The following is a 70,489-nucleotide window of genomic DNA, read 5'->3' on the forward strand; positions in this document are numbered from 1 at the left end:
CTTCTTTCCTTCTTTCTTTCTTTCTTTCTTTCTTTCTTTCTTTCTTTCTTTCTTTCTTTCTTTCTTTCTTTCTTTCTCTCTCTCTCTCTTTCTCTCTCTCTTTCTCTCTCTCTTTCTCTCTCTCTTTCTCTCTTTCTCTCTTTCTCTCTTTCTCTCTTTCTCTCTTTCTCTCTCTCTCTCTCTCTCTTTCTCTCTTTCTCTCTTTCTTTCTCTCTTTCTTTCTCTCTTTCTTTCTTTCTCTCTTTCTTTCTCTCTTTTTCTCTCTTTCTCTCTTTCTCTCTTTCTCTCTTTCTCTCTTTCTCTCTTTCTTTCGTCAGTGTTTTTGTTGCCAGCTGGGCTTTGTCTTTAGTGCAGGGAATTCCCATGGAACCATTTGGGACCACTAACCTGACATCTGGGGGAGCACATGTTCTTGGCAATTAACCCTACGCCTGTAATGAAGCAAACCCTTAAATACCACCTACTAATAGCTGTATGTTTGGGTCAGCCTCCCACGCTATGAAACTTAGTGAACACCAGTGTTACACTCTTACAGCACACACAGCAATTGCCTTCTTTGTTCAGCAAAGCCATCTCCAGAGTGGTAACCCTCAATCCAATGCCTCCCCAGGGATTCCCAGAGGCTCCTTGCTTCAGTAACTGGCTGAAATGCTCTGATCTCATTGCAGTGACTACTCCTCTGACACCCTGTCCATTTGATTCCTCCCAGATGAAGTCAGCAGAAAGACCAGAACTAGGAAACCATACTCTTCTGACAGAATTTGTCCTCTCTGGATTGTCTAACCACCCAGAACTGCAGAACCTGCTGTTCTTCACATTCTGCTTGATTTATACATTCACTATCACTGGAAATCTTCTCTTCTTCATTGCCACAGTGCATCCCAACCTCCACATGCCCATGTACTTCTTCCTCCGGGTCTTATCCTTCCTGGATGTTTCTACAGCATCCATTGTTGTTCCCAAGATGTTAGTAAACTTCCTGTCAGAGGAGAGGAGAATTTCCTACATGGGCTGTGCCACACAACTCTACTTTGTGATTTTCTTAGGAGCTACCGAATGCTACCTGTTGGCAGCCATGGCCTATGACCGCTATGTGGCCATATGCAACCCCCTTAGATATGCAATCATCATGAACAGCAGAGCTTGTTTTTTCCTAGTCCTGCTGTCATGTGCTAGTGGTAATGTTGTGTCTGTGGTGCAGACAGTTTGGGTGTTCACATTGCCATTTTGTGGGCCCAACAAGATTAACTACTTCTTCTGTGATATTCCACCAATCATTATGCTCTCCTGCACTGACACCTCCTTCTATGAGAAGCAGACAATTACAGCCACAGTGCTGGTCATCTTTACACCGTTTTGTCTCATCCTGGTATCCTATGCCTGCATCATCTCCAGCATTCTGAAGATTTCCTCTGCAGAGGGAAGATGCAAGACTTTCTCCACCTGTTTTTCACACCTTATTGTTGTAACACTATATTATGGTAGTGGGACCTTGATTTACTTACAGCCCAAGTCCAGTAATTCACAAGACACTAAGAAAATCATAGCTCTTTTTTACACAGTCATAATTCCTACATTAAACCCCTTGATTTACAGCCTGAGGAACAAAGAAGTGAAAGGAGCACTAGTCAAAATTATAGCTGAGCTGAGTAAGATATAAACTTATGCTGTTTGAAAGGAATCTTTCTTCTCCTCTGCATATTTGGACTGTATGTTTCTTTTATGTTCAACTGTTTTTAAATGTCCTGACAACTTGAAACACTAGGAAATTGGATGTATCTCAAAGTGCACTCAGGAAGTTTTTGCTTCTTTTGTCCAGTATGAGTGTATATGAAACTTACTAATTCAGTATTCATAATGCATCACCTTGTATCAGATGCTAGAGATGAAGATTTTTCTCTCTCTTTTTTTTTTTTTTTAAATTTTATTGCTTTATGTAAGAAATATTCTTTATTTCATAGACAAACAAAAATTCTCCACCCCCCACATGCTCCCAACATCTTGTAATAGATCATACAATCATTCAGGTTGGAAAAGACCTCTAAGATCACCTAGTCCAACCTTTAACTTAGTACTAAAGTCCACCACTAAACCATGCTACTGAGTTTTTTATCTACACGTTTCTTGAAGACCTCCAAGGATGGTGACTCAACCACTTTCCTGGGTAGCCTATTCCAATGATGCACAACCCTTGCAGTAGGTAAATTTCTCCTAATATCCAATGTAAACCTTCCCTGGCACAGCTTGAGTTCATTTCCCCTCATCTTACCACTTGGGGCTTGGGTAATGAGCATCTCATTATTTGACAGGGGGGGAAAGGGAAGAGAAGAAGAAGAAACAATACTTGTTTTGAGAAGAGAAGAGAAGAGAAGAGAAGAGAAGAGAAGAGAAGAGAAGAGAAGAGAAGAGAAGAGAAGAGAAGAGAAGAGAAGAGAAGAGAAGAGAAGAGAAGAGAAGAGAAGAGAAGAGAAGAGAAGAGAAGAGAAGAGAAGAGAAGAGAAGAGAAGAGAAGAGAAGAGAAGAGAAGAGAAGAGAAGAGAAGAGAAGAGAAGAGAAGAGAAGAGAAGAGAAGAGAAGAGAAGAGAAGAGAAGAGAAGAGAAGAGAAGAGAAGAGAAGAGAAGAGAAGAGAAGAAACACAGTAAAGTCACTGTAGCAGAGACTGCAATGCGTCTTAGACAATTATCTTGCTACCCAGGCCATACTGTCATTTGTATTTTGCATCTTGCTACCCAGGCCATACTGTCATTTGTATTTTGCATCTCTCTGCTGCTTGTTCTTTATGCCATGGATAATAGCTTTTGGCAAAGTGACTGAGAGGTTTGTAGAAGCAATTACAGATATGTGACTCCAGGACATTAGAGTATTCATTCAGGAGGAGGGAAGAAAACAGCCCTAGCTTTCTCAGAGGGGGAAGGAAACTGGAATAAGTCTCATCCACGGTCAATGACTGCTCTAAGTCCATAAGCGATGACTGTATGTGCCATTTTACCTGGTAAATCAGGGCATCTTGGCCAGATTTCCCATAATTCTTCTGCCTCATATTTTTGTACAGCACACAAAGTTTCTCTTTGAACAAACTCCAGAAACCAAGACACATCGTTTAGTCTTCCAAGAGTAAGTAATGTGTTATTTCCAAGAGCAAAATGTATTATTTGATTGATTTACCTAAGCACAAAAAGTACCGTAACGGGAAAGAAGAAACCTCTGTTGAGATTCATCTCCTCTGAGCTTTGTGTGTTGCCTTGTAGGGACAAATATTAGAGACAAGCATGATTGTAGGTCTATAAGCTGCCACGTTTAGCAGTACAGATATTGTTGATCACCTGGTCAAAGCTAAGGGTTTTAAACTGACCCTAACTCATGGGACTGCATGGGGAAGCTGATGTGTCAGAGCTGATGTGTGGAGACATTACAGACTGTCACTGCGGTGGCAGCTGCCAGAAACTCCAACAAGTGGAATAGAACCTTACATGCTCCTCCCAGGTGGGTCACAGATTTGAGTTGTTATATTACCTTATATACACCTTATCAGCTTATTCTACCAATATCTGGCCCACCAATAATCATAGGATCTTGTCATGGTCCTCTTCTTGGGTCACTTTTTTCAGGTATATTTAGCCAGTGTTGAGAGTCTGCTAGCAAAAAGATGTTGTTTAAAAGAATAAAACAATTGTTTATTGTTTAATGCATACAAAAGATTATTGGAATGTACCAAGCTCTAAGGCTAAGCATTTGTGTGTTTTTCACTTCTGGCAAAGCACCCAAAGAGCCTTGGATGGCCAAGCAGGAATCCGTCAGGAAGGAAAGTAGAAGTCCCATAAATCCTATGGCAGCTGCAAAGGTGTCTGAGTCATCAAGAGATGTGTGGGACTGCAATGCTTACTAGCATTTAAACAGAGAATTACTGAAGTTGGAAGGAAGCTCTTAAGATCTCTAGTCCAACTCACTCACTCAAAGCAAGTCAACTACAGCAGTATGCTGAGGGTCTTGCCTAGTTCAGTTCTGAACATCTTCAAGGATGGAGACACCACAGCACCTCCTGGCAACCTGTTCCATTGTTTGACTACCTCTGAAGTTAGAATGTTTTTCTTACATGTAATCAGAATTTCCTGTATTTTACCTTGTTCCCATTGCGTCTCATCCTGTCACTGGATGCCAATGAGTAGAGTATAGCTCCATCTGCTATGATCCATATTCTTTACTTATTTGTCATTCAGTTATATGCACTCAACATAGCCCAAATACTCGATCATGGATGAGGTTCATACACTGCAACTGCAAGCCCAGCAGCAGAACTTCTGTATGGTGCATCTAGTGGGGAATTAAAATCTCTTTCCCACAGCTCAGAAACAGAAAGCCAACAGAAAGTATGGTACAAACACCATCTTAAAATGATGGACCCTGTCCGTCATTTTCAGTGCCAACTTACTATTTCCTTGGCAGCAAGAATCCACTGCTGCAGGATGGGAGCAACTTAGCGCACTTTGGTGACTCCAGCCCTCAATTAAAATAGACTTTGCCTTGGGGAACAAGGAGGTCTAAGTGGTCCTCAAAACAGTACCCCACCTCTGGATATAGGCTCACCCATTACCGAACCATTTCCAGCTTTGGCAATCAATTCTCTGTGGGTGTGTGCCTTCAAGCAAGCTCAGCAATGTCTACAAGAAAGATCCAAGATGCCCATGTCTTCTTCCAAGGCTTCTTCACTGCTCCAAAATTGGCTCCCTACCTGTGTCCTGTTGGACCCAATGAGGCATGTTGGCAAAGCAAAAGGTGTAGTGGGTTTAGGTGGCAAGGTTTTGGTAGCAGGGGGGGGCATAGGGGTGGTTTCTGTGAGAAGGATCTAGAAGCTGCCCCATGTTTGGTAAGGGCCCCACTGTTGACCAGAGCTGAGCCAATAAGTGATGTTGTTTTGCACTTCTGTGAGAGCATATTTAAGACAGAGGAAAAAAAAACACAAAACAAAACACTGCGCCACACAGCAGCTGGGAGAGTGAGAGGGATGAGGAACAGCCTTGCAGGCACCAAGGTCAGTGAAGAAGGAGGGGGAGAGGTGCTCCAGGTGCCAGAGCAGAAGTCCCCTGCGGCCTGTGGTGAGGACCATGGTGAAGCAGGGTGTCCCCCTGCAGCCCATGGAGTACCACGGTGGAGCAGGGTTCCATGCTGCAGCCCGTGGAGGAGACCACGGTGGAGCAGGTGGCCCTGCACCAATGGAGGCTGCCACCTGTGGAAGACCCCTGCTGGAGCAGATTCCGGGCCAGACCTGTAGCCCATGGAGAGGAGACCACGCAGGAGCAGGTGATCTGGCAGGAGCTGCTGCCCGTGGGGGAGCCAGGTTGGAGCAGTTTTCTCCTGAGGGATGGACCCCATGGTATGGACCCATATCTGGAAGAGCTGCTGCCTGTGGGAAGCCCATGCCGGATCAGTTCATCAAGGACTGTATCCCGTGGGTGGGACCCTACAGCACAGGGGATGAGAGTGACCGAGAAGGAGTGGCAGAGAAGAAGTGCTGTAGACTGACCATAACCCCCATTCCCCAGTTCCCCTGCGCCGCTCGGGGGGAGGAGGTGGAAGAGGGTGGAAGGGGGGGGGGGGGGGGGGGGGGAAGGTGCTCTTGGTTTCTTTCCTTTGTTTCTCACTTCTCTAGCTTGTTAGTAATGAGCAATAAATCTTACTATCTCCCTATGCCGAGTCTATTTTGCCCATTAAAATAATTACTGTGTGATCTTCTTGTCCTTATCTCAACCTTTGAGCCCTTTTCATCATATTTTCTCCCCATTCCTCTTTGAGGAGGGGGAGTGAGAGAGTGGCTGTGGTGGAGCTCAGCTGCTCACTCGAGCGGAACCAAAACAAAAGGCAGAGAAGAGCGTCAGGAAGGCCAGCTGATGAACTTGTTTGAAGTACTTGTGTGGGTGCAGGGTAAACTGAGGTGGCCATTTGGAGACACTACCTGCTCAGCACCCACTTTTGCTTCTGGCTGTGGGGTGCTTCCTGAGGGGAACACATGAGCCTGCCCCCATCCCCTGAGCCCAGTCCCTCAGCAGAGTGGGCAGTACTGGGCAGACACCCCACCCTGTGCATCGCTGCTGTAGGTTGCTTCGTGATAGCCCTGGCTGTACACAACAAGCCTTTTGCAAGTGGCATCCCTGGCTCAGAGTCCCCGGAAGGTGGCCAACACATTACATGGTCTCTGTCAGTGCCTTTCCTGGCCTCTTTCCTCCATCCAGGCCCAAAAAGCACTTCCCATTCAGATACCCCATGGCCTTGTTTTCTTTATGGCTCCACTGACATCTCAGAACAGCCCAAAGACCCTGAGCATCCATACACCCAGTGCCTTCCACCCATCCCAACAGGCAGGGCTGGTAGTATCTCCAGTCCCCCTAGCCCATTCCATCAGGAAGGACCGGCAGCATCTTCAGTTCCCAGCCCTGAGTGCACATTTGTCTGCATTCCAGGCAGCCACACAGGCACTGTAACAGGGAACTCAGTTCCTATCTGTCCCTCCCACTTCCTGCAGATATCAGCCCTCCTCCTCCTCCTCCTCTTCCTCCTCCTCCTGCTGCAGCTAACAGTGTTCAGTCGCAGAACCATTCCTGTGTCTGTCTGCTCGTTGGTCCTGCTGCAGCATCCTGTTCCATGGTGAGTGTGTGCCTCTACATCCATCCTTACATCTGTTCCATGCACATGCGCACGTTTGTTTGTGCTTGCTGTACTGCTGCAAAGGTTAGGAGGCTTCTCCGTGTCTGTCTGTTTTTTATTGCTCATTCCTGCCAGGCTGAGGGGCATGGAACTTGTGTTGCTGTTCATTTCTGTTGCTCTGTGCAATGAGTCTCTCCATCTCTTGTTACTTACAGGGCTTTTGCATGAGACTAAGAACAACTTACGCCCTCAGGGAGAGTGCAGAAATAGAACTGGTTTGAGTAAGTTAGTTTAAATGTTGTCTATATATTTAGGCTCTTCATGGCTGAGGACAGAAAGTGTGCAAGCTAAGATTCAAATTGCCAATGAGCCATACACGCAGTGATCATGAGATCATACACACAGAGATCATGATATTCATAAATTCATATTAACACAGAATAAGTGAATAAGCATACATATTTTGTTACTAGATTTCTTAAAATTGGTTGCTGATAAAACAAAATTTCTACTATGATCACAGAATTATATCCTTAGTCAGATCTTTACTAATTTAGCAGCACTCAGTTTTATCAAATAGAAATGGTCTTCACAGGAATCCCTCTGACAATGGGGTCCTCCAGCAACTGGAGGTTTATCCATGTACAGCTTAAAGAAACTGGCAACAAGGATGGCCGACTGGAGACAGGGGTCTCTGGCAACACCAGGGACAAAGATGATGTGTATATGAGAGTATCGCTTTCTTATATGAGTAAGGTGCAGACACTTATACCTACCCTTACTTTTTGTGGTGAATGGTCCCTGATGGCAGGTTTGGACATAGTCATTTTCCTTCCTTTCTTCTTTTCTACTTTTCTCATTCTGTACTTTTGCTATGTGAAGACCCCAAACCCAGATGAAAAACTGATTTTTATGAGGTCCTTTCAAATTTACATGTGTTAAAATCCCCTTAACTTGGTAACTGTTTGGGGCAGTACTGGCAGAGAATACAAGACTGCCATTAATGCTGAGCTGAGTCAGGGTTGCTGGAGGCTCTCCATCTCCTGGGAACAAAAGGGTGGTTCCCAAAACCATTCCCTGAGAAATCTCACCATGACTGCAGATGATCATCAAGAGCTAACAGTTCTGAGCTCTGTCTAGGTGCTGCATCATTATGCCTGGAATGGAACTGCATGGTCATGCATCACATCTTCCTGGCTGAGAGCTTAGAATGACTTTGCAAGACAGTTCATCCCCTTCCCGCTCTCACCCTGCTTGTGTTAACATTCATGTTTACTCCTGGGGCAATGGGATGGATTTCCATTCATTAGGCTGACTTCTGCTCCTGTATGTAGGACAGTCATAGCCCATTGCTTATTACACCATCTGCCCAGTGTTACAAGCAGAGCACATGGGAGACACTCATCCCTCCCACCCCCACACGCCCCAGCCTCCCAGCCTTCACTGTGAGCCATGCTGCAGAGGGGTCCCCCCTTGCCTGGTCTCATTTGCAAGGAGGGGGGACACAATTCAGCAAGATGCCTCTTCCTCATCGACTGGGGAGAGGCGAGCAGGGCCGATGCCCCAGTGCTCCAAGCTTCCTTTCAGCCCCTCTCCTTTGCCTTTGTCATCTCCAATGGCCAGATAGAAATGCTGTTGCCATACTTGTCCACCTACCCCGCTCTCCACTCCTCATCCCAGGGTCACCAAGGTCTCCAATCCCCGTTCTCCCCAACAAGAAGCTCATACCTCAGAGGTGCCCAAGCCACCCCGCCCTTCCTCCCCACTGGTTGCAACCTGTCACCCAGGTGCTACTGCACAGGCAGCTCAGGCAGAGCCACTTTAGATCCAAATATCCCTGTGGCTTCTTCAAGCACTTAGGTACCGACCAAACACAGTGCAAATTTTCCTTCCTTACACCTTACTCCTTGAAATGAGTTAATACTTCAGCTGGGCTGGAACATTGAGGCACTTCCTTTTCCCTTTCCAAAAGCACCAGGGAAGTCCCCTGAGCAAATAAATGCCTTTCACCTGCCCCCGCACTTTCATGCAGGCTAGCCAGGCACTCATTCTGTCTTCCTCCTTTTTCCAGAAAGGCATTTCTCACTGGGATCTGATGCCTGCATCAAATGTTTTGCACCAGGATTTGCTGGTTTACTATGATCCCATTAAAAAGGACACTCAGATGCTGTAAAATATCATTTAAAATGACATTCTATGTTGTAGGACAGTAAAGAAATATGAGACATATAGAAAGAGGATAGCATAGATAATCACATCCCCATCAATGTTGGGAACCCCAGGCTGTGCAACATCAAATGGTGATCTACCTGATCAGCATGCAATATGTTACAATGAGCAGGCTTCAGTGTCAGCCCTGTTACAGTGATCTGGCTGAGGCTGTCTTGCAGCCAAGGCATTTGTGCAGCCCAGCACAATCCCGAAGGTGAAGCTGGATGTGCAGCACAGCACAGAACAGGCCTGTGCTTCCTCAGGTTAACTGTTGTGGGGGTCACCAACTCCTTCGTGTGTGATGATTCTCCAGCCATGATCACTACGGCACATTCTGGGTATTTACCGTAAGCATGCGCTAGGTGATGCTCCTTGCCCACTTAACCATCACTCAGCCACCTACTGGCAATCCTGAACAGACCTACAGGACAAAGCAGCCGATAAATGCAGTGCCAATTCTTCTACTGATACGAAAAAGGACATCTGCTATGATATGACATCACTTGGGGAGCGTATGAAGCATTTTCTGTTACTGGAAAATGTGAAGCATTAGCTAATGAAGAAAGAAACTTGGGACTCTATGAAGAACATGCTTAATGATCTTTAACAGCTTACATAAACCACGGCACATTGGTGTTATAATCACAGCAATAGCAAGTACATTTAGGTCAGTTAAGTCTGATGAAATCTGTCAGCATGTGACTACAATCTAACTGTGCTGTGATTAATTCTGATAATTGTCAGTGAATACCTACCAGAAATGTAGCTGCACACAATCATGGTTACTGATAGCAGTATAATGTTAAAGGTATGCAGACCTTTTCACGTTCCTTTAGGACAAGCATTTGCACATCCCTGAGATCTACTAACCTGCTGAGCTCCACAGGACCTGTATATTAGCCCTTGGAGTCAACATTCACAGCACAAGGGCTTCAAGATCCTCCCTCCTGACATGTTGAGTAGGCCCGGAGAAGATGTTTGCATCATGTTTTGCATTAAGAAGAAAAAAAAAAAAAAAAAAAAAGCACTCAGACTTTGTAAAGTATCATTTAATATGCTCTTTATTAAAGCTAACCCAAAAGAGAGGATGGTACAGAAAATGTTACCTTTCTTCGATGCTGGAAACTAGAAGCTGTAAAGCAGCTAGGGAAGGGGGAGAAAAAGAAACAGAAACAATAAGTCCGCGCGGAAGCACAGAGAGAAGGAAAAAAATTATTCTCTACTTCCCATCAACGAGCGGTGTTTGGCCATGTCCTGCAAAGCAGGGCCTCAAAACGCGTAGCGGTTGTTCAGGAGGAACAGCCCTCTCCCCCACGAGAGCCCCCCTTTTATTGCTGAGTGTGACATCAGGTGTTATGGAATATCCCTTCGATTGGTTTAGGTCAGCTTTCCTGGCGATGTCCCCTCCCCATCCTTCGCCCACCCCCAGCCTGCTGGCTCTTGGGGCCTTGGAAGGAGTACTGATGCTATGCCAGCACTATGCAGCAATACACACAACACCGGAGTGATACCAGTGTTGTTCCAGCTACGAGTGCAGAGCACAGCACTGTGTGGGCTGCTGCAGGGAAAGGTGACTCCATCCCAGACAGACCCAACACATCAGGTTAACTAATATGTGGATCAACAGCTCCTCTGTGTGCAATGTTCATTTGGTCAAGATTGCTGCGTACTTACAGCAATTTACTAGACCCACTAGTTTACAGTGTGTTCTTCACTGGTAATTTTCTTCCTAATGACACCACATAGACCCTGACCTGTCTTTTATCTCCTCTAAATTCAATGGCCTGTAGCTTTCTGTACTTCCTCAATTTCTTCAGGCAGATTGTTTATCATCCTTGCTAAGTCAGTTTTGTCTTTTTGAAGAGTCAGTTGAAACTGACCCAGAAGCAGCCACTTTGTCCTTATTCTGGAGCTTTCCTATTAGTGATGTTATTATATTATACATCACATGGACTAATAATTAATTATATACGCTCATGCAGCAATTCTGCAAGCAATGGTTAACTTCTGCCATTCCATAATCAAAGCTAAATATATTTGTGCTGGATCATGATTTAATTCTATGCTCTAATGGTCCCTCTTTCATTTCCTGTGAATCCAAGATTTACATCTCCTCATACACACTTTCCAAGCTGTCTTTCTCCTGCCTGATAGCAAAAGGAACTCTGTCCTTAACACTTGTGAAGAGCATGCTGGGAATAACTTCAGGCCTAGTAATTGGACTGTTGAAGTCTAAGCAAATACCCTTCATGGAACAACTTCATGGGGTAACCCAACTGTTTTGTTGGAGGGAGCTGTCTTAGGACAAGCTCTCACTGAGAACCTGTGCCTCTTCTTCCAGTAAGTATGGAGCCCCTGAATGGAATCTGAACACTGACTGATGTGTGTTCAGCCCTGCTTTCTCTCTGACAGTACATTCTTTCACAAATATTCTCTCTCCTAAGGGCTCTTTGTGAAGGGAGGGGAAGAGAAAACCAACAACATAGCATGGAGAAAGAATGGGAAAATGTTGGCATTTGGGAGCACACCTGATTCTAGGTGCTTTGATTCCTCCTCCCTCTCTTTTTGCAGACTGTGCTTAGGAAAACCTTCATTGCTGATGGTGACAGATCAGCATCTGCACAAACTGATGTGCTGGTGTATTTGTCCAGCTTGGAGACCTGCTACACTTCCACCACAATGCTCAGGCTGCTGGCCAGCTTCCTGACTGGGGACTGGACCACCTCTGCTCAGGGCTGTTTGGCTAAGCTCTATTTCTTTGGCTCTCTTGCAGCTTCTTAGTGCTGCTAGCTGGCAACCGTGTCCTACCATTGGTACTTGGTCAAACTGATATCAAATCAAAAGGACATATGTTTTCTCCCTTTCGATAGGGCAATGGAGCAAAATTTGAAATGCATTATGAGCAGATAGGTCTAACCTTTGCTATGATTAGTTATATAGGAGGAAGTTTAGAAACATTGTATTACTTAGCCAGCTTCATCTGTAAGCAAATACAGACTTGAACCTCAAAGTGAAGGCAAGATGATGCAGGCCTGGAGGATGTGTCAAAAGAAGATGAGATGAGGACTCATGCTATGCATATGTTCTTGGATGTGTAAATGACTAAGCTCAGTATGCAGGCCGAACATGAAATAATAAGAAAAGAAAGAACAAGATGTCTAGCTCATGCACAAGAGCCGGGTCCAAGCAGCGAACACAGTGAGGAAGACTATTGATGTCCACCAGAAAACCCCAAAAGACCACCGGTAGAAACAAATGTGCATGTTTCAGGGACATTTGAATATTTTAATGACTTCTGGGATGATGATAATTATCCAATAGAAATCTAATGATTTCTAATGAAATCTAATGATTTCGAATGATGATCTAAAGTTTTGGTAGTGGGGGGCTGCACAGGTGGCCTCTGTGAGAAGAGTCCAGAAGCTGCCCAGTGTTAGATAAGGGCCAGTTTCATTAGCCCCAGAGGGACCCAACCCTGGCCAGAGTGGAGCCAATAATCGATGTTGTTTGTGCCTTTGTAAGAACAGATTTAAGAAAGGGATAATCTGCTGTACACAGCAGCTGGGAGTGAGAGGACTGAGAAACATAGAATCCTAGAATATCCTGAGTTGGAAGGGACCCATAAGGATCATCAAGTCCAACTCCTGGTGCTACACAGGTGTGCCCAAAAGTTTAGACCATGTGACTAAGTGCACAGTCCAATCACTTTTTAAATTCAGACAGGCTTGGTGCAGTGACTGCACCCTGGGGAGCCTGTTCCAGTGTGCAACCACCCTCTCGGTGAAGAACCTCTTCCTGATGTCCAGCCTAAACCTCCCCTGCCTCAGCTTAACACCATTCCCACAGGTCCTATCACTGGTGATTACAGAGAATAGGTCACCTGCCTCTCCACTCCCCCTCGCGAGGAAGCTGTAGACCGCGATGAGGTCCCCCCTCAGCCTCCTCTTCTCCAGGCAGAACAGGCCCAGTGCCCTCAGCGGCTCCTCATACGTCTTCCCCTCCAGGCCCTTCACCATCTTCATCGCCCTCCTCTGGACACTCTCCAACAGTTTAATGTCCTTCTTGTACTGTGGTGCCCAGAACTGCACACAGTACTCGAGGTGAGGCCGGACCAGCACAGAGTAGAGCGGGACAATCACCTCCCTCGACTGACTAGCGATGCTGTGCTTGATGCACCCCAGGATACGGTTGGCCTTCCTGGTTGCCAGGGCACACTGCTGGCTCATATTCAACTTGCTGTCTACCACAACCCCCAGATCCCTCTCTGCGGGGCTGCTGTCCAGCGTCTCATCGCCCAGTCTGTACATATAGCCAGGGTTGCCCCATCCCAGATGCAGGACTCAGCACTTGCCTTTGTTAAACTTCATGTGGTTGGTGATCGCCCAGCTCTCCAATCTGTCTAGATCTCTCTGCAAGGCCTTTCCACCCTCATCAGAGTCCATAACTCTCCAAGTTGTTGTCGTTGGCAAATTTCCTCAGAACACCTTCTAGTCCTATATCCAAATCATTTATAAAAACATTGAAGAGGACTGGCCCTAAAATGGAGCCTTGAGGGACCCCACTAGTGACCATCTGCCAGCCAGATGTGGCCCCATTAACACAACCCTTTGAGACCTGCCTGTCAGCCAATTGCTCACCCATCGTGTGATGTTTTTGTTAAGTTGTATGCTGGACATTTTGTCCAGTAGGATCCTATGGGAAACCGTGTCAAAAGCCTTGCTGAAGTCCAAAAAGATCACATCAGCTGGTTTCCCTTGATCAACTAGATGGGTGATCTTATCATAAAAGGAAGTCAAATTTGTAAGGCAGGACCTATCCCTCATGAACCCATATCGGCTGGGACCAATGACCGCATTGTCCCCCAGGTGCGCTTCAATAACTTCAAGAATCATCTTCTCCATAATTTTACCAGGCACTGACATGAGACTGACAGCCCTGTAATTGCTAGGTCTTACCCTTCTTGAAAACTGGGACAACATTTGCCAGCTTCCAGTCCACTGGGACCTCTCCAGATTCCCAAGATCATTGAAAAATAATTGAGAGAGGACCTGTGATGACATCAGCTGGCTCTTTAAGCACCCTGGGATGGATCCCATCCAGACCCATGGACTTGTATGGATCCAGGTGGAGTAGCAAATTCCGCACACGTTCAGGGTCGGTTGGGTTTTTGTTATTCCCACCGTCATGGTCCTCCCACTCAGGGCAACCAGGGTCCCGAAGCCCACCATCAGCATTGAAGACAGAGGTGAAGAAGGCATTAAATGTCTCTGCTTTGCATATGTCATTGTCTGTGAGGAGACCTTCCCCGTCAAGTAGCGGATCTACTACATCCCTGAAGACACCAAGGTCAGTGAAGGAGAGCAGGAGGTGCTCCAGGAGCTGGAACAAAGTTCCCCTGCGGCCTGTGGAGAGGCCCCTGCTGGAGCAGGCTGTCCCCCTGCAGCCCATGGGTCCCACAGCAGAGCAGATCTACATGCTGCAGACCGTGGAGAACGGGGTCCCACCATGGGTTCCACAGTGGGGCAGGGTATTTGGGGTGTGCTGCCACCCATGGGGGACTCACGCTGGAGCAGTCTGCTTCAGACAGGTGGACCCTGTGGTACAGACCCATATTGGAACAGTTCTTGAAGAGCTGCTGCCTGTGGGAAGCCCACACAGGATCAGTTCAGGAAGATGGCATCCCATGTGAGGGACCCTATGTGGAGCAGGGACAGAGTGACTGTGAAAGAGTAGCAGAGATGAAGTGCTATATAGTGACCGCAGCCCCCATTTCCCCATTCCCCTGCGCCACTCAGGTGGAGGAATTGGAAGAGGGTGGATGAGGAGAAGGTTTTTTTTTTTTTTAGTTTCTCATTCCTCTGTTTTGTTAGTAATAGGTCATAAATTTCTCTAGCCTACCTATGCTGAGTCTGCTTTGCCTGTCACAATAATTACTGAATGATTGCCATGTCCTTATCTCAGCCCTTAGGCCCTTTTCATCTTATGTTCTCCCTCTTTCCCTTTGAGGAGGGGTAGTGAGAGAGCAGTTGAGGTGGAGCTTAGCTGTCCAGCTGGGTAAAACCACCACAAACTCATCTTCCCCCCACTGGCCTGGATGGCCATCCTTGCATCCAACCACAAATTCCATCCTCCTGCCCAACTTCCCATACATTCATATTTTTCTGCCATTCACTCCTCCTGCCACTAAATACTGCCCTCTTCAAACAACAGCTTTGCCATTCTCCTCCCACAAATCCATATATGCATCCACCCATATGCCCAGACTATGTTTCATCTGCTCTTTGTCCACCCCTCCTCTGTCCATTTCTTCCTGTCATTGGTGCTGGTTTCCTCCATGTGCAGTTGCCATCGCTCAGGCCCAAACCCATGCTCTGCCTTGTTTCTCAGTCTCTGACCATTATTTCTGCCACCTTCCCTTCCCTGTCTAGTGTAAATTAAGCTCACACACACACACCCCTTCCATTGGAAGATGGAGGTGCCCAGTTTCTTTCATGAGGTCCTCATAACTCACTTTATGCTCTTTCCCACACAGAACCTGTCTTCAACCTCAACCTTCAAGTCAAGATGAGGCCAAGTGGCATGCTGAGAAAGCATCGTGTGTACAGGGGTGAGTTGGGGCCAGGAGTGTGGTGTCTGTGAACAGTGGGGAGGATTTTTACTGGAAAATCAATGTGGAAAGGAACTGATTTCTTGAATGGTTGAGAGGGAAGCACATATCTTTGTGTTCTGGAAACTCAGAGGTATGCCCTGTAGTCAGTATTTACTTTTTCTGAGTTGCATAGGAAAAAAGAGGTTGCTGTACATGTGATTCATTTCACCCATAGTGCTTAGGGCTTTCCAGGGAAGACATCAAGAAATGGGACGATGATGTGGACCTCCTGTGACTACCTTTTATGTTATGCTAGGGTCCCTCCTTCCTTTTCAGTAGTGCAAAATGAGTCGTATACGCACTTAAGTTAATCTCTCTGGAACATTAGTCTCAAAACAGGAGGTAGGACTTGCTTCTTGTCTCTGAGATACAGTATGAAGGTTTGAAGAGCTGCAGAGAACTTCCTGCCATTTGCATGAAGCTTGCTGTGGGGCTATCTCATTCCATATATTGAAGGACAGACTTGTCACAGTGCCATGATAGGTCTGACTTAAGGTGAAGCATGGAACAATTAGGTGATCTGAGGTCTATGCGAGACAGAACGGGGCTTAGAGAGATGAGGAAATGTGGTCCAAGTGACACATACTGGCAGCCTTAGGGACCTTTCATTGCTGTTTGTCAGCTTTTGCAAATTGTATTTCTGTGGCAAGTTTGGACACACAAATGTTGCCTATTGCTAGCAGACACTTTAAATGTAAAATACTCTACAGTCAACCAGTGAGTCTGACAACTGTTATGTCTTCCTCAGGATTATTTGACAGGGGAATGTGGTTCTTTTCAATATATCAAGAAATACAGCTGGAATCTGTGGCAGTAAATGTAACCATCCAGGACTTTGTGGCTGATGTGGAGTCTAAGCTGTTTTTCCGCAATAAGCAGCAAGTCTCTGAGGAGATCATGTTCATCTTTCCTGTGGACCCTGACACTGTTGTATACACCTTCTATGCTACAATGGGGGACACCCGTATTGAAGCAATGCTCTGGGACAAGGAGGAGGTACTCTGATTCTTTGGGGGGGAGTGAGGGTGGGGGATTGATGGGGCAGGGAGAGGGGTTCAGGTTGAAGTGAAGTGTGGAAGTGAGAGAATAAAATTCTGCTGAGACCTCAGTAACACATTTTTCTCGCTTTGTGGTAGGCCCAGAAGCTGCACAAAGCCACTTCAGGCATGGAGAATTTGAGATACCTGCAAGATCAGCCAGATATTTGGGGTCCAGTGTTTGCCTGTTTCTTGGGGACCCTGCCTCCTAACAGGGATGTGGCCATCAACCTGTGCTATATCCAGGAGCTGCCGCTGCATACTGATGGAGCTGCCTTGTTTTGCTGGTCACGATACCTTCTCCCCCAACATATGCGCTTTAGTGAGTGATCCCACGGGTGCCTATACCAGGGAGGAGCACACTCCTCCTCACCATCTCTGTGGGGCAGGACCCCATAGCTGCACACATGCCACACCTATAGAATCCGAAAATAACCCCTCATACCTCACAGCCAGAAGCCCCCCAAGTCTCCCCACATATTCCACAGCAAAAGAACCCCACAAATTCCTATACAGTCCACACTGTGAGACTACAGATCCCCCCATACAAGCATCGCAGTGAGAAAATCTCAGATTCCACATCTGACCCACCACCACCACCCATGACAGATAGTACTCCACAATCACTGTCTGCTGCCCTACATTCTCTCCTTTCACTTTCTCACATCTTTTTGTCCCTACAGACTGGCAGATTTCTGAGGACGAGAGACTGGAAAACCTGCACTTTAGAATCTGCCTGCAGTCAGCCTGTGGTGTGTCTCATGTAGACATTAACAGCAGCCACACCCCTCTGCAATACACAGCTCCAGATCAGACATCTGCTGAGGTATGGCCCTGTCAGATGCCAGAGTCCCAAAGTGGCAAAGTAGGGAAGGGTCTGTGATGTACTGATGATACTAAGGACTCCTTGATCCTTTTATTTGGTTCTCTTTCCTCCCCACACCCTACTTGTCCTCAGGTTTCCTTGAAATCAACACCTTGGCACTTTGATGATTTGCAATTGCTTGTTTATTATAAAGGGCCTCACAATCTCAGTGCTGTGGTGGAGAGCAGAGATCCCAAAGCTGCACCTGGTGAGTGTGGATGGCAGAACTGGGCACCAGGGAGACTGGGGAAATCTGAGGAATTTTCAGGCAATAGCTTCATCAAATTAGAGAATCACAGAATATCACAAGTTGGAAGGGTCCCACTTGGATCATGAAGTCCAACACATGGTTTCACTCAGGATTACCTAAGATTAAACCATATGCCTAAGAGAATTTTCCAAATGCTTCTCAAAGTCCAACAGGCGTGGTGCTATGACCGCTTCCCAGGGCAGCCTGTTCCAGTGCCCCATTGCTCTCTCAGTGAAGAACCCTTTCCTAATATCCAATCTGAACCTCTCTGGACACAGCTTCATACTATTCCCCCAGGTTCTGCCATTGGTCACTAAAGAGAAGGGATCTGCACTTTCTCCTCTACTCCCCTTCATGAGGAAGCTGTAGGCCACAGTGAGGTCTCCCCTCAGTCTACTCTTCTCTAGAACAAACCAACCAACCGACTTCAGCTGCTCCTCATAAGTCTCCCCCTCTAGACCCATCTAGAATTTGGCACTTGGTCTTGTTAAAGGTCATGTTGTTGGTGATTGCCTAGCCCTCTAATTTGTTAAGATCTCTTTGAAAGGCCTCTCTATCGTTGAGGGAGTCAACAGTTCCTTCTAAGTTAATATCATAGGTTGGAGCTAAGGGCAATATGTAGGACAAAAGCAAAGAGACAGAGAAGGGGGTTCCAACCTAAAAATGCTCCTTGCTTCTCCCCCATGCTCCAGGATCCCTGCTGGGAGACCCTGTGGTGATGGTGACACTGAAGCCCAGCATTCCTGAAGTGGTGCCCAGTACAGGCCAACTTGGGGAATTCCTCTTTCTCATAGACTGCAGCCTCTTCCAGGATGCACAGGTACCATCTGAGGAGGTCTTCAGTGTGGACTTTTCACAATACTTCTGCTCAGGTGGTGGGGATAGAGGCAAGCTGCTTCGTGGGAGTGGATGTTCTGCCTAGCTTTCCCATCTAAGCTCTTCCCATCGTTCTGTCTGTCCCTAGAACACACTGCTCTTCCTCCTCAAGAGTTTGCCTGTGGGCTGCTATTTCAACATCTACAGTTTTGGGGCCACTTTCAAAGCCTTCTATCCGTGAGTTGGGGGTGATGTTGGGGCAGGGCCAAGGGGCAAGTTGAGTATGACTCTTCTAAGTGAAACTAGAGACAAGCTCTAGCTGGATGGCAGCTGTTGGGTTGGATCTGTTAGAGGCACTGATAGAGTAAGTTCTCCTTTCAGGCTGCTTCTAGAACACTGGTAGTGAGGTGGGGCTTTCCTGGAAGTGGTCATGTGGGGATAGCTGTGGACCAGGTTCTCTCCCTCTGACATTCTGCTTGCTCTCCCATAGGCAAAGTGTGGAATACACGCAAGAAAGCATGGACAATGCTGTGAGACGCCTCTCTTCCATCTGCCCTGATCTAGGGGGCTGTGACCTCCTGGGCCTCCTAAAGTCAATCTATAGCACACCACTCCTTCATGAGCATCCCCGCCAGGTATCAGGGCACAAAGTGTAACGGGGAAGTGAAAGAATGTAAACAGTGGGGCAAAGGCAGATTTCAGTATGCATCATGAGTCATGCTGCTGGCGCTTGCATTGAGAGTTGCCATGTAGGGGGGCATTCTAATGTCAGAACATGACACCGTCATTGGGGAGAGCAGCTTAGGAGGGCTTCTGTGGAATTTGCCTTTGGAGAAAGTGGATATTCCTTGTGGCATGCCACTTTACTAGCAGATGTCTTGGTGTTCCTGAAAGGAAACACAATCTCTTTCTCTCCCTCTTTCAAGGTGGAAAAGGGTAAGGCTGCCTGCATTGTAGGACAGTGTCTTTCCTCTGTGAGGGTTCACAGCCCTAAAAATCTTTGTTTCCCCTCCTCTCTGCCCCAGCTCTTCATATTCATCCAGAGGAAGATCTCCAGTGAAGAGGAAGCTATCATGGCTGAGGTCCACCGCTACCGTGATGACCAACGGTAATGGGGGAGCCCTGTTCCTGTCCCCCAACATGGTCACTCGCCCTGACTGTCAGTCTTTCAAAAATTCTCTCAGGTCCTAGTCTGTCCTACATCTTCTCTTTGGTGGAACTTCAGCAATGACCTCCACACACTCTTTCCTTACCTCACTAAGACTGCCTGTACTCTTCTTGTAGTGGGCCTTCTCTCACAATTTTTCCAGGCTGTTCTCAGCACTTTTCTTTTTCCCCTCACCATGCAATACCTCAGTATGCTCTGAGGGCCCAAAATCCATTCCCATGACCTCTATAACCCCCAAAAGTTTAACCTCTCCCTACACAGCAGGCAAACTCTCTCACTCCAGGGTGAGAGAATGCTGAATCACAGTTTCATTCCTACAATTAAAAACAGTCTTACCTTTCCTTTATACCAATCTTGCCATTCTTACCTCTCACCTTTGTCCACTCTCTAACCTTTCTCTCTTTTCCTGTACAGGTGTTTCTGTTTTCCTGTTAACAGCTGTGACAGCTTCAAACTTTGCCAGGCCATTTCCCTGGAGACGAAGGGTGAATGTGTGTGCATCCACTCCAAACTGGACATGACATCTGAGGTAACTCCCCAGGCACCTGTGCTTCCAGCATTCCCACTGCTCTATACAGCACTTCCAATGGTTCTCCTAGATATGCAAGGCGATCCAAATGCCATCATCCACGCCAACTCAGAGACCCCCTCCAGCAGTCTGTGCTCTCTGTGTCCCCTCACCAGGCAGTGAAATGCCTGCAGCAGGCCCTGAAGCCTCTGGCAAGTGAGATCTCACTGCACTGGGACCTTCCACCAGGCCTGGAGGTGACAATGATTAGAAAAGCTCCCAAGTCGATCTTCCAGGGACATCAGAGCATCATCTATGCCCAGATCCATGGACAAGCACAGGTGAGAGATCAGATCCAGAAGCAAGGCTTTCTGGAAGGTATAGGAAACACTCCCAGTTTCATGTTCTCAACACAGGGAGTCGTTCACCTCTACTAGACCTGGGAAAGACCAGTGTTATGTCTCTGTGAACCCTGTTTTTTCCCTCCGAGATACCACTGCCTCTGCTCCAACTACGGACATCTATCTACTACTTTAGCAGAGCAGAGATGGAAGCTAAGTGGCCAGCCTCCCTGTGCTTTGCAGATAAACTTTTCTGTCTGATTCTTTCCCTTGTGTCCCCAGGATCCAGAGGCAGATGTGGCAGCTGTGACCCTAAAGTACCTTGTAGACAGTCAGTCCTTCGCTTACACACTCAGGTTCTCACTGCTCCCATCAGCAGATGACAGGTGAGAGGATAACATAATGGCCCACAAAGACAAAGGGATATTATCAAGGTCTCAAGGAGGGACAACAGGTGTCCTTTGCTTGCATACCTTGAGATGGGAAGACAATATAGGTTTCCAGTGCTCCCAACTTATCTCCTCTGCCTTGACATGGGGAGAGGATTTGGGTGACCATTGCCCCACTGCCCCCTCATCTTTACTCCTGCTGCTACTCCACAGCAGCCTTGGTTGAGGGAAACACTGTTGACGTAGTCTACCTAGACTTCAGCGAGGCCTTTGACATGGTCTCCCACAATATTCTCCTGGAGAAGGTGGAAGCCCATGGCTTGAACAGGTACGCTTTTTGCTGGGTTAAAAACTGGCTGGACGGCTGGGCCCAGAGAGTGGTGGTGAACAGATTGAAATCCAGCTGGCGACTGGTCACCAGTGATGTTCCCCAGGGGTCAGTGTTGGGGTCCATCCTCTTTAATATCTTTATTAATGATTTGGATGAGGGAATTAAGTGTACCCTCAGTAAGTCTGCAGACAACACCAAGCTGGGGAGAAGCGACAATCTGCTGCAGGGCAGGAAGGCCCTGCAGAGAGACCTGGACAGGTCAGATCAATGGGCAGAGGATGATGTTCATAATGGGATGATGTTCAACAAGTCTAAGTGGTGGGTCCTGCACTTTGGTCCCAACAACCTCATGCAGCATTACAGGCTTGGGGCAGAGTGGTTCAAAAGCTGTGCAGAAGAAAAGGATCTGAGGGTGCCGATTGATGCTCGCCTGACCATGAGCCGGCAGTGTGTCCAGGTGGCCAAGAAGGCCACTGGCATCCTCGCTTGTATCAGGAATAATGTAGCCAGTGGGACCAGGGATGTGATCTGTATTCTGCTCTGGTGAGGCCACACCTTGAATAGTGTTCAGTGTTGGGCTCCTTGCTACAAGAAGGACATTGAGACCCTGGAGCATGTCCAGGGAAGGGCTACAAAGCTGGTGAAGGGTCTGGAGCACAAGTCTTATGAGGAGCAGCTGAGGGAACTAGGGTTGTTCAGTCTGAAGAAGAGGAGGCTCGGGGGAGATCTTACTGCTTCTCTACAGCTACCTGAAAGGAAGGTGTGGGGAGCTGGGTGTTGGCCTCTTCTTGCAGATAGCCAGTGATAGGACAAGAGGGAATGGCCTCAAGTTGCACCAGGGGAGGTTTAGGTTGGAAGTGAGGAGACATTTCTTCTCAGAAAGAGTAGTCAGGCATTGGGATGGGTTGCCCAGGGAGGTGGTGGCGTCACTGTCCCTGGGGGTTTTTAAGGAAAGGTTGGACATAGTGCTTAGGGACATGGCTTAGTGTAGCTTTTTTGAAATTCTTTTGCAAACACAGATGCAGAACCCTGGTAATCGTTTCTTTCACTCAGATTTTGGAAAAATGAGATTTGAAACACTCTTAGTGCAAGTCCTAGGAAACCTGACCAGGGATCCAAGTTGTGTTTCCTTGGTTCTGATAGTCCCTGGAAATGAGTGCTGGGACTCATTTGTCGCTTAAACACCGTCTCTGGGAGTGTTTAAGGAAAGGTTGGACGTGGTGCTTAAGGACATGATTTAGTGGGCAATATTGGTGGTAGGGGGATGGTTGGACCAGATGATCTTGGAGGTCTTTTCCAACCTTAATCGTTCTATGATTCTATGATCTCATCCCCCTACCCACAGTGGAAACAAGGACTAACCCCCTTTCTCTGCAGGCTGCCTGTGCACCGTATGGCCATGATGCATCTGCTGTGGAAACTGTCCCGGGATGGGACAAGCAGGTCAGAGAAGGACATCTGGCAGAATGCAGTTACGTTCAGCCTCAGCCTGGGGGTCCAATCCCCCTTCACATCCAGCATAGCTGTACGCATGGAACTGATGGATACCTGGCACCATGGTAAGGCCAAGAATAGTGGGGATAGGATTGTAAGGGGAAAGTGGAACTTGCTGGTCTGATGCCTCCTCACCATCACCAGCCCCATATCCTGTGGGCCTGAACAACCGTTTGCCTATCTCTTAAATACATTAGTCTAACCCTCACTCCCCATCTTCCTGCCTCTCTCTCAGATTCTTTGCCTCTAGACTCCCCTATGCTGCTTCCTCCCTCTCACAACCTGGTTCCCTGCCAGCTTCTCTGGTGTGGCTTCAGGCCTGTGTGGTTCAACTCCACCAAGTTTTGGATGGTCCAAAAGTTCCAGTTCTGTCTTGAGATGCTTCATCCCAAAGCCTCTGATGCTGTAGTACTGACCAAGCTCTCATCCCCCCGTAAAGGTAAGTAGAAAATTCTCAACTGTGGATCCTCGGATGTGTTGCATAACAGTTGAACTCTCCTTTCAGTATTTATTTTCTCACCAGACTTCCTGATTATCACTGTGCTTGTGACGGATGGAGAAATAGGCAAAGCAAATTTGCCCTTAGTGCATTGGAAGCCTCAGTCCAGACAGAACATGAAAGGAAGAGACTGCTGTCTAGGTCTTGAGCTGAAGAGAGAGGCTAGTGCTTCTCTCTGGTGCTGGGGCAGAAGTGCCCTCCTCTGTGAGAGGTATACTCTAGACAAGGCCTGGAGCTGCTAACTGAAGGAACGAAAAGTAATGAGCACACTGCACACCATCAGGGTGAATGAAGAGGAGATTGCTGTGGTCTTTGTGGAAAGTCTGCAGAGAGAAGATTTTGAGTGACCTGAAGCAAGGACATCTGGAATTCACAGTCAGAATGGAGAAAGCTGGAGGCTTGTGACTTCTGGCACCAATAGGAAGGCTCCTGCTCAACCTGCAGACCTGCAGCTCCAGAATAAGTATAGTGCCCAGGCACTGGTGAGAACAAACTAGGACTTTCAGCGGAGGCATCCAGAGTCAGCTGAGCCTGACTCTAGTGTCCAAACAGAAAGAAAAGGCATGTGAATTACTGGAAACTCTCTCATTACGATAAAGGCATTGATACACTAGAATGAATCTAGAGGAAGGCCACTAAAATGAGGGGGCTGAACTACATGGCATGCAAAAAGAAGTTGAAGGAGCTCGTTTTGTTATTAAGGATACCTTATTTTTGTCTACAATTACCTGACTGGAGGAAGATCCAAAGAATACAGAGACTTGGAGGTACATGGCCTTAGGATAAGAGGCAATTGATACAAGTTGGAACAAGGGAAATATTGAATGGGTATAAGGAAGTTTTTGTTTTGTTTTGTTTTGTTTTAAATCATAATAACCAAGAACTGTTGGAATCCTCAACCTTGGAGATGTTCATGATAAGTTCCTGGGTAAACTGATCGAAATGAAAACTTCCTTGAATTATGGCATTGGACTAGATGACCTCCAGAGATTCCTGCCAACCTAAATTACATTGTATACATTTAGGCTAGCTTTACATGATCCCTAGTTCTGCCCCCAACTTCTTTGTTCCCCAATACTTCTTCTGCCCACAAAAGCTGTTAATTCTGCTGCAGAACTCGGACATGCCTAGAACATTAATATCCTATGGTCTGTGCTTGACCCTCCTCACCTTCACACTCACGTATTGCAGTGCTGTTGTAGCTTCAAAGAAGTCTTATATCCCAGAATGTGGAAAGGAGCAGCTCATGTTGAGACTGGGTTCAAGAATTGATGGTGGAGAAGGATGAAGTGAGGTTTTAAATGCTGTATAATCATAGAATGGTTTGGATTGGAAGGAACCTTTAATGATCATAGAATCATTTAGGCTGGAAAAGACCTATAAGATCAGCAGTGTCAGCATACCTGTGAGGGACTGGGAAAATTTGAGGGTGCTCTGGGAGTTCTGGAAAAGTCCAGGATGCCTTTGGAGGTCTGGGAAAACTTTGGAAAGCCCAGAAAGGATGTAGGACAGTTGAGGATATCTGGAGAAGGTAGAATTTAAGGTTACTAACCATTGCTTATTTCATAGGAGCTATGTGAATATTTCTGTCTTCCAGAGCAGGAATCTCCTCCTGAAGAGCTGGTGATGGAGGAACCACCACCATTTCACATAAGTTGGGACTGGAAAATTTCACCGTTGTCGACAAGACTGTGTGACTTCTCCAGTCTCAGGGCAGTAGTGGCACTCCAGAAAGCAAATGGCTCATGGGACCTGACCTCAGCCCTGACCTCAGCCTTGAGGCTCAGCAAGGCTGAAGTTAAGGGCCAAAGGCCCAGTAAGGTAAGCAGATCAGGGGCGGGTGGGGGGAAATATCATGAGCTGAACTTTTATCTTCTCCAAGTTTCCAGTCTGAGCTGAACCATCAGGAGAAGATCAGAACAGTCAGGATATTGAGGCTGTCTGCTTGTAGAAAGGAGAGATGTAATCAGGTATCTGGGAACTTTCTGGCATTGAGGATTTCAGAAGCTCAGAGAGTTTGTGTGTGTGTATAGAAGTCCTCCTTTCAGGCAAAGATTTGTCCAAAGGTTTGTGCTATTTTAGGTTTGGTCTTTCTTTTCCCCCTGACTGTTCCATTTTCCTCCACAGCATGTGAAGCCGACTGCCTGGGCCACAGTGTTGGCCTTAGTCTGGTTGCACCGGTATAAATGGAGGGTATCTTGGTCAGAACTTCTGGAGGCCAAGTCTTGTAGGTGGCTACGGGACCAAACTGGTAAGTAGATTTTGCTAGGAGGAGTCATACTCTAGGCATTTCCCACAAACTTGCACAGCAAACACCCATGTTCTTCTTTCCCTGTGCTCCTGTGTGGCAGTCTATGAGACTGGCAGTACACACTGTCTTCCCTTTCTGAGTTGTGTCCATCCTCTACCTTTTCTCTCTACTTGCAGAGATCCATCTGGATGAATGTCTGGAAGCAGCAAATTCCCTCTTAGGTTGCTTGGTAGAGCCCATCAGCTTCAGGATGTGAACTTCCCCATACTACTGGGAGTGAGCAAAAAGTTGGTCAGGGATGCAGCCAGGATTAGTGACCTAAACTGTCTGAAAGGATATTCAGTATCATTAATACAACGCTAAAAATAAAATATGAAAAAGAAAAATGGAGGGGAGAGGAGAAGAGAGGGCAGGGCAGGGCAAGGGGAGGGGGAAACTGGGGCAAGTTGAGGCTGGAGTAGGGGACATTGTCTTCCAGAGAAGGCATTGCTTAGAGATTGGATGGGCATCAGTTTACTTGTAGGAGATGGTGAGTGCCTTTGCATCAGAACTGGTTGCCTACGCATTATTTGTTTTTTCCCCTCTTTTCTTCATTTATTAAACTGTCTATATCTTGACATGAGTCCTCTTGCTTTTGCTCTTTTGTGTGCATCCGATCCTTCAACCAGTAGCCCCAAAGCCCTAAAGTTCCTTTCGGTCACTTTTGGTCTTCTCTTTTCTATCTTATCAGTGCCAACATGAAAAACCAATAAAGGGTAATAATCAGAGGGATGTACCAGATGAGCGGCTTTCCAAGTGATGTCTCTTACCTGAGCCCCAGGGAGACAACAGATTTGCCTATAGGTTGGGTCTGGATGGCAAATCAGGCCTTCCATTCCCTTCAGAAGGGAGTCCCCTATGACAATAACCCTTCTTTTTTTTTTCTTGGTGGGAGTTGTTGTGATGTGGGGCTTAGATTGACTTGCCCTTGGCAACTCCCCCAATGTGGATGGACCTTTGTCCACATTGCCATTCGCTTGCCCATTAAGTTCCAGAGCCTCATAACTGTTGTGTAGGGGCACCTGGGAGGGTAAGGTAGGCAACAGGGGGGTTCACCTGCTGTGCTGAACAAGAATCTGCTTTTCCTTGGTTCTGATAGTCCATGGAAATGAGTGCTGGGACTCATTTGTCGCTTAAACACCGTACCTGGGAGTGTTTAAGGAAAGGTTGGATGTGGTGCTTAAGGACATGATTTAGTGGGTGATGTTGATGGTAGGGGACCAGATGATCTTGGAGGTCTTTTCAGACCTTTATCATTCTATGATTCTATGATCACGTCCCTTCACCTGTTGCCCTTCTTTAAGCAGGGATATATGACCTTCAGCCCAAACCTAATCTATGCTATGATTCCATGATTTTGTGATTCTAAGTGTCTCCCGAGTAAGAAAACAGAGACCAATGTCTTATAGCTTGATAACAGTCTCACGTTTGAACTCTGCCCCAATACATTGCATGGAAGAACTGAGCTCATACAGTTTAGATGAAAAAGCTAAAGAACAAACTTCATCAAAACTTGTCTAGGCAGATATAAATGCTGGTTCTTGACAATGATATTTTAGGCACATAAATGGAATGCATAAGGTCCTACCCAAAGGCAATACATACAGAAATCTGTCTTGCACGTCTTACTCAATGCCCACATCATGAGGACAAACACCACATATTTTGAAAAGTTGGGAGGAGGTATTTTAATCCCCAGAGGAAATGTAAAACTTGATTAAGTGGATGTGTGACTGCAGTAGGTTAGACATACACACTTTGCAACTCTTTTTAAGCCTCATTTATTTCTACCTGGTTTAGCTATAAAGAAAATAAACATACTGGTCGGGGAAGTACAGATGTCGGTGCATTCAAGTTTCCCATTTTCATTCCTAGATATTTTTTCCCCTGACTAATTGTATGCTGTGACCAACAAAGGTGAAGCTATCCTAAAGTATGGACTCATACACTGACAGTGTGGTTGCCTTGACTTACAGCTCCTGGTAAAAGTATAGGAGGTGCTTTTCTTTTCTTACCAGACTTTCAAAAAAATTGTATCCTGATCTGTCCTTGCTGGTATAGGTGACAGAGGTACAAGCCCTTTTTGGTCTTGGCTCAGCAAACCATGTTGAGAATATGCAGTTCCATTGCAAAACAGCACTGAAGATGTTTAGCATGTCAGTTATCAAATGCATAAGGATTTGCAAAATGGTTCTCTGTTGTGGCAAGCTGCGCATCTGCCTGTCTCTGTGTGTGTGTTGACAACTCATTGCCAACAAAACCTTTGTTTTCATAGTGTTTGGATACACCTTACCACTGATCTGGTAAGCAAACATGCGTAAGCAAAAATCCATGGAGTACTAGCTTAAGCACATCTACATACCACAACGAAGATGCCTGAATTCCAACTGGAACTCGTTCAAAAGAAATTATTCTGAGTTTAATGAAATAGCATTTTTCCTGTAGTGCTATTGTTGATTTACCAACCTGGTTACACATAATCACACAGAATTGTTTATGTTTGACAGGCTCTCTTGAGATCCTGTAATCCAACCCACTGCATAAACGGGGTCAGCTCAAACAAGCTGTCCAGAACCTTGTCTGATTGGGGTTTCAGTATCTCCACAGATGGAGAGTCCACAGGTTGTCTGGGCAACCTGTTTCCGTGTCTGACCAACCTCTCACTAAAACATTTTTTCTTGAGCTCAGATTCAATTTCCTAATTCTTTAAACTCGGTCTGAACACAAGAAAACACAGGAAAACACTAGTAAATTAAACACAGGACAGCTCTGAGGACTTTGACATTTTTTAATATCACAGGCATACTCGTCTAATGCCAGGATGTTATAGGCAATATTATTTGACTGGGACTATTCAGTGCACCATGGGACAAAGTCAAATACTTCTGCTATTGTGAACAATCTATAGGTCAGATATTTAATATTTGATCAGTTTTAAATTTTATACACAAGAAATGCAGAAAAATGAGCAGGTGAGAAATACAGAGTCATAAATTCATTATTCTGCACAGAAGAGAAAACAATCAAACAAACAAAAACTACCTTTGCATTCAGAACTTGTTTGTATGAGAGGAAGATAGAAGCCGTTGTATCTCTTGCAAAATTCTCTTACTATTATTGGACACATTCAGCTTTGCTTTTGCAAGGAGATCTTTGATGTTAGTCTCGGAGTAGGACATGTTAAAAGTAGAGAAATTACTTCTGTATTCTTCAATTTTATCTAGAAAACAGAAAACACTGTGTAAGTAAATGCCAAATATAAAGCTACAAGATCATCCAAGAAAAGCACGGACTTGTGGAAAATATTAATCCCTGAAGACCCACAAGTTTCACATAAAAAATTTTTATCACATTAAGATAATGCTGGAGCCAGCAACATGAGAAAGCAGAAATTCAATCACAATTTCAGAGCTACTTATTCGATCACCAGCTTTATCAGTTATCTAAGAGAGAGAGATAAATCTGCACCAACCTGTTCCTCATCAGTAACTATAAGGGAAACAGTAATAAATATCCCCAATTTGGATAGTCTAGCTTCTAAATGTGATATCTCCTCAACTTCTTTTTAATGGGAGGTCCACAATTTAATTAAAATGATCACAGAATCACAGTGGCCGAGGTTGCAATGAACCTCTGAAGACCATTTAGTCCAACCCCCCTGCTGAGCAAGATCACCTAGAGCACACTGCACAGGATGGCATCCAGGTAGGTTTTAAATATTTCCAGAGAAGGAGACTCCACAACCTCTCTGGGCAACCTGTTCCAGCACTCTCTCACCTTCACAGTAAAGAAGTGCCCCCTCACATTCAGACGGAACCTCCTGTTCTTCAGTTTGTGCCTGTTGCCTCTTGTCCTGTCACTGGGCACAACTGAAAAGAGACCGTCTCCATCCTCATTAAACCCTTTCCTCAGGTATTTATATACATTACTGAGGTCTCCTCTCAGTCTTCTCTTTTCCAGGCTAAGCAGGCCGCGTTCTCCCAGCCTGTCCTCATATGACAGGTACTCCAGTCCTCTAACCATCTTTGTAGCCCTTCTCCGAACTCACTTCAGTAGTTCTATGTCCCTCTTGTACTGGGGAGCCCAGAACTGGACACAATATTCCAGGTGTGGCGTCACCAGGGCTGAGTAGATGGGGATGATCACCTCCCTTGACCTGTTGGCAACACTTCTGAATGCAGCCCAGGATAGCATTGGCCTTCTTGGCCACAAGGGCACATTACTGCCACCCAGTCAGCCTGCTGTCCAATAGGACTCCTGGGTCCCTCTCTGCAGAGCTGATCTTCAGCAGGTCAGCCCCCAGCCTGTACTGGTGCTTGTGGTTATTCCTCCCTAGGTGCAGTACCCTGAACTTGTCCTTGTTGAACTAAATGAGGTTCCTCTTGGCCCATCCCTCCTGCAGCCTGTCAAGGTCCCTCTGAATGGCAGCACAGCCCTTTGGGGTATCAGCCACTCTTCCGAGCTTTGTGTCATCAGCCAACTTGCTGAGGGTGCACTCTGTTCCACCTCCAGGTCATTGATGAATAAATCAAACAACAGTGGACCCAGTACTGACACCTGGGAGACACCGCTAGCTACAGGCCTCCAACTAGATTCCGCACTACTGAGCACAACCCTCTGAGCTCTACCATCCAGCCAATTGCCAGTCCAACTCGTTGTCTACTCATCTAGGCTGCACTTCCTGAGCTTGATATAGAGAACAAACCAAAGATTACATAAAATCTTTTAGCCTTGAGTACAGACATACATTTATCTGAGGGAGTGAGGGTAAATCCTACATATTAACACCTGCACAAGCATCTGTTGATTATGACTAGAGCCTGCTCTCTTCCTTTTCTTCTGTGTCCATTTACAACATCACTAGGTAAAAGGGGACTCTCAAATGCTTGGTACAAGAAGTTGAAGATATGAAATGCAAGTACATAGAGACAAAATAGCATCAAATATATGTTACCAGAACAATTCACTTTGTTGAAGAGTGGAAAGTGCATGACTGTAGGGCACGACTTGTCTCCTCGAAAGATATAACAATCAGAAGGGCTTTCCTTGTCCATTTCCTGCTTCTCTATGTTGGGAAATGGAATACCATTTTTCTGGCAGTAGTCAGCTGCTTTCTCGACAGTCTGAGACACAAACAAGATAAAAGATGTATACAATTTCTCTGTTTTTGAAAACCTAGAATAAATCAATCCTATCTCCAGTAATAAAATTAATTTGTACCAAATGATGATAATTTCTTAGACAACAGTAAATTATAACCTAAACGATGCATAAAAATCAAAGTTTTCTTCAGTTCTCTGAGGAATTGACTGAATCAAGAATATAAATGAAAATCCAGCACTTGCTTCTGGAGTCACTTCTAGCAAGAATCTTTGTTTAACAAATTACAGCTACGTCCAGAAAGGCTGACACTGAAAGATATCAAAATTAAAGGGTCTTGACACCTATACAACAGTCTGAAGATATGACCAGGTTCACAAACTTTCAGAACAAATCTTGCTTTCCAAAGCAATCCTCCCATGCTTGCACTCTAGCAAAATTAAAAAGTCGCTACATGTTCCTCATGTGTATCTGACCATCAAATGGAGGCAACAACACTGTCAATTCAAGCCATACATAAACTTTAATGCTAGCTTAATTTTGAATGAAAGTATTGACTACGGTAGGTATCATTTTGGGAACTTGCACAAAATGAGATTTTCTGTGGTGTCCCTGAGAAAACTTATCCCCCAATGACTGAAGATTTCAGGAGGAGAAGCAACCTATGAGACTTTTTTCACTCTTCTCTGAATGTATTTGCAATGTTCTGCTTTGAGATAGTGCAAGGATTGTGAACAGCAGCCACTTAATTTAAACTTCTCGGATTAACTGGGTTCTTGCACAACTCATTCAAAGAATCCCTCCACAAAAAATGTGCTTTACAGTTAAAGATGGGTCCTGAGGTGTTAAGAACACTGTTAGCCTCTCCCACAGAGAGGCAGTTATTGATGCCTTAGTATTTATGTCATCTCTGGATTAGATTCTACAGATTTTATCACTTTTATTTATTACTGTTGGAAAAAGGTAAAGAAGACATGGCTTTTGTAGTCATAAAAGACAATCAAATGTCTTGCATTCAGTTGAATGATAGGAAATACTAATAAAATCTCTGAAAGCTAGCAAGTTCTTTTTTGAATCAAATTCCCCAAACTAATTCCCTAGACAAGTGTATTTAAATAGAAGCAATTACAGAAATAGTATTGTACATTTACCCTCACTTGTAATGCAACTTTTTAATAAAGGATAAAGGAAATGGAAGGAAAAAAAATTACACAAAGGGAAACCGAGCAAATTCTTACAGATACAGATATGAGGTCACCTCAGAGGTAATATGAGGTATTTTGCCGTAAATACTATCTATTAAAAGGTATTCTGCTCTTGCCTATTTTGTACATCGAGTAGGTGTTTCTGCTTTTCTTATCTAGACAATTAATTTTTCCAAATTCTGTTTACTTTATTCTTGATAAGATGTGAGTTGGCAACAATGAGAGGACCAGATCTTTTCCCTGGGCCCATGAGTTTCATTTAGTCTCAGGACTGGGCCTTCAGCCTGTGTCTGAGCTACATCCTAGGTGCACTGGTCTCCTACTCATACTCAGCCATGCCTGTACATTAGCTCTTTTGGTCTGGACCCTGACCCATAGACTGACTTCCTAGCTTGACCTTGGAACAGTGTCACTGCGATGGACGTGCCCAACAGTAACTAGGCTGGTTACTGGCACCAGAGCTGATACTTTTCTGCCATCAGTCCTGATCCATACTGACTCCCCAGACTGACAATGCCCTCAGAAATATGTTTTAACTTCTGGGTAGCCCTGGAGTGGTCAGGCAGCTGGACTAGATTCTATTCTATTCTGTTCTGATCTGTTCTATTCTAATTTCTATTCTGTATTTCTACTCTACTCCACTCTACTCCAATCTAAATGCCTACTGTAATATATGGCAATCCAAAGCAGCCAGTGCTTCCTGGTGCATTGACCTCCACTGTCCCTGAAGTGACCACACTGAAAAGAGCCAGAGAAGCAGTTAGAAACATAAAATAATAGAAATAAAAATAAATGAAAACCATATCTTCCCTGCTCATTCAGTAAGGAGTTTTTGTTTAGTTTAGTATTCTTCTCCCTCCTCATTCCCCCCACAAAATAGAATAAAACAGAGTTAGAAACATAAAATAATAGAAATAAAAATAATTTTAATCAATATCTTCCATGATCACTATCTAAGGAGTGTTAATTTTTTTTTTTTTGTTGGTTTCACTGAGAGTTTAACAATTGTTAAACAATTAACAGATGTTTAATTGTTAATTGTTTTGTTAAACAATTGTTAAACAAAAAACAATTAAACAAAATTGTTAAACAAAAAACAATTTCATATTGTTTTAATTGTTTCAAAAACCAGCACAAAAATATCTAGGAAATACTCTTGCTGTGTCATCTTTGAAACTGGTTGAATTTCTTCTCCTTTCTCTTCTCCGAGAATTTTCAGCCTCTGCACTTGCTGCAGACTTTTTTGCTGGTGAGACTATTAATACCACATTTCCTCATGCTGCATACCTGAAGGATCTCTTTGAAGAACGTCATCAATTACTCTTAAGGAAGGAGTAGCATCAGTTACCCACACAAAAGTTCTGACCAGCCTTAAGGAAAAAAGGGAGACTAAGAAAATTGTGAGTGCTCTCTTTGTTGCTCTTATGCACCTTTGATAACCTGATAGCTTGATAACCTGAGAGTATATCATCAAATACCTGTGAACAAGACAGATAAAGTGCCTCAAGTTCTAAAAATAGATGTTTCTGCCAACTGCCTTGAAAAAAAATCCAGACAACATGATGGTCAGCTTACCAGCCTGTCAGAATCCATTTACACATTCCTTTGAAATTTGCTTTGTTAATGATTATAATGCATTTATCCAGTCTCCAACTTAATCACCCTCAAAGTAGGCTCACCAAAGAGATAACCACATACGTACCTCAAAAGGATCTTCGGAGCTGAAGTCAAAGGAAAGGATAAGATCTGTTTGACGTTGTGCTCTAAGTACCAGAGGATAGGCAGAATTTATTGCCACGCCAGCATCAATCAAGGAGATGGTTTTGTTTTCGACCAGGTAAGAGGACTGAATTTTAGCTAATCCAATGAAAAAAAAAAAAAAAAAAAAAAAGGCAATGAGATTTCATGAAGACAAATATGAAAATACGTATATATATATATATATATACATATATATATATATGAACAGCCCCAAAAGAGTACATCAGACTTTATTGATTATGCATCCCAAAAATATATAGGAACCTGCATCTCTTGCTCAACCAGATGACCAATGTAGATTCTGACAGGAGGAATCTACATCCATTTGAGCCACCTCTTTCTCTGACTGTGATCAGTTTTAGACCAAAATTCCTGATGATCTTTTAGAAGAGATTATGCCCCTAGAAATATGCACTAGTCATTTTAAGATAAGATCTTTGAGGGAAAAATGAACAGATGAGCTAGTTCAAGATCATGACACAAATATATCTGTCTACATGAAGGTTTCTACTTTTAAGCCAGGTGCCCAAACTTCCATTATTTTAAGTGAGCATTCAGTTAGTGCAGGTGATAGAATCTAGAGACTCATTTTACTGTCCATTAGCCAGGAACACAACTCATTTTTATTAACTTAGTTGTCTCGTTCTACCTCCTCAGTCTCCTTTCTTTGTCCTCCAGGTTCTCCTGCAAATGGGCACAGGGGTTCTGTAGGTTTTCTTTTGTACTTTTCACCCTAATGTTTTAGTCCCCTGAACTCAGGGCAGTTTGTGTGATGTTGGATGCCTGTGTCTATGTGACTGAATTGAGCTACTATTTTATGTGTCTGCAATGATATTGCAGGTCTGGATTCTAGTAGCATGAAATAAAATTCTGTTTGTGACTTGTTTAGTTGCTGCCCACAATGGGATGCTATTAAGAGAAGGTGGATCTTGGAAAGGAAAGTTATCTAACTTACTGTATTAAAAAAAAAAAAATAAATGGCAAAAACAGTTTTATTGGTTTAACATCACACAACCACAGCGTAAAAGCTCTACCAGATCCCATGCATTCTGCTCCATCAATCAATTCAGATAACATAACCAGTTTGTATTTTTTGAATCTTAAATAAAAAAGATTTCATTGGAGTTTCTTACGGCACTTGTAAAGGAAGTTATTAGTTGTTCCCCACATCCAGTTTAAAATACACTCCATTGTTTTAGTCAGGATCCTGAAGATACTCTGTAAGTCAGCTAAGAAGAGATAAAACAATTTAGAACATAGTTGAATCTAGACAACTTCACTTTTTGACTGGTGCAACAAAATCTGGTGAAGATGCATCATGTCAGAAGAACATACATGCTGATAGTATACAGCCAGCCTTAGTGCCAAGGCCCAAGTGAAAGAAAAAGAACCAAAGAAAAAGAACCAAACTTTTCACTAGTTCAGATAATTAACATCAGTCAGTGGAATCTTAACCCACTTGAAACAGATTTGAATAAGTCAGTCAAGGCCTGATCTTTTCTGGGCCCCTTGTAACATTCTTGTGGCTCAGAGAGTGTTCTTTCTTTTAATTTTCTTTCCAGCTGAAAGTCCCATGGATAAAGTGAGAGCCAGGTTACAGCCCAGTAGAACAAACTGTGCAAGGAGGGGAATATTGGCAGAAAACCATGAGAAATCCAAGTGATCATGTGAGAAAATGTGAGAAAACCAGCTCAATGTGATAATTTGAAGGACTGTATTGGGCAAAGACAGGCCAGGTGTGATCTGTGTACACAGTCCTTGGAACAAGCACCGGAGATTAAAGAAACAATGGCCATATTTAATCTCGTAACACCAACCAATTTGCTCCAGAAGGAGTTGGCAAAAAGCCGCCCATACACAGTGGGTGATGGAACTAGCAGAGCCCTGGGTCTACACATGTGATATATCAGCTTAACATTGCAAACGTATTCTAGGAACTTCAACGTGAAATTCTTATTTGAAATTTACTTGTGTCTTGCTTAGACCTCTTCTCGGTCTTTTTAAAAATAAATCCAAATAATCTTCATTCGACTCATAGTCCAATAAATATTGTAGATATAAGCTAAATGAGTTCAGTTACTTAAAACTTTAGTGCTAAAAGTAACTAAAAGTTACTCCTATCTAAGCAGATAAAAGAGTGGAGATTTTGATTAGCTGCCAAAAATGCTTGCTATAGGATTTCTTATTTCATGACTTTTTATTTCAAAATGTCTCTAGTGATGCATGTTGCAAATAATACTTGAGAGTACGGCATGCTAAGTAGCTAACAGAAAACCACTGAGAAATCCACTCTTCAACATATACTTCATCAGTTTTGAATGCCTGAGAAGTACAGGTTCACTCTGGAACAAGAATAAATGGGAAACTGATTGTTCAGGATTAGGCCTCCTAATTTATTTACTCAGGAAGGCAGATTCTAATTACTTTCACGAGAACAGAAAGCTTTATGAACATTGAAAACTGGAATATCATTGATACATTCTATAGTATAATTTTCACTAGATCATCCCACAATGACCTTACATAAGATTTACACTGGAATTTATGTTCACAATCCTCCAAAGATGGATTTTTTTGAAAGCACATACGATATAAAGAGCAATAAAAGATATTAAAAATGAAATAAACTTGCCATGCAATAATCGTGATATTTCTTCTGGAGTACCTTCTAGTCCAAGACACTCTGAAAAAATGAAATTGTGAAAAAATGAAAGGAAAATGAAGTGGAGAAAAAGCTAAAAGCCAGTGACATTAAAGAAACAAATACACATCAACTTACATGACAACTTTTTCCAACAAATGCATGTGGGCTTTTGTAATAAATCACAGGATTTGTAGAAAAACCTGTGAATTTTTCTAAATGGGGTGGGGAGAGCATCACCATTACGGTAAGCATTAATGTGCAATACTTGCCTCTAAATTCCTTTTCTATTTCTTTGCACAGATTAACACAGCTCTCTATTCTTCCCTCCTTTGTTTTCATCACACAAGTCTTATGTACTTTAAGGCACATTTATTAGGATGCACATTCACTTGCCTGACAATATTTTCAACAATTTATTGAAGACTTCTTCAGGATCTCTCCCACTTACGGCACACGGCTGAAGTTCTAGTAGAAGCAAAGCAGCCTGAGAAAACTCGGTGGTATTTGATATACCTTCTAAAAAAGACAAGATAGAAGTTACATCAGGGTGGAATTTATCTTAACAGGCATCAGCATGGTGGTATTGATCTAAGTAGATGGTAACTAACATGAATTAGTGAAGATGTAGTCATTGTATCAGATGGAATCTGTAGAAAGCATGCCCTCATTTGTCTTATCCTAAAGAAGTTTAAACTGGTGAGAGGAACCATGTAGCAAAGTGAATATTTCTCCCTGCTGACAATAAAAACATCTAACACTGAGCTTTTCACATCTGGATGGCTATACAATCATACCAGTATAGAAATAGTCTTTGTTTTCATTCTGGAAGAAAAGCTCCATGAAACACAACAGCAGGAGGAGTAGCAAAAGTTGGAGTAAATGGGAATTAGTTACGTGTTGAAGACCTTACAAATTATTACATGTGTGAGAGGGGGGAAAAGGCCTGGATTTCCTTGTACCTTGCCTGACAATCCTAACAGTCCCCTAAGGGATTACATGTGGAAAGCAAATCAGAGTGTTTAATTTAAAAAAAAAAAAAAAAGGCGAAAAAGCACAAAGACTCACAATAACCTACCATGACCATATCCACATGGGCTGCATGTCCTCGTCTCACAGGAACTTAGTAACCTTCGTAACAACCACTCGATATAGTCTTGAAAGAAATAAAAAGATAATTAAAGTAAGAATACCCCTTCTCATAAAATAGTCACTGTCTTTCCGTAAAAGACATCAAGAAATCTAGCCTTGCACTTAAATGTAAATGTAAGTACAGTTCCATTTTAGATTCCTTGAAAGATCTCCCCTGTCTTCTGGCAGGCACTCTAGAAGAGCACTATTCTCCTACTGGTTCTGTTCATCACTCATAGATCTGTGTTTTAAGTGTCAGATAAAGAGTGAAGCAAAGAAGGACCAAGTAACTCAACTTTATGCATGTCCTTTGCCACCAGGATTCCTGCCTGCCTCCATTTCAGCAGCAGGTCCACATTTTACCTAGTCTTCCTTTTGATGATTATATACCTACAAAGCCCTTCTTGTTGCCCTTAACATCCCACACCAAATGTAGTCATGATTGACACTTCAAGTCTCAATTAGCAGTATCTTTAATGCCCATGTGGATGAACTGTGGAGGGTGATAACATCAGGTTCACAGAAGAAACAGCTATATTTCCGTACGTTCATGAATCCAAGCCCTCAGCAAACCTCTCCAGACAAGAGAACAGTTGGGTACACGGAGGTGTCTACTCACTGTGGCACAGAGTCTCTCAGTACTGTAAATTACCGCTTTCTTTTGTAGGTGGCACAGGCTTATTTGACACAGAGTTTCATTTGAGACAGAGCTCAGACTCTCATTCTCCCAGTCCTTCCTCTTTTATAAGAGTTCTAAATCTATTCTTTAATTGCAAATTTCCAGGGGGAGCAGGAGCTTTCTTCTTAGTGCCAAAAGCTTCCAGCTTGTGCCAGATCTGACCAATCTTTTTCTTACCATCTCTGATGCTGTGAAGCCTGCTGACCTCCTCCCACAGACCCTCTACTTTGAGGCACAGGTCCTCAACAAGCACAGTTCTCCTGCAGCTGGAAGACCATCTCCTGTTCCTGAGCCTCAGTAAAAGGTTGCAAGCACTCCCTGCAGTCAGAGAGATTAATTCTCCTTCTATAGCTCCATTTTGATTGAGGACTCTTAATATTATCAGCAGGTACTAGAAACCATGCCCTGTCACGTGTGGCTGTGGTTGCTGATGGTGTGGATGCTGTCCTCAGTACAGCTGCTGGCCCTTTTCTGTGTGCCCTTTTGTGTGAGCTGTTGTGCAAACTGGTGCATCTGTAGAATGCTTCTGTAAGTTGTGTCTTCGGGGTAGCTCACACAGGGAAATACACACTAGGCTGAATGATTCTTGTGTTTTATGTCTTGTTTTTAAATCAGAAAGATTTCAATATTTCATCACAAAATATTCTTCCATTCTTGCCACTCTCCATAAAAGTATTTCAAACTACCTCCACCAAATTCCTTGTGATTCTACTGAATGCTGAGAGAAGGAAAAATGGGGTACCAGTAGAGCTTCTGTTAGGCATAGCCATGTTCTTGTTTGAAACTAGAGGACTGCAAGGATTACTCAAGGGTAATTTGAAGTATATGCTCAATTTTAGCAGATGCAACAAGTAATTTGAACACAGAGGCAACAGAAAAAAATAGAGTACCTCGTATAGCCTTTAGATTTTCTTCCATGCTTCCCAAAGCACTCCCCCATAAGCCTGAAAGAAAAAAAAAAAGAAAAAAAAAAAAAAGAAAATGTAGTTAAAGTGCTTGTTTTATGTTTGTCTTACTAAGATTTCAATCCAAGATTGCCTTTCAATAGTACACTCCTCTTACCTAACTTTCAAAACCTATAAGGTAGAAAACTAAATCAAAACTACTTGCTTGGTTTTCCCTTATTGTCCACTGGATTATACAGCTCAAAATCTGATTTATTCCTTCTTCCTCATGCCAGGTCTACAGTTCAGGGGGCTATTTTTTTAATTATTTTTTATTTTTTTACATTAAGGCCAGTATCCCATGGCAAACACTGAATACTCTCACACTGTAGAACTCTTGGTTGAACACTTCCCTGGACAGACCCCACACATGAGCCCAGAGCCATAAGTACTCTTCATTTCTTCACTGTGTTTTGATTATTTATTTTTTTTTCTGTCTGAATTAATTAAATAGCCAGAATTAGAGTGGATTTTCTGTTTGTTTGTTTGTTTGTTTTGTTTTGTTTTTGTTTTTGTTTTTTTCCTAGAGGGAATGATGCCAAGCGCGTGTTCTGAGGAGACTGGGGCATGAAGTGATTAAATGCAAGATGTGTTTAAGGGTGATACACATATTTAGATGTGTCATAGACAAGTGAGATGAGATTTGCAGCTGTAGGTAGGGAATAAAAAGATTTGGCACCTGGACTGAAACAGAGTGAAACAAATCAAAATAATAGGGGGAACCAGTCCTCACAGGGTGCATCTGATTTGGGAAGCATCACTCCCTGTAAAGTAAACATGCTGAGATTATAAAACATTTAGACAGTTAGGCTGGGAATATTTTACTAACTTCATTAATCTAGGATGTAGGTCTCTAATTTTCCTTAATGACCACATAAAACTGGTCAGTTTAGGTAGTGGAGAGTAGAGAGGTATTCAGATGTTCCCATTTGGACGTTTAAAGAGAGACAAACTGGTCTCCAGAATTCTCCATTATAATGCATGCATACGTAATATATACACACAAATAAAGTACAATAATAGCTACATTATTATAACCTGCAGAAAGATACAGAATAGTATACCTGTTTATATATACATACATATATATATCCATATATACCTGTATATATATACAGAATACAAATATATATAGATAGATAATTCTGCAAAGAAGAATCAGGAAGATTTACCTTGCATGTAACAAATGTTTTTTTCCTTTTTCTTCTCCATCAGTTTACCGTTTTCAAATTTACTTCCAAAGTTCTCTGTACTCACAAAAGCACCCAAGGCAGTATATCCAGCCTCATGTGGAGTGAATTCAAACCAGGTCCCTGAGAAAATCAAAGAATATTGTGTTTTGTCACACAATATTCAGAAGTATAGCTGACCTCACCGTCCCAAGATAGCATTCAGGTTGTTTTTCTTTTCCTTTCTTAAATCACCTGACTTTATCTGACAAAGATGAATTTTCATATGGGGAACAAAAAAGTCGTAGCATGCTATGCCTGCTGCTTGTTATGCTCTTGATATCCTTTATAACCTGGCCTCCAACTACTATACCTGAAAGGTCTGGGATTCCTGCAGATCATCCGTCAAATTGTACAGCTCTGAATAAATCTCTCAGATGTGCTCATAGGCCTCTTAATGCTTATAAACTAAGAGAGTCCTTCTGCTCATGTGGCGTGACTGCCCTAATACACTTTAGTGTCAGTGAAGAGAAGAGAAAAGGCTTGATTCAAGTACCTGCATATATGTTACCAGGGACTTATGGTACCAGGGACCTATCCTGAACTGAGTCATCTGCCTGGAGCTGACTGTTATGATGTAGGATGGAAAGGAAGCCCATACTGTTATAGAGGAGTAGGTGAAGTAGGCAGAGTATGGTAAGACTGAGGCAGGGGTTAACCACTCTGCTGCTCTGTGCTACGTGCTCTGCAATGAAAGGGTTAGACCTTCTGCCTAGAAGTTAGGACCTAACCACTTTGTCTCTGCCCAGAGCTATAAACGTTGGCCTAAGAACTTTCATCTGATGGGCTGGGAACAACAAACAGATTATTTGAGAGAAACACCAAAATTCCTGTTTTGAGAAAAAATCAGCTTCAGAGAAGATCAAGGTCTCAGGAACACATAACAAAGGATTGGTGCCAACCCAAGGCCCACACCTGTCCTGTGCCAAAGCTCTGTTTTGCATGGAATAAGGGAAGATGTTTTGCAGAGTTGGGACTGCTGTAACAATATGATTGTATATGTTTGCATAGTGCTTTATTGCAAATCGTATATAAACTACTGCAAATTTTGTGTGTGTGCTCTCTCCCGCTCATTTCCCTAATTGAGCAGCTGTCTCATGATCATGACTAAATCTGACTAAAAACGTTTACTAAAAGGAGGTACAAATTCCCCCTGTGTCACAGAACATCCCGAGTCACTTTTGTGACAAAAGGATTCTCAAATGTGAATAGAGAGAACTTTACAAAAGAACTGAGCCCCTCTGAATACTCAGATGGAGGCCAAGGAGTTCTATGATGGCACCAAATGTCTATATTCCAGCTTCTACATTGTGGTGGTGCAGACCCTCCCTCCACCTCACTCCCTCACCTCCAGCAACTCTTCAATGTCAGGATTGCCATTGTTACAAGTGCAGTGAGTTGGGATGATTAGGCACTCCCTAACTTAACCTGGAACTCCTGCTACCTGGCTACCTGAACTGTACAATCTGGAAAGTACTGGAATTGTATGGTTGGTTTGGCAGCACAAGGATTACCTAACCTGAATTGTGGCCAGAATGGAAAAATACTGACCAAAGCCATTCATCTCACAGTCCTATAAATACCGGTCCTAAGCAAAAAGCCCCCTTGAGCTCTCCAGGACCACAGTGGGCTGTGACCTAGGATCTTTCCCTGAGAAGGGATGCCTATTAGGGCAGACTCCTTGAGGTTCAATGATTTTCTGCTGAATAAGCTGAGTCAGGCGAGGGTGAGTACTTCAACAAAAGAAAAGTACTTGATCGCGAAACTCAATGGGTTGAGTTTAGAAATCCCCCAATCCCTTGTTGTATAGAAATCACCAGTCCCTTGCTCTACAGAAATTACTAATACCTTGTGTGTGAGCACTGCTATTTACAAATCTTTAACTAAGTCACTGTATGGACTGCAGCAGACGCTACTGACTTCTTCTATTAAATATGATAATGATTAACTAATGATAAAAAGCTGCTAAGGAAAAAACAAAACAAAACAAAACAAAAAAAACATAAAAACTAATTTGTGATTTACCGTAAAGGAATTCATACATCTTAAATTGCTGCTACATGAGACCTGCATAAAATTTAATCTAAAACCTACATTTTGAAGATCTATTTTATTGATGTCTTATCTAATCTGTTTAGTCTATTCTGTTCTGGAGCTGTCTCACTCTCCTATCATGCAAGAGACCTTTACAGAATGTGATTCAGCCCCTGGAAGTGCCTCTTTTTCTCCATCATTTGTCAAAATGGGGTTGGGTATAAGCACAGTTTCTGTCTGCCATTGCTTTAAGGGAACCTAATGGTATTTAAGATATCTGATGGTATTTAAAATACAGTAAGATGAACCCATATTTACCTGGAGAGCTTGCACCCGCACACGCTTCATTCAGTTTTTCCTTATCCACTGCTGCGTAAATTGGGTAAGGGTTTATTCCACTCTCTGAGGCATCCTTGTAATCAGTCAGCTCCTTCTCATCAAACTGAAAAATAAGTATGAACATCAGTTGTTGTTCCTCTCTTCTGTACTACTGGGGACAACCCCACTTTGGAGAATAGAGTTGGATTAACCTCTCTACCTTTACATATCTAGAGATCAGACATAATGCTCTAAAATGTTGCTTCAACTTATACAACTCCTCAAAACATTCACCAAAGTCAAATTCAGTTGCAATTACTTTGAGATGTTCAAAACATTCCCAAGGTGTTTGTAATTAGTTTCTTACCTGATGCAGTATTTTGTATACAACACAGGTCCAGACATCAGTGAGTGAGTAATTTTCATCTTCTGATGACTCCTCTAAATAGTCTATTGCCTTCGAAATATCCCAACTGTCCACTGTGAGAATATTGATCAGATTCTCTTCCAGGGACAATTTTTCTGACCATTTAGAATCTGTATACAGCATGGACATGCACCTTTTAAGGAGAAAGAAAAATCTGTTTTCTAGTAAAGAGGGAAATGAATAGAGCTTTGATTTTTTTTTTCCTTTCGATGTGCATGCAGATGTTGGAATGATTTAAAAAATGTATGTGAAGAAAAAGAACTCATAGGCTTCTCCACAAGCAAGGAACTTTGCAGCATAGAAGGATATCATTGTTCCTTGATCATTTGCTTCCCACTTACATTCTGATAATGTCATTTAATTAGTTAGATGACATGAAACTGAATTTCAGGTGGTTACATGCCATTTATTTAGGGTAAATTGCTGTAGGAATACAGATTTTGCATAAATCTTTAGTGGGAAAGATGTGAAGCCTGCTAAGAAACAGATAATCCATTAAAGAACATGGAACAAACTTAAGTAAAATGAATTACATCATGTCACCATTTTTACAAACTTGTGAAATTTTTAGTCTGTTATTAGGACCAATAAATTTGGTACATTTGCAGTGTGGCATCATATCCTACTAAAATATCATCTCTGCTAACTACTTATAGAGATGTGAAGGGTTCAGACTGTTCCAAGACCAACTCTATGGCCCTAATAACACCTAATAAATTAAGGTGTATAGAATTACTTTCTTCATCAAGAGCAGCCTGTTGTCTGTGTGTTGACTCTGCACAATGAAGATCATAAAATCATAGAATCATAGAATATTTTGAGGTGGAAGTGACCCTAAAGATAATCTAGTTCAATCTCTCCCTTTAATGGGCACAGACAACTCCCACTTGATCAGGTTGCCCAAAGTCCAATCTGGCCTTGAACATCTGCAGGGATGGGACATCCACAACTTCTCTGGGAAATCTGTTCTAGTGCCTCACTACTGTAATAGTCAAGCACTTCATAGAATCATAGAATTATTCAAGTTGGAAAAGACCTCTAAGGTCATCTAGTCCAACATTTAACCTAGTACTGACAAGTTCACCACTAAGCCATGTTTCTAAGTTGTGCATCAAAATGTTTTTTGAAGACCTCCAGAGATGGTGACTCAACCACTTCCCTGGGCAGCCAATGCCACACAACCCTTTCAGTAAAGAAATTTCTCCTAATATCCAACCTAAATCTCCTCTGGCAAAGCTTGAGGCCATTTCCCCTCATCTTATCACTTGGTGTTTGGGAGAAGAGACTGATCCCCACTTCATTACAACCTCTTCTAAGGTAATTGTAAAGTACCATAAGGTCTCCCTGAGCCTTTTTTTCTATACACTAAATAACCCCAGCTCCTTCAGCTGCTCCTCATAAGACTTGTTCTCTAGACCCTTCACCAGATTTGTTGCCCTTCTTTGGGTTCTCTAGAGCCTTCACCAGCTTTGTTGCCTTTCTTTGGGCATGCTCCAGCACCTCGATGTCCTTCTTGTAGTGAGGGGCCCAAAACTGAACACTATGTTCATGGTGTTCATACCAGAGATGGGTACAAGGGGAAAATCACTTCCCTAGTCCTGCTGACCACACTATTTCTGATACAAGCCAGGATGCTTTTGGCCTTCTTAGCCACCTGAGCACATTGCTGGCTTGTATTCAGATGGCTAGTGACCAATACCCCCAGGTCCCTATCTGCCGGGCAGTTCTCCAGCCACTCTCCCCCAAGCCTGTAGCACTGGTTGGAGTTGTTGTGCCCCAGGTGCAGGACCCAGCACTTAGACTTGTTGAACCTCATACAGTTGGCCTCAGCCCATCAGTCCAGTCTATCCAGATTCCTCTACAGAGCTCTCCTACCCTTGAGCAGATCAACACTCGTGCCTAACTTGGTGTCATCTGAAAACTTACTGAGGGTACACTCGATTCCCTCATCCAGATCACTGATAAAGATATTGAAGACAACTAGCCCCAATACTGAGCCCTGGAGGACACCACGAGTGACCAGCCTCCAACTGGATTTAACTCCATTCACCACAACTCTTTGGGCCCAGATACCCAGCCAGTTTTTAACCCAACAAAGCATACACCTGTCCCAGCCTTGAGTAGCCAACTTCTTTAGAAGAATGCTGTGGGAAACAGTGTCAAAAGCCTTACTGAAGGTGAAGGTGATGTGGTAGACCACATCTACAGCCTTTCCCTTGTCCACTGAGCACATCACCTTGTCATAGAAGGAGATCAGGTTTGTCAAGCAGGATCTGCCTTTGATAAACCCATGCTGACTGGACCTTGTCAGGGCCTGATCAACCCTGGGCCAGAGTTGTCCTGCAAGTTCTGTGTGATGGCACTCAAGATAAGCTGCTCCACAAGCTTTCCCAGCACCAAACTCAGACTGACATTTCATCTTAATATATCTAATTTAAACCTACTTCTTTTAGTTTAAAAACATTATGCTTTGTCCTATCACTACACTCTCTGTTAAAGAGTTCCTCTTCAGCTTTCTCATGAGGCCCTCTTTAAATACTGGAAGGCTGCTGTAAGGACTCCCTGGAGCCATTTCTTCTCCAGGCTGAACAACCACAACTCCCTCACCCTGTCTTTGTAGAAGAGGTGCTCCAGCCCTCTGATCATCTTCGTGACTCTCTTCTAGACCTGATCTAACAGGTCCATGTCTTTCTTATGTTGGAGCTGAATACTGTTCTCTAGATGGGGTCTCATGAGAGCAGAGAAGAGGGAGAGAATCACCTCCTTCAACCTACTGGCCATGTTTGTTTTGATGCAACCCAGGATATGGGCTTGGCTTTCTGGGCTACCAGCACACATTGCCAGCTCCTGTTGAGTTTTTCATCCAGCAACACTGCCAACTCCTCCTCGGGGCTATTATCAGCCCATTCACAGCACAGCCTGTATTTGTGCTTAGGGTTGCCCAAGACCAGAAGCAGGACCGTACACTTGGCCTTGTTGAACTTCATGAGGTTCAAAGAGGCCCACCTGTCAAGTCTGTCTAGGTCGTTCTGGCTGGCATCCTATCCGTCTACTGTGAAGATGTTTGGGATTACTGCAGACACCACATAGGGCTCCTAACCACAGATAGTGACACTTGAGGTGTAAAGTGTCCAAGACTTCCACAGGAGCTGTAGACCTGTGTCCTTGTGAACCACCTGAAGAAAACCAGAATTTTCTTCTATAACATCTAAGCTGTTGCTATAAGTCTATCTTTACAGATCATAAACCTATCCCCTTAAATAAAAGAGAAGGCTAGGTGTATATAGGTGTACATACAGGCACATGTATTTAGTTGTCTAAATTAAGTGTGCAACAATCCATGCATGTCGCTGACAATGGTGCACACAGACTTTAAAGTAAAATGGCTCCTGTTCCCAAATGTCGTTTCTTTCCATTGCATAAAAGATACATCTGAAAAGTAAATCAAGTACAAAATTCAAGAGAATAACCATGCATATATATAACGTTATTTAACGTGTCATGTGTTAGAGACATCACTACAAATTTAGTAGATTTGATGCAGTATATGTAGGAGACCCAGTGCTTTTCCCAACAGGCAAGGGGCAGGCAAAGTAGGTAAAATGGTACTAGGTGTTTACATTTATGCACCTTGAGTCATTCACATACACTCGAAAGATGTAGCTAAGTTTTATAGGCCCTTTCTAAACGTTACATAACCTCTATTAAACAAGCCCCTTTACTTCTGAGTAGTATGGTACCCAGAAGTTTTCAATATTTTCCTGGCTGGTTGTCACTTTTCTGCTCTCCTCATCACCATTAACCTCTAAATAAGGGGAATTATAGCTTCAAGAAGGTAAGACAGAGTTAGCTTAATTGAGAGGCTCTTCCTCTCTAGGGATGACAGATCAGTCTTGCTGGACTGTAGGTGATATTATAAGTATTTCCTGTGCCTCCCACCCCTTTACAGGCCACATCTCACCTGTTCATCAGTTCATCAGGTTCATCAGTTGTGAGCCCCATACAGGGTTCTGAACAGTGAAGAAAGGTCATATTGCTACTGAATCTATGAAGCAGTTCACTACTATCACACCAGTCAACAGGTACCTACCAAGTGGATCCTGACACCCCACACAGATACATGACAGCATCCAAGATATTCTGATTTTTCAGCTCCACCAAGGTTCCCAGCAGGGCTATCATAGCACGCAGGCCTCCTCCTGATCCCAGAACAACAATGTTAGGTACTTTATCCTGAGGAGAGGAAGACAGAAAACACCAGTACATAAAGGTTAATCTTGATGCACTCTTTTTAGAGCAAAGGCTTAACAAACAGTCAGGGATAAGGGCCCTTGAAGTTCTCACCTCACCTGTTAGTTTTGTTTAGGACACATTCCATAATCTACCTGCTTTCCCCTATTTCTCTTTTCCCTTTACATAACGGTCACAAATTATATTCTCCTTTATATTGTCCCACCATGAATGAACCGCACTTGTCTTTCTGATACGCAGTTTTGTTCTGACTATGTTTCTGTGACGTTGCTTCAAAATATAACTGTATCTTGAGAAGTATGTACTGTGTTTCTCTGTTCCCTTTCCGTCACCAAGACCTTTATTTTTTATTTTTTTTCCAAAAGTGAAAGATAGAACTATTATAGCCAGCCAAGACATTTCTAAAGACACATGCTGTACTGCATTTGACTAGATTAGAGTCAACTTTCTTTATAGAAGCCAATATGGTGCTGTATTTTGGATTTGAGGCTAGAGTGGTACTAATAACACACCAATAATTTGACTGTTACTGAACAGTGCTGCCACAGCATCAAGACTCTCTCTTTCGCACTCCACCCCCCGAAAGCAGGCTGTGGGTGAGCAGGAGGCTAGGAGGCAGGAGGCTAGAAGGCAATATAATAGGTATGGGACAACTGACCCAGATGGACTAAAGGAATATTTCATACCATGTGATGTTGTGCTGGTTTTGGCTGATATACAGTTAATTTTCTTGAGGTCAATAATTTGACCTCACTTCAAATGACAGTCTGTGTTACATCATGGGAGTGTTATCCTTTTTACCTTAACATGATTGTCAGTGCTTACCTCATCAAAATGAACATCAAGTAATTCATGCAGGCACGTCTTCACTCTTTCTCTTCTCTTCTGAATGGCTTTTATCTCACCTTCTGAGAGATCGCTAGACACACGAACTTCATTATCATTCTGGCATAAAAAGTGAAACACATTCAGGGTAAAACCATTTCTCACTACATAAAAATTAATATACGGTATCCATACATATGATCCAGCTCTCCACAGACTAACCAATGTTTACCCTGATTTAATACCTAACATCATCAAAAAGAAGATCAGAGAACTCATTTTTCAAGTATACTTTAAATAGAGGATAGAAGGGGCAGAATTCTTGTTGAAACAATTTATCAACTGCAGCCGAATTCAACAATTGATTTCCTTGAGTCAATGATATATCTTTCAGTTAAAAACAAATGTCTAACTGGAACTAATGATCATAAAGGCCTAAAGAAATATAACTTACCCAGGTTTCTCTTATAGATCTGATATATGTTTGTGGCAGCATTCATTTCACTTAAGTTTACTTCATTTCACTTAGATTTCACCCTGAGATCTACATACCTGAACATAATAGAGTCATAGAATCGCACAAACACTGAACAGTTTTGGTTGGAAGGGACCTTTAAAGATTGTCTAGTTCCAACACTCGTGGCGTGTCTGGGAAGACATACCTTCCACTAGGCCATGTTGCTCAAAGCCCCATCTAAGCTGGCCATAAACACTTCCAGGGAGGGAGCATCCACAATTTCTCTAGGCAACCTGTCCCAGTGCTTCACCACCCTCATTGTGAAGAATTACTTCCTTATATCCAATCTAAATTTACTCTCTCTTAGTTTGAAAACCTTGCCCCTTGTCCTCTCATTACACACCATGGTAAAGCATCTCCCAATCTTTCCTGGAGGCTTTCTGTAAGTATTGGAAGACCTCTATAAGGTCTCCCTTTATTGCTCTCTCCTCTTCCTTAGAGAAGGAGACTTCTTTAATTCAAATAACCCCAGCTCTCTCAATCTATCTTCATAGGAGAAGTGTTCCATGCTCTGATCATTTTTGTGGTTCTCCTCTGAACTGTCTGTAATAGGTCCATGTCTCTCTTGTGCTGGGGGCCACAGAGCTGGATGCAGTATACCTAGCAGGATATCATGAAAGCAGAAGAGATTGGGAGAATCATCCCCCTTGATCTGCTGGCCATGGGCTTTTGATACAGCCCAGAATAAAATTGGCTTTCTGGGTTGTAAGCACACATTACCAGTTCATGTCAAGTGTTTCATCCACCAGTACCCCCAACTCCTTTTCTGCAGGGCTGCTCTCAATCCATTCATCACATAGTCTGTATTGATATTTGTGATTGCCTGAACCCAGGTGCAGAACCTTACACTTGGCTTGGCTGAATTCCCAAAATAGAACCCTGAGGGGATGAGACACCACTCATCACTGGTCTCCACCTGGACATTGAGATATTGACTGCAACTGTTTTAATGTGACCATCCAGCCAATTCCTTATACACTTAGCAACTCCATCTCCCAGTTCCCTCAGCATCCCTGGATGCAACTCATCAGGCCCCATCAACTTGTACATATTCAGATTCTGGTATCGAACCTTGCTTTCTCCTACAGAGGTGGGACTTCATTCCCCCAGGCCCTGCCCTGAGATTCTGTGACCTGGCAGGTATTGAATGAGCAGTTGCCTGTGAAGACTGAGGCAAAATGTTGTTGAGTACCTCAGCCTTCTCCATGTCAGTTATAGCCGTTAACATTTCTTGACATTAACACTAATGTCCCTTAACACCAATGGAGAGAAACAACCTCTTCTAGAATACCACTCCTGAACCATATTTCATACACTCCAGAGATACTGTTGCACTGTTCCACTTCACTATGAAATGCATTCGTGATTAGCTCATATGTAGAAATCTATGTTGCAGATGTTTGCAGTCAGTGAGATGAATCCTATCCTTGCTCTCATTTATGTTTTGGAGGTTTATCTTTTGATATTATCTAGACAGGAAGACTCAAAAAATTGAGGTTAGTCCCTACAAATACTTTGCAGAGTAACATATGCATGAAGTACATAGGACATCCATTTTCAAAGTCATTATTACATAAGTGTCATAGAATATGGACAATGAAACAGACAGAAGAAGAATTAGAAAATAGAGAGGGAAACTAGGGTAAGGGAAAGAGCATACCTTGGTAGCCATTGAGATGTCTGTCTTGGTATCCTATAGATCTTTGAAAAAGGTATGAAGAGCAATGTTTTAGTTCAGAGTAAATTTGCAACTGGAAAGGAGCTGAATTTATTACTTCCAAGTGTGCTGGGGGGGGGGGAAGAGGGGGGGGGGGGTTGGAGGAAGAAGAAAAGTAATGTTTAACACAAGGATTGAGTAATTGTCATGTTGCATCATGCTAGTCACCACAAATCCTAGGGATTCATGATTTACGGACTGGTGGCTTTGGTTGCTCCACCTTAGCAACACTGCCCATATTCCCGTAACTGCCATTGAATGTTATCATTTGAACAAGACTTATTATGCTAAAAACATTCATAAATACTGTGTACATCCAAAGGCAACAAAAAGACCAATGTTAGCCTAAATAAGTGTACAAGTAGTATACTACTACTGTATAACTGATTAGGATAACATTGGTCTTTTACTAGCTATTAATGGTTAGTTGACTCAGATTGATTTGATAATTTAAATCAGAAAACTGATTTAAATTATTATGAATTCCCAGCATTCTGCTTCTTAAAAAGAGAATGGAAGTTTTATGATAAAGCATGAATAACCCTTTGGTATAACACCCAAATTTAACTACCTAATTTCAAACTTAATCAAAAGGTAATGAACAGGTGTGCACATGTGTACACAAAACAAACTGAAATATTCATAGAATCATAGAATGGCTTGGGTTAGAAGGGACATTGAAGATCATCTAATTACAACCCTCTTGTCATAAACTGAAATGCCACCCATTAGATCAGGTTGCTCAGGGCCTCATCTAACCTAGTCTAGAATACATCCAGAGATGGGGCATCCACAACCTCTCTAGGCAACCTGTTACAGTGCCTTAACATGCTCTAAGTGAATAATTTCCTCCTGATCTCTAATCTAAATCTCCCCTCTTTTACTTAAAGACAAACAAACAAACCAACAATCAAACAAAAACTCTTACCCTGTCATTATCTCATTCGGCAAAAAGTTGCTCTCCACATTTCCTGTAAGTTCCTATTCTACCCTTTCTAAAAATGGGAGTGATGTTTCCCTTTTTCCAGTTACCATCAAATTCTCCTGACTGCCAGGACTTTTCAAATATGATGGAGAGAGGCTTGGCACCTACATCAGCTGATTCCTTCAGTACCCTAGGATGTTTGTATCAGGCTCCATAGACTTCTACTTGTTTAGTTTCATCAGGTGGTCTCAAACCTGTTCTTTGCTTACAGTGGGTGGGACTTTCTCTCCCAGCCTCCATCTATAGGTTCAGGGAAACGAGAGTCTTGGGAAGCCTGACTGGCAGTGAAGACTGAGTCAAAGAAGTTATTGAGTACCTCAGCCTTCTCCGCGTCTGTTGTTACCAGTTCACCCTTCTCATCCATCAGAGATGGTACACTCCCCTTGGCTTTTCTTTTCTGAGCAATGTACCCATAGAACCCCTTCCTGTTATTCTTTGCATCCCTTGCCAGTCTCGGTTCCATCTGTGCCTTGGCTTTCCTTATCCCATCCCTGCTCATTTGGACTGCATCCCTGTACTCTTCCCAGGCCATGTGTCCTATCCTATATATTCTAGTTCCATGAATCATTATTAGAGAATGCGAAGTGGGATATCACTATGTTCCTGCCTACTTCTTAATTATCTCCATCAGGATCTACAAGGCCACTACCGGTATCCAGTAGAGAATTAGTATGTCCTAGTATGGCCATGCTTCAATATTCATTTTTGCCTGGTATCATGACTCATTTTTCCAGCAGCAAATACGGTTTTTCATTAATATGAGAAGTATAACACTTTGTCAACCAGTATATAGCATACTATACTGATCACAGCCAAATCCTAGGATAACAACATTGTAAAAGAGGGTCACCGTTTAACAAACTGTATAAAACATAATCATGTATTAAGTCAGTAGTTTCTGTGTTGGCATGTCTATGCATAGACAGATGTACTCATCGAATAACAAAATGGATGATCACTGCAGAGCATTCAGCACTGTCAAGGTCCTGCAACCAAAGGTTGTAAAGCCCTGGGTTTTGCAATGCAGACATGGTAAGCAATAAGCATCATTTTATTGATTCTTCAAGATGCCCAGGCATAAGATGTAACTTGGCACAGCAGTCTTTTCCAACACTCAAAATGAGTCCTGGCATCCTTTTTTAAAAATTAGGGAGGAAATTAAGCATGTGCCCACTGTTACCACTGTAACTGTCTGCACAAAACTCATTGCTTGCTTCTCCAGTTACTTTCATCTGGTCTTGTTAAAAAGCACATGTGGAGAAGCAGTTTCTGGGGTTCTTCCTAAGAAGGAAACAGGAAATTCAGCTGCAGTTAAAAAGAATATTTTATGTACCAGGAAGCTGTGAATGAGCTGACTATAACAGAAAAATCAAGGCTGTTTTCAACACACCTTATTTCAACACCCTCATATATCATACTGCATACTGGGATGTTGTTTGTGGTTTTGCTTTCCACATTCTTGGTCCCTTTCACTTGGAAAAGCAAGTTCACAAATATCACACCCTACATTGCAAAGATTTTCTATTTTTTCACATTAAGCAAAAAGTTGCTTTCCATCTTTTTTATAAGTTCCCTTTAAGTATTGAAAGGCCACAACGAGGTCACCCCAGAGCCTTCTCTTCTGTAGGCTGAACTCAGCCTTCCTTCAAGGAGAGGTGCTCTGGCCCTCTGATCAACTTTGTGATCCTCCTCTGGAACCGTTCTAACAGATCAACATCTTTCTTGTACTGAGGGCTCCAGAACTGGACACAGTACTCCAAGAGGAGCCTCATGAGGGCAGGGTAGAAGGAGACAATCCCCTCCCTCCACCTGCTGGCCACTCCTCTTTTGATTCAGCCCAGGACGCAGTTGGCCTCCTGGGCTTCAACCACGCACCACCAGCTCATGTCGAGACTTTCATCCACCAGAACCCCCAAGTCCTTTTCTGCAGGGCTGCTCTCAATGTAGAGACTGCTCTCAATGTACAGACTGCTCCCAGTCTGTACTCCTGTCTGGGTTTGCCCCGACCCAGGTGCAGCACCTTGCACTTAGACTTGTTGAACCTCGTTAGGTTCACATGGGCCCACTTCTCAAGCTTGCCCAAGTCCCTTAGGATGGCATCCCTTCCTTCTGTTGTATCAACTGTTCCACTCAGCTTGGTGTCACCTGCAAACATGCTGAGGGTTCACGCGATCCCACTATGTCATTGATAAAAATATTAAACAGTGCTGGTCCCAGGACATTGCAAAGATTTCCTGGATGTTACATTTCATCTTATAACAGCTACATAGTAATTAGAAATGTGTTTATGTCTTTTCCACCCCTCATATTTCTTATACACACATATATGTGTATATTTCTTATGTATGTTTCTTATGTGTTATCAGCAGACTTCTCTTTCAGACCTTTTTTTTTGTTTGTTTGTTTTGTGTGTGTGTGTGTTGTTTGTTTTTTTTTTTTTGACATATGTAATGTAAGTCCAAGGGGCCCTGATGGGATGCACATATATGTGCTGAGGGAGCTGGAAGATGTTATTGTGAGGCCACTCTTGATAACCCTTGATTAATCATGATGACTAGGAGAGGTGCCCAAAGACTGGAGGAAAACAAAAGTCACTTCTATATTCAAAAAGGGCAAGAAGGTTTTAAAGCCAAAGGAATTAGCAATAATTCATTGCAAAGTTGATGAAAAAGGACAAGGAGAAGTGATTCAAGGACACAGAAAGACCAATTTGGCAGCTAAAAAAGTGGCCTTACAAGAATATGTGGCAGGAGCCTTAATACTGTGTGAACTGAATATGGATCCTCCTTAATATTCTGGAAAGTATTATCAGCTGGCAGAAACATTTCAGTTTTCAAAAAATGCAGAGGCATTGTAGGTAAGTCCTAACTGGCAGGTTCTTACAACAACCAAAATGATAGAAAACCTCCTTAAGAAGTTAAATGAAGAAATCTGCATGGGAGTGGATGCAATGATCAGCAATATCAAAAGATATACTATAGGAACAAACACAGATATAATACTGAAAAGGTGTGAGATTTGCCATGTAAACAATCTTAAAATACAATGGTGGCCTCCTGCAGGTGAAATGAAAAGGGGTATTACTCCTCGGGAACAGTGGCAAACAGATTTTTCTGAACTGCCAAAATGTAGACAATACAAATATTTATTTGTTTTAGTAGATACCTTTTCAGTATGGCAACAGGTTTTTCACTGCTGCACCAGTCAGGCTAGACAAGTAATAAAAGCTCTGCTAAAAGAAAATAATTCCTAGATATCCAGAGTACTGTGTTCAGCACTGGGGCCCCCAGCACAAGAAGGACATGGAAGTATTAGAATGAGTCCAGAGGAGGGCCATGAAGGTGATCAAGGGTCTGGAGCACCTCTCCTACAAAGACAGGATGAGAGAGTGGGAGTTCTTCAGTCTGTGGAAGAGAAGGCTTCAGGGACACCTTACAACAACCTTACAATACCTATAGAGCCTACAGGAAAGCAGGGGAGGGATTCTTTATCAGGGAGTGTAGTGATAGGACAACGAGTAATGGCTTCAAAGCAAAAGAGGGGAGATTTAGATTAGATATTAGGAAAAAAATCTTTTCTGTGGGGGTGGTGAGGCACTGGAACAGGTTGTCCAAAGTAGTTGTGGATGCCCTCTCCCTAGAAGTGTTCAAGGCCAGGTTGGATGGAGCTTTGAACAACCTGGTCTAGTGGGAGGTGTCCTTACTCATAGCAGGTGGGTTGGAATTAGATGATCTTTAGGATCCCTTCCAACCCAAACCATTCTAAGATTCTATGATTCCATGATTTGGACTTCTTGAAGGGTTATCGTCAGATGATGGGCCTCATTTCCCTTGGGAGGTGGTTCTGAAGGGCAGAGGAGTCCAGGAAGGCTGGGCACTCTTCAAGAAGGAAATCTTAATGGCACAGGAGCAGTCTGTCCCCACATGCCCAAAGATGAGCTGGTGCGGAAGAAGACTGGCCTGGCTGAACAGAGAGCTGTGGCTTGAGCTTAGGAGGAAAAGGAGGGTTTATAATCTTTGGAAAAGAGGGCAGGCCACTAGGGAGGACTATAAGGATGTTGCGAGGACTATAAGGATATGCAGGGACAAAATTAGAAAGGCCAAAGATCATCTGGAGATCAATCTGGCTACTGCCATTAAAGATAAAAATGTTTTTATAAATACATCAACACAAAAAGGAGGACTAAGGAGAATCTCCATCCTTTACTGGATGCGGGGGGAAACTTAGTTACAAGAGATGAGGAAAAGGCAGAGGTGCTTAATGCCTTTTTTGCCTCAGTCTTTAGCGGCAATACCGGTTGTTCTCTGGATACCCAGTACCCTGAGCTGCTGGAAGGGGATGGGGAGCAGGATGTGGCCCTCACTATCTACGAAGAACTGGTTGGTGACCTACTACAGCACTTGGATGCATACAAGTCGATGGGGCAGGATGGGATCCACCCAAGAGTACTGAGAGAACTGGCAGAGGAGCTGCCCAAGTCGCTTACCATCATTTACGAACAGTCCTGGCTATCGGGGGAGGTCCCAGTTGACTGGCAGCTAGCAAATGTGACGCCCATCTATAAGAAGGGCCGGAGGGTAGACCCAGGGAACTATAGGACTGTCAGTTTGACCTCAGTGCCAGGGAAGCTCATGGAGCAGATTCTCTTGAGTGTCATCACACGGCACTTGCAGGGCAACTAGGTGATCTGGCCCACTCAGCATGGGTTTAAGAAAGACAGGTCCTGCTTGATCTCCTGATCTCCTTCTATGACAAAGTGACACACTGGGTGGATGAGGGAAAGGCTGGGGATGTGGTCTACCTTGACTTCAGTAAGGACTTCGACACCATTCCCCACAACATTCTCCTCAAGAAACTGACTGCTCTTTGCTTGGACTGGCGCACGCTTCGTTGGGTTAGAAACTGGCTGGATAGCCGGGCCCAAAGAGTCGTGGTAAATGGAGTCAAGTCCAGTTGGAGGCCAGTCACTAGTGGCGTTCCCCAGGGCTCGGTGCTGGGGCCGGTCCTCTTTAATATCTTCATCAATGATCTGGATGAGGGCATTGAGTGCACCCTCAGTAAGTTTGCAGATGACACCAAGTTAGGTGCGTGTGTCAATCTGCTCGAGGGTAGGAAGGCTCTGCAGGAGGATCTGGATAGGCTGCACCGATGGGCTGAGGTTAACTGCATGAAGTTTAACAAGGCCAAGTGCCGGGTCCTCCACCTGGGGTGCAATAACCCCAAGCAGAGCTACAGGCTGGGAGAGGAGTGGTTGGAGAGCTGCCTGGCAGAGAAGGACCTGGGAGTATTGGTTGATAGTCGGCTGAATATGAGCCAGCAGTGTGCTCAGGTGGCCAAGAAGGCCAGCAGCATCCTGGCTTGTATCAGAAGCAGTGTGGCCAGCAGGTCTAGGGAAGTGATTGTCCCCCTGTACTCGGCTCTGGTGAGGCTGCACATCGGGTACTGTGTTCAGTTTTGGGCCCCTCACTACAAGGACATCGAGGTGCTTGAGCGAGTCCAGAGAAGGGCGACGAAGCTGGTGAGGGGCCTGGAGAACAAGTCCTACGAGGAGCAGCTGAGGGAGCTGGGCTTGTTCAGCCTGGAGAAAAGGAGGCTCAGGGGTGACCTTATTGCTCTCTATAGGTACATTAAAGGAGGCTGTAGAGAGGTGGGGGTTGGTCTGTTCTCCCACGTGCCTGGTGACAGGACAAGGGGGAATGGGCTTAAGTTGCGCCAGGGGAGTTTTAGGTTGGATGTTACGAAGAATTTCTTTACTGAAAGGGTTGTTAGGCACTGGAATGGGCAGCCCCGCGAAGTGGTTGAGTCACCATCCCTGGAGGTTTTTAAAAAGATGTTTAGATGTAGAGCTTAGGGATATGATTTAGTGGAGGACTGGTTAGTGTTAGGTCAGAGGTTGGACTAGGTGATCTTGAAGGTCTCTTCCAACCTAGATGATTCTGTGTGATTCTGTGATTTCATTTCAGATATAGTTCAAGGAGTATCAAAGTGTCTTCTGTTTCAATGGGATGTACATATCCCTTGAAGGTCTCAGTCTAGTGGAAAAGTCAAGAGGATGAGTCAGACCCTAAAAAGACAGGCTTCAAAGTTATGTCAGGAAACTCACCTTAAGTGGGTAGACACTGCCTGTCTCTTTGATGAGAATTAGAATCACTCCTAGGGTAAAGGGAGGAATATGTCCTTTGGAAATGTTATACAGAGAACCTTATCCTATCAGTAGGGCAGAATACCAAAATGGTCTTATGCATATTCAGGGCAATGAAAGATTACTTGATACCTCTTTTGCGGCTACTGTTTTCTCCACACAGGTATCCTAACTAGCGAGACTTACTTCCCTTGGATGTCCCAGAGCATGATTTCAGGCTGGGAGACTCAGTCTACATTTGAACCTGGAAGGAGGAACTACTAAAGGAAAGGTGGAAGGGACCTCACCTTGTACTCTGGACTACACACACTGCAGTCTATCTTATCACATCTACATATCTTATTTGATCAATAGGAATACTATCTTGCTCAGAAATAATGACCAACCAAATGCAGAGGAGGATTATGGCTTTAATACACTTAGTGATATTGGTGGTTAATATGAATGTCAACAATATAGTGGTACAGGCCACACCTTGGAAAGAAAATCCTCACTTATCTAACTCAATATAGCTGAGTTAGCTAATAAGACTAATCATTGGACTTGCACCACTTTCCCTGAACATGCAGAAAAAGGATTATCTTAATTGGTGTACCTATCCCTTCATTTGTTTCTTGGAAGCACCTTTGGGCCAATACAAACTTCAACATTAATGAAGCAACAGACCCCAAAGAATAGGAAATATTTGCCTCAATGCCATATAATATCTACTCCATTTGTATACAGAGGTGTAGTCCTCCCAAAGGTACAAACAAGCTAGGTTACCTAAAATGGTACATTTTTACATGGGAAATTACCCAAGTTGCAACAGAACCATAGATTTCAGAAATGCTTATCAGTGTGAGAAAAGATTGTGCAAGCTCGCTGCATGGCCAGTCCCTGATGGAAAAGACCAACATTGGATATGTAGCATTAAAGCCAGAAAGTGGACGTTACCAAATTGGGATGGCATTTGCACCCTGGGGGCTGTACACTTTTCAACATGAAAAGTGTAGAAAAAGCTGAATAAGGAAAAGATATGGCTTAGAATTTCCATGCAGAGAAGTAAAAGAGTACAAAACCCATTAGTTGAAAGGAATACTGTATTTCATTCTTTTGACAGGTGGTTTATTCTGTGACTAAGGGTAAGTGAACCAGAGAAGGACATAATTAACATTTCTGCGATAGTAAAGGCAATAGGGAACAGGACTTCTGATGCACTGTCAGTCTTACAGGAAGAAGTGTCACAGCTAGTGATAAAAAACAGTACAGGATAGGCTTCAGACATGCTGTTAGCATCACAAGGGGGAGTATGTAGAGTAATAAGTACCAGCTGCTATCACAGGAATCACAGAATTTCTAGGTTGGAAGAGACCTCAAGATCATCGAGTCCAACCTCTGACCTAACGCTAACAGTCCCCACTAAACCATATCCCTAAGCTCTACATCTAAACGTCTTTTAAAGTCTTCCAGTGATGGTGACTCCACCACTTCCCTGGGCAGCCCATTCCAGTGCCTAACAACCCTTTCAGTAAAGAAATTCTTCGTAACATCCAACCTAAAACTCCCCTGGCGCAACTTAAGCCCATTCCCCCTTGTCCTGTCACCAGGCACGTGGGAGAACAGACCAACCCCCACCTCTCTACAGCCTCCTTTAATGTACCTATAGAGAGCAATAAGGTCACCCCTGAGCCTCCTTTTCTCCAGGCTGAACAAGCCCAGCTCCCTCAGCTGCTCCTCGTAGGACTTGTTCTCCAGGCCCCTCACCAGCTTCGTCGCCCTTCTCTGGACTTGCTCAAGCACCTCGATGTCCTTGTAGTGAGGGGCCCAAAACTGAACACAGTACCCGATGTGCAGCCTCACCAGAGCCGAGTACAGGGGGACAATCACTTCCCTAGACCTGCTGGCCACACTGCTTCTGATACAAGCCAGGATGCTGCTGGCCTTCTTGGCCACCTGAGCACACTGCTGGCTCATATTCAGCCGACTATCAACCAATACTCCCAGGTCCTTCTCTGCCAGGCAGCTCTCCAACCACTCCTCTCCCAGCCTGTAGCTCTGCTTGGGGTTATTGCACCCCAGGTGGAGGACCCGGCACTTGGCCTTGTTAAACTTCATGCAGTTGACCTCAGCCCATCGGTGCAGCCTATCCAGATCCTCCTGCAGAGCCTTCCTACCCTCGAGCAGATTGACACACGCACCTAACTTGGTGTCATCTGCAAACTTACTGAGGGTGCACTCAATGCCCTCATCCAGATCATTGATGAAGATATTAAAGAGGACCGGCCCCAGCACCGAGCCCTGGGGAACGCCACTAGTGACTGGCCTCCAACTGGACTTTAGGGGAAAAAGGATCCTGGGCCAGGAGCTGGCGGGGCTCATTGATAGGGCTTTAAACTAGGTAAGAAAGGGGATGGGGCTGAAGCAAGGATTGTTGGGGCTGTGCCAGGGGGAGCAATGGCAACGCCGGAGGATAAGGTAAAGGCCCAGCTGAAGTGCATCTACACCAATGCACGCAGCATGGGTAACAAACAGGAGGAGCTGGAAGCCATCGTGCAGCGGGCAGGCTACGACTTGGTTGCCATCACGGAAACGTGGTGGGACCAGTCTCATGACTGGAGTGCTGCGATGCCTGGCTATAGGCTCTTCAGAAGGGACAGGCAGCACAGAAGGGGTGGCGGTGTGGCTCTCTATATTAGAGAGTCTTTCGATGTTGTAGAACTCGAGGCTAGGAATGACCAGATCGAGTCCCTTTGGGTTAGGATCGGCAGGGACAACAAGGCTAGTGTCCTGGTCGGGGTCTGCTATAGACCGCCGAACCAGGATGAGGAGACGGATGAGGAGTTCTACAGGCAGCTGACAGAAGTTGCGAATTCGTCGGCGCTTGTACTCGTGGGGGACTTCAACTTCCCTGACATATCCTGGAAGCACAACACAGCCCAGAGGAAGCAGTCTAGGAGGTTTCTGGAGAAAGTGGAAGATAGCTTCCTGACGCAGCTGATCAGTGAACCTACCAGGGGTGGTGCCCTGCTAGACCTTCTCTTCACAAACAGAGAAGGACTGGTGGAGGATGTGATTGTCGGGAGCTGTCTTGGGCAGAGTGACCACGAAATGGTGGAGTTCACTATTCTTGGCGGGGCCAGGAAGGGAACCAGTAAAACCACTGTATTGGACTTTCGGAGGGCTGACTTTGGGCTGCTCAGGACACTAGTTGGTGGAGTCCCATGGGAGGCGGTTCTGAAGGGCAGAGGGGTCCAGAAAGGCTGGGTGCTCTTTAAGAGGCAAATCCTAATGGAGCAGGAGCGGTCTGTCCCCATGTGCCCAAAGATGAGCCAGCGGGGAAGAAGACCAGCCTGGCTCAACAGAGAATTGTGGCTTGAGCTTAGGAGGAAAAAGAGGGTTTATAATCTTTGGAAAAGTGGGCAGGCCACTAGGGAGGACTATAAGGATGTAGCGAGGCTGTGCAGGGACAAGATTAGGAAGGCCAAAGCTCATCTGGAGCTCAATCTGGCTACTGCTGTTAAAGATAACAAAAAACGCTTTTATAAATACATCAACACAAAAAGGAGGACTAGGGAGAATCTCCATCCTTTACTGGATGCGGGGGGAAACTTAGTTACAAGAGATGAGGAAAAGGCAGAGGTGCTTGATGCCTTCTTTGCCTCAGTCTTTAGTGGCAAAACCGGTTGCTCTCTGGATACCCAGTACCCAGAACTGGTGGAAGGGGACGGGGAGCAGGATGTGGCCCTCACCATCCACGAAGAACTGGTTGGTGACCTGCTACGGCACTTGGATGTGCACAAATCGATGGGGCCGGATGGGATCCACCCAAGGGTGCTGAGAGAGCTGGCAGAGGAGCTGGCCAAGCCCCTATCCATCATTTATCAGCAGTCCTGGCTATCGGGGGAGGTCCCAGCTGACTGGCGACTAGCAAATGTGACGCCCATCTACAAGAAGGGACGGAGGACAGACCCGGGGAACTACAGGCCGGTCAGTTTGACCTCAGTACCAGGGAAGCTCATGGAGCAGATCCTCTTGGGAGTCATCATGCGGCACTTGAAGGGCAAGCAGGCGATCAGGCCCAGCCAGCATGGGTTTATGGAAGGCAGGTCCTGCTTGACGAACCTGATCTCCTTCTACGACAAAGTGACGCGCTGGGTGGGTGAGGGAAAGGCTGTGGATGTGGTCTACCTTGACTTCAGCAAGGCTTTTGACACCGTCTCCCACAGCATTCTCCTCAAGAAACTGGCTGCTCTTGGCTTGGACTGGCGCACGCTTCGTTGGGTTAGAAACTGGCTGGATAGCCGGGCCCAAAGAGTTGTGCTGAATGGAGCCAAGTCCAGTTGGAGGCCAGTCACTAGTGGCGTCCCCCAGGGCTCGGTGCTGGGGCCGGTCCTCTTTAACATCTTCATCAATGATCTGGATGATGGCATTGAGTGCACCCTCAGTAAGTTTGCAGATGACACCAAGCTAGGTGCGTGTGTCGATCTGCTCGAGGGTAGGAAGGCTCTGCAGGAGGATCTGGATAGGCTGCACCGATGGGCTGAGGTCAACTGTATGAAGTTCAACAAGGCCAAGTGCCGGGTCCTGCACCTGGGGCGCAATAACCCCAAACAGAACTACAGGCTGGGAGAGGAATGGTTGGAGAGCTGCCAGGCAGAGAAGGACCTGGGAGTGGTGGTGGACAGTCGGCTGAATATGAGCCAGCAGTGTGCTCAGGTGGCCAAGAAGGCCAACGGCATCCTGGCTTGTATCAGAAACACTGTGACCAGCAGGGCTAGGGAGGTGATCGTCCCCCTGTACTCGGCTCTGGTGAGGCCGCACCTCGAGTACTGTGTTCAGTTTTGGGCCCCTCGCTACAAGAAGGACATCGAGGTGCTTGAGCGGATCCAAAGAAGGGCGACGAAGCTGGTGAGGGGCCTGGAGAGCAAGTCCTATGAGGAGCGGCTGAAGGAGCTGGGCTTGTTCAGCCTAGAGAAGAGGAGGCTCAGGGGTGACCTTATTGCTCTGTATAAGTACATTAAAGGAGGCTGTAGCGAGGTGGGGGTTGGCCTGTTCTCCCATGTGCCTGGTGACAGAACGAGGGGGAATGGGCTAAAGTTACGCCAGGGGAGTTTTAGGTTAGATGTTAGGAAGAATTTCTTTACTGAAAGGGTTGTTAGGCACTGGAACGGGCTGCCCAGGGAGGTGGTGGAGTCACCATCCCTGGAAGTCTTCAAAAGACGTTTAGATGTAGAGCTTAGGGATATGGTTTAGTGGGGACTGTTAGTGTTAGGTTAGAGGTTGGACTCGATGATCTTGAGGTCTCTTCCAACCTAGAAATTCTGTGATTCTGTGTGATTCTGTGACTTGACTCCATTTACCACGACTCTTTGGGCCCGGCTATCCAGCCAGTTTCTAACCCAACGAAGCGTGCGCCAGTCCAAGCAAAGAGCAGTCAGTTTCTTGAGGAGAATGTTGTGGGGAATGGTGTCGAAGTCCTTGCTGAAGTCAAGGTAGACCACATCCCCAGCCTTTCCCTCATCCACCCAGTGTGTCACTTTGTCATAGAAGGAGATCAGGTTCATCAAACAGGATCTGCCTTTCATAAACCCATGTTGACTGGGCCTGATCGCCTGCTTGCCCTGCAAGCGCTGCGTGATGACTCTCAAGAGAATCTGCTCCATGAGCTTCCCTGGCACTGAGGTCAAACTGACAGGCCTGTAGTTTCCCCAATCTGCCCTCCGTCCCTTCTTGTAGATGGGCGTCACATTTGCTAGCTGCCAGTCAACTGGGACCTCCCTTGATAGCCAACACTTCTTTAGGTTTCTCCAAGGTCTGGAAATGGCTTACTCTCTGGTTTCCAGACTTGGGAATTTGGTTCTGAAAAGTGATTGAGTTAGTGGTAACCAGGGAAATTATGTTTGTATGTATATATGTCATAATCCAATGTTGTGTAAGCTGCTGTAGCCAAATACTCAGAAAAAGGGATAGACAGTCATTTGAAACTCTAGTGGAGATGAAGGGGAAATCCAACACGACAAACAAAGAAGATTTCCTGAGAACTCTTGAACAATTAAGAAGAAACAGAAATAAGAAGTGAGACTTGAATAAAATAGAAGCTAATACTCTTCATTCTGGTCTCAAAGAGAAGTATAGTGATAGTGAATTATATAAGTAAGAGTTGGTGGAATTTCACAGAGAAGGAAGCATGATGATCAAAGGTTAGTCACAGAACGTTAGGCCCTAAATATGCAACCAAGGACATCCTGGCTCAAGGAAGGGGAGAAAGGGGAGGATTCCATGGTAAATTCAGAAATGAAGAACATAGGAAAATGAGTTCTGACTAAACACATAAATTGACACTTGTCAACAATAAGGAGATAAGAAATAGCTGAAAGAGCAAGATGACTTGTTGGTCGAACTTTGGGTGAACTATCTTCATTTACATCTAAAAACCACACCTCCTGATCAGAAATAGCCCCTTCCTCACTTTTAACCCACTCCTCATATGGTATTTGCAGGGAATTTAAGTGTCATGGTGTCTTTAAACCAACACAAGACAGGGAATTAACCAATTAGAAGTTGTCATTCTCATTTAGCCACCAATTGTATTAAGTTTGTGTCTAATTGATTTGTGTAAAGATGTGTTTGCAGCATTGAAAAATGTGCTAGTTTTGTGGAACTACCACCTAAGTACCCAACTCTGTACAGATATGAAATAAACAAATATCTCAACTCTGTGTGTTAATCATCTCTTTGCACACTGGGTAGAGAACCCAGCTGTGGGACAACAATTTAGTGACCCAGATGGGATGGCCATAAGGCCTTGCCTGGCTCAACTTGCTGCCTTTGGATAGGAGAGGGTACAGTCCAGAGCACACCAATCTGTTGGTCAGGGACTCTTCCACTCCCAACAGCACCAGAGCGGTAAGCAACTCAATGGTGCAACACCAACCAGAGATGGGTGGGGGGCAGCAAGAGAGAAGGTAGTCATGGAAGGCTGAGTATTGACCCCTTACAAGTGATGCTCCACCTGTTGTGCTTTGAAGTACACAGTGGGAACCCACAATAAACACATGCAGACATCTGACATCCAGTAAACTATCTTTACTGACAGGTGATCAGAGCTAAGTGCACAAGGAAAACCTTTTGAGAAATATGGGATCTAGCCAACATTGGGGGGATGTTTAAATCCAGTTGTGCACTTCCAAAATACCCCATAGAGTGAACTACTCACCCTACTTCTTCATCACTGTTTGTCCAGGGGTGAGCTTTTTCCTTGAAGGGTCAGTATTGAGATGCACACCTTCCCCCTGGGGTATCCCCACTTTCTTGTCGGCATTTGCCCACAGATGAGCATCTTCCTCGAGGATTCAGCCCTGAGAAGCACATGCTCTCAGGGGTACCCAGCTCAGGGGGAAATCAAGAGTGCAGCCCACTGTGGTTCCTGTGATGAAAGGCTAATGAATAAAATAAAACAAGAAGACCATAGTATGAGTCACCAAGAAAGAACAGTACGATCTTGGGCATGCACACAAATAAATAAATAAATAAAAATTACAGACAGACAGACTTAATTCCAAAAACCAGGAAACCTCACTTGGCTATATTCTATAAAGTTACCCAAGTCAGCTAGATGAACTTAATTCATTATAATGTGAAATACTTTGAAAATCACGCCTTCTGAAGGCAAGACCTCTCCTCACATTAGCCCCCTAGTCATAAAAAGACCACTCCTCGCTTAAGACCATTCCTTATATGCACAGGCATAGCAGATTAAAATGTTACTGCATCTTTACATGTTATTTAGAAATATAGGAACTAACTTCTATTCATCAGTTGTAATAATTAAGCAATAATAAGGAAATAGACTAGTATAAAGAAACTGCAATTGGGACAATCAGTGTGCTAGCCCTGTGGAGTTACCACTTAACACACATCTTTGTGCAGATATGAAATAAACAAATATCTTGACTATGTGTGTTAACCAGCTCCTTGCATACCAGGTAAAGAGCCCAGTTTTGGGACAACACCTGCAGATTTCAAGGGACTCTTCTCTTAGGACTACTAATTATAGAACCATGAGATGATTGACTATTACTTAGTACCATTCCATCCTGCCCATGATGGTATGATAAAGCAATTTTGGTATTTTCCACCAACCCTGCTATTCTGGTACCTTCCAGAATGCACAGTGCTGGTACTCCCCAGAACCCAGGCTGCAGGGTCTAAGATACAATCAAGGAGTGCCTGTTCATATTCACCTGATTCACTCACTGCTTGCTTCTCCAGTTACTTTCATTCAGTCTTGTTAAAAAGCATGTGCTGAGAAGCAGTTTCTGGGGTTCTTCCTAAGAAGGAAACAGGAAATTCAGCTGCAGTTAAAAAGAATATTTTATGTACCAGGAAGCTGTGAATGAGCTGACTATAACAGAAAAATCAAGGCCGTTTTCAACACACCTTATTTCAACACCCTCATGTATCATACTGCATACTGGGATGTTGTTTGTGGTTCTGCTTTCCACATTCTTTACTTGGTCCCATTCACTTGGAAAAGCAAGTTCACAAATATCACACCCTACATTGCAAAGATTTTCTATTTTTTCATATACCACAGAGAATTGCTCAATACAGACAGTGGGGTCTGGAGAGTACACCATCTCTCTCAGAAGCAATTCCCTGGCAAGCTTAAGTGATCTTTATACACTGCTGAATCTAATGACAAAGGTCTAACTTCAGCCACCCATATATACAGTTGATGCTACTTTATACACCCTAGGATGTCTCTCCTGTCATCCAGTTGTAACTCCAAAAGGAAAAAAAGTTTATCACTATACTCATAATCTTCAAAGACAGAAAAGGGGCTTTTCTAGAACATGTTCAATAGAAAAGGCAAACAAGATCAGTTGCTAGAGCTTTCTAGCAACAGAAATTTCCAAATCTATAAAAAGAACATTTCTGGAAAACAAGTCAAAGTTTCTAAGCCTTCATTCCTTTTGCATACTTGCATACAAACAGAAATGAGGGTGAGAGAGGAAAGAAAGAGAGAGATCTAATTCATTTATCTCATGTGTGGGCCAGAGAAATCCCAAAGAAGGCTTGGAAAAAAAAATATAAATGAATTATATGAGCTTGTGGAAGAGGATCATTTTTCTCTATTTGTCACAGAATTACAGGATAGTTGAGGTTGTAAGGGACCTTTGGAGGTCATTTTCTGCAAACCCCTTGCTTAAACAGGGCTACCTATAGCCAGGACCATGTCCAGATGGCTTTTTAGTATCTCCAAGAAGAGAGACTCCACAACCTCTCTGAGAAATCTGTGCCAGTGCTTGGTCATTCATACACACACAAAAAAAAAACAAACTGATGTTCACATGGATCCTCCTGTTTGTGTCTTCTGCCTCTTGTCCTGACAGTGGGCATGACTGCAAAGAGCCTGGCTCTAGACTTTTTGCAACCTCCCTTCAGATATTTTTATACATGGATGAGATTCCACCTAAGCATTTTCTTGTCCAGCTCTCTCAGCCTTTACTCACAGGAGAGGTGCTCTAGTCCCTTAATCACACGTAGCCACTTGTTGCCCTCTGTCCAGTAGCTCCATGTCCTTGTACTGGAGAACCCAGAACTGAATACAGTATTTCAGGTGCTGCCTCATCAGTGCTGAATAGAGCAAAAGGATCACTTCTCTCATCCTTCTGGCAACACTCTTCCTAATGCAGCCCAGGATACCATTACCCTCGCAGAGCAAGCGCTCCAGCCCCAGCAGTTTCAGTGGCATTCCACTGGACTTGCCCCAGTTTATCTATGTCTTTGAGGAGAACAAAAATGGACATTAAATCCAGGTGTGGTCTGATGAGTCCTGAGGAGAGGGGGACAATCAATTGCCTTGATCTACAGGCTCTGCCCCTGTGGGGAGCTGGATACCCTCGCTGGACATTCTCTTCTGCATATGTATTCACCTCTTCTTAATTTCTTTCTGTTCATTCTTTTATTTAATTATTTTTCAGTCTAATTTCTCCTGAAAATTTCTATCACCTGTCCACCTCTCCATTGAGCCAGCTCTTTTCAGGGTTCATGTCCAGAAGAAACTGGATTTTGTCAGACCCACAGGAAAAAGGATGTAATTTAAATTAAAAAAAAAAAAATAGACTTTCTTACTTTCACTAAAACAAGCCACAAGACTTTAAATTTTTGGGTAATGGTGATGAATATTCCTCCTGCTTCTGTGCATTGTTAGTACAACAAATAAAGACGGGGTAATTAGAGCAGGCATAGACTCTGCAAATAGCTGTGGCCCTGCTGTGGGCTGCAGTAGCAAGAAAAGAGACTGTAACAAGAATTGCTTTATTCCCAGAACATGAACCAAAGGGTGTCTCTGGCCACAAAAAGATACTTTCTTCTTTCTGCCTAATTCCCACCAGGACATAAAACAGAATAATTTCCTGTCAAAATATCTTCATTTTCCATTCTTGCAATACATAATTAAAACAAGTGACAAACAAAAGTGATGCTGTATTTATTCACTGAAACACATCTGAGAGCTCCCTAATTAGCTACACAATGTTTACAACTCTGAAGGAAGTGGCTGGAAACCACATGCAGAACTCATTAGAGCTGCCAGCATTTTAATGAGTCCCTTGAGGAACGTGGTGCTAAAGTCTTTGTTACTTTGCAGCTCTGGTAAAATCTGGCAAGGTGCCTTGACAAAATGACAGGCAGAAGCAGAAAGAAAAGTTAGTTGGACTTTTAATGGAGACCAGTGTTAGATGCAAGACTGGAAATGGAGTAGGACAATACGTTCCCACTGGAGCTCATCAGAGCAGAAATTCATAGGTTTTGATTACAGACAGAACAGAAAGTCATGGACTTCTTCTGTATCAAACTTCCCTTACAGAAGTCAAACAGCAATCTCCAGGTGTTGGGAAACATGATCCTTTCAGTCAGTAATCCATCCCACACAGAATGTGGAGAGGAAATTCCATGGATCCACCTATGCAAACTCATGTTTCCAAGAGACTGGCAGATGCACAGGACCTGCTCTCCAGGCCTCCATCATAGTGACCAGCCAAGACACTCTGATGGCAATACATGTGCCTGGAATGTTTATCACAAGCCTGCTGACAGGCTCCATCCTAACTCACAGCTCCGTCCCCTCCATCGTGATCCAGGTCATCTCTGGATTTATGTACTGGCTTAAATGTTGCATCTCAGCCCCAGTCCACTGTTATATAAGCCTTTAAACACCCCTTTCTCTGCTCAGTGCAACCAAACCCATGGGCTTAATGGCTTTTCTTGATGTCCTTCTACTTCTGAGGATGTTCCAAGTAGGGAACTACAATATTTCACTTTATGACTGGTATGACAACATAGTGAACACAGTGTTCTTTATCTCCTGCCCCAGCCCTGAAAGCACTTAAGGTCAGGTTGGATGCGGCTTTGAGCTACCTGGTCTAGTGGAATGCTTCCCCCCTGGGGGGGGGGGGAGGGGGAGAAGGGGAGAAGGGTAGGGGGTAGGGGGAATTCGATGATCTTTAAGGTCCCTTCCAACCCAAAACATACTCTGATTCTATCATTCCACAATTCCTCATTACAAAGGAGACAAAACAGACTAAACAAATGGCTCCTTGGCACTGACCCTCTACCTCACAAGTTCTTCTCCCTGCCACTTGCTGAGTACACTCACACATCACAGTCCTCTGATCACCATTGTTTTATCAGCATTTGTTTATTCTTTTGGAGTGAAACCTCGAGTTTACCCTATAACAAAAATAGGATACAGGCTTGTATACAGTTTGAGATGCCCTTGAGTTCCCCACCTGGCCAATTCAGAAGAGTTTGGCTTTCTTATACTTTCTACATCATATTTACTGTTGATGCAGCCAAGGATGCCCTTGGCCTTCTGGACTACAAGTGCACACTGCTGGCTCATGTTAAGCTTTTCATCCACGAGAATCCCCAAGTTCTTTTCTGCATGGCTGCTCTCAGTGAGTTTTTCTCCCAGTCCGTGCTCATATCTGGGATTGCCCCAACCCAGGTGCAGTACCTTGATGCAGGTGGAAGATAAGGTTTAATTTTTAAGAGTCCTGTGTGGAGCCAGGAATCGGACTTAACGATCCTTGTGAGTTCCTCCTAGCTCAGGATATTTTATATGATTCAATTGCACCAAGTCAATTGGAGACAACGTGAGGTGTTCAACTGGTACTTGAAGGTAGTAATCTCCCAATGGCATGTTCACCCATTTCGTTAAAGGACTTGATCTCTATAAGTGTAATGAGGCTGGTCTCACTGTGGCACAATTTGAAAAAAGGGCAACTAGAATTGTCTGTGATGATCAAGGCTGTGACACCATCAGCATAGCCCTTGATGTCATCTTGTCTGAGGAGCACACCAATACATAGAGGCAGTTTGAAGAAAACTGCCCAGGTTTGGTTGACAATTGAGAGTTGTGCTGCGGGATCATCTGAAGTCAAGTGTAATTTGGCCTCCTAGGCATCCATAGACCACAAATGAGGTGTGTTGTCTCAAACTGCTGCCTGGGTGGTATAAGCATGGAGCTATATTATGAGAGGAAGGTGGAGTCAGAGTATTCCAATCCCGCAGAGGCAACATACCAGTGAAAAGGAGGTGTGTGAGTCTGAGCTTGTCTACCAATTCTCTCCCTTATTCAGCTAGCCAGAATGTTGGGTTTGAGGCTTCACAATCTCTAACCCAATTAAACAGCCTGCCACTAATCCATGTAAGGACTTGAGACAATCCTCCAAATCTGCAGCCAGTGCTGCAGGCCTGGCAGTGGGACAGGACTGTGGAGGGAGGAGTGCTGTCACACAAGACACCAGCCTGGCTGCACGAGGCCTTTGGCAGCTAATGCTCATTGCACCAGAAGTGAGGACTGAGCTGAAGAGCTGGGCAGTGTAGGGAGGTTTGGCAGACACTGCTTGGCCAGGAGCAGTTCTGCTGAGGGATTTGCAGCACTGTCCTTGGAGGCAGCGAGTGCTGGGCACAGCCTATACAAGCCTGCGGTGAGGGATGACGTTCCCTGCCCCGCTTACCCTTCCCGTTCAGGCGCTGTTGGGAACAAGGCGTGGAGGCTGCACTGGCTGCAGCAACGCAGTCTGTATGCAGACGCTTCCTTGC

General features: G+C 44.1%; 5 protein-coding genes across 7 annotated transcripts in view; 3 read left to right on the forward strand and 2 right to left on the reverse strand.

Annotated features, from left to right (window-relative positions):
- Window positions 1-709: 709 nt before the first annotated feature.
- On the forward strand, window positions 710-1,660 carry LOC119715078 (olfactory receptor 10A7-like). The gene has a single exon (XM_072028780.1). The coding sequence runs from the start codon at window positions 710-712 to the stop codon at window positions 1,658-1,660; it is 951 nt and encodes a 316-aa protein (XP_071884881.1).
- A 4,866-nt stretch (window positions 1,661-6,526) lies between these two features.
- LOC101793260 (von Willebrand factor A domain-containing protein 5A) lies at window positions 6,527-26,071 on the forward strand. The gene is made up of 18 exons (XM_072028863.1): window positions 6,527-6,640; window positions 15,384-15,458; window positions 16,249-16,496; window positions 16,637-16,859; window positions 17,221-17,363; window positions 17,496-17,610; window positions 18,345-18,472; window positions 18,617-18,705; window positions 18,959-19,103; window positions 19,494-19,576; window positions 20,051-20,165; window positions 20,321-20,485; window positions 20,768-20,871; window positions 22,583-22,764; window positions 22,935-23,138; window positions 24,796-25,019; window positions 25,326-25,449; window positions 25,626-26,071. The coding sequence occupies exons 2-18, from the start codon at window positions 15,416-15,418 to the stop codon at window positions 25,703-25,705; spliced, it is 2,415 nt and encodes an 804-aa protein (XP_071884964.1). The 5' UTR covers window positions 6,527-6,640; window positions 15,384-15,415; the 3' UTR covers window positions 25,706-26,071.
- A 1,235-nt stretch (window positions 26,072-27,306) lies between these two features.
- Window positions 27,307-35,168, reverse strand: LOC139999680 (cytosolic phospholipase A2 gamma-like). The gene is made up of 4 exons (XM_072028864.1): window positions 34,688-35,168; window positions 33,496-33,650; window positions 30,443-30,611; window positions 27,307-28,708 (listed from the first exon to the last, which is right to left on the reverse strand). The coding sequence occupies exons 1-4, from the start codon at window positions 34,743-34,745 to the stop codon at window positions 28,539-28,541; spliced, it is 552 nt and encodes a 183-aa protein (XP_071884965.1). The 5' UTR covers window positions 34,746-35,168; the 3' UTR covers window positions 27,307-28,538.
- A 1,406-nt stretch (window positions 35,169-36,574) lies between these two features.
- On the reverse strand, window positions 36,575-50,332 carry LOC119714114 (cytosolic phospholipase A2 gamma). Its single transcript, XM_038168881.2, has 9 exons — window positions 50,211-50,332; window positions 48,034-48,153; window positions 47,048-47,190; window positions 42,898-43,090; window positions 42,531-42,654; window positions 40,122-40,262; window positions 38,896-38,949; window positions 37,274-37,351; window positions 36,575-36,714 (listed from the first exon to the last, which is right to left on the reverse strand). The coding sequence occupies exons 1-9, from the start codon at window positions 50,220-50,222 to the stop codon at window positions 36,584-36,586; spliced, it is 996 nt and encodes a 331-aa protein (XP_038024809.2). The 5' UTR covers window positions 50,223-50,332; the 3' UTR covers window positions 36,575-36,583.
- A 20,122-nt stretch (window positions 50,333-70,454) lies between these two features.
- LOC119714020 (von Willebrand factor A domain-containing protein 5A-like) overlaps window positions 70,455-70,489 on the forward strand; it is a 10,219-nt gene continuing 10,184 nt past the window's right edge. For 2 of the 3 annotated variants that reach the window (XM_072028871.1, XM_072028872.1), the window contains exon 1: window positions 70,457-70,489. This exon is cut by the window's right edge and continues 473 nt beyond it. The gene's annotated coding sequence lies outside the window, so the exon portion shown is untranslated. The other variant, XM_072028870.1, reaches the window with a different exon arrangement.

Source organism: Anas platyrhynchos, chromosome 28 (genome assembly GCF_047663525.1).
Source record: "Anas platyrhynchos isolate ZD024472 breed Pekin duck chromosome 28, IASCAAS_PekinDuck_T2T, whole genome shotgun sequence".
Lineage (NCBI taxonomy): Eukaryota > Metazoa > Chordata > Aves > Anseriformes > Anatidae > Anas > Anas platyrhynchos.

Excerpts from the sequence above, each read along its gene's own strand:
- LOC139999680 (XM_072028864.1), bottom strand. The coding sequence starts at position 34,745 with ATGGAGTGTATTTTAAACTGGATGTGGGGAACAACTAATAACTTCCTT. Across the intron at positions 30,612-33,495 it reads GCTCCGAAGATCCTTTTGAG|ACTGTCGAGAAAGCAGCTGA; the intron begins GTACGTATGTGG and ends TTTGTGTCTCAG. Across the intron at positions 28,709-30,442 it reads CAACAAAGTGAATTGTTCTG|ATAAAATTGAAGAATACAGA; the intron begins GTAACATATATT and ends TCTGTTTTCTAG.
- LOC119715078 (XM_072028780.1), top strand. The coding sequence starts at position 710 with ATGAAGTCAGCAGAAAGACCAGAACTAGGAAACCATACTCTTCTGACA.
- LOC101793260 (XM_072028863.1), top strand. The coding sequence starts at position 15,416 with ATGAGGCCAAGTGGCATGCTGAGAAAGCATCGTGTGTACAGGG. Across the intron at positions 15,459-16,248 it reads AAAGCATCGTGTGTACAGGG|GATTATTTGACAGGGGAATG; the intron begins GTGAGTTGGGGC and ends TGTCTTCCTCAG. Across the intron at positions 19,104-19,493 it reads TTCATGAGCATCCCCGCCAG|CTCTTCATATTCATCCAGAG; the intron begins GTATCAGGGCAC and ends TCTCTGCCCCAG.
- LOC119714114 (XM_038168881.2), bottom strand. Across the intron at positions 43,091-47,047 it reads GGGGTGTCAGGATCCACTTG|GTGCATGTCCATGCTGTATA; the intron begins GTAGGTACCTGT and ends TCTCCTTAAAAG. Across the intron at positions 40,263-42,530 it reads TGCGGGTGCAAGCTCTCCAG|GGACCTGGTTTGAATTCACT; the intron begins GTAAATATGGGT and ends TGATTTTCTCAG.